At 32.6% G+C, this 71,670-nt stretch overlaps 6 protein-coding genes and 1 pseudogene across 8 annotated transcripts; 3 read left to right on the top strand and 4 right to left on the bottom strand.

Annotated features, from left to right (window-relative positions):
* Positions 1–2,005: 2,005 nt before the first annotated feature.
* On the bottom strand, positions 2,006–2,839 carry LOC149511353 (aminoaldehyde dehydrogenase 1, peroxisomal pseudogene; annotated as a pseudogene).
* A 3,347-nt stretch (positions 2,840–6,186) lies between these two features.
* Positions 6,187–6,576, bottom strand: LOC149511352 (uncharacterized protein At5g48480-like). Its single transcript, XM_089755159.1, has one exon. The coding sequence runs from the start codon at positions 6,574–6,576 to the stop codon at positions 6,187–6,189; it is 390 nt and encodes a 129-aa protein (XP_089611285.1).
* A 13,899-nt stretch (positions 6,577–20,475) lies between these two features.
* On the bottom strand, positions 20,476–22,036 carry LOC111274039 (uncharacterized). 3 transcript variants are annotated; one of them, XM_089755525.1, is made up of 2 exons: positions 21,700–22,036; positions 20,476–21,362 (listed from the first exon to the last, which is right to left on the bottom strand). In XM_089755525.1, exons 1-2 carry the CDS (start codon positions 21,784–21,786, stop codon positions 20,694–20,696), a joined length of 756 nt encoding a protein of 251 aa, XP_089611651.1. In that variant the 5' UTR covers positions 21,787–22,036; the 3' UTR covers positions 20,476–20,693. The 3 variants fall into 3 exon arrangements, with proteins under 3 accessions (XP_089611651.1, XP_089611653.1, XP_089611652.1); XM_089755527.1 differs by lacking the exon at positions 21,700–22,036 and adding an exon at positions 21,529–21,682 and having other exon boundaries at positions 20,476–21,375; XM_089755526.1 differs by lacking the exon at positions 21,700–22,036 and adding an exon at positions 21,529–21,682.
* Positions 22,037–29,385: 7,349 nt separating this feature from the next.
* On the bottom strand, positions 29,386–31,144 carry LOC111274038 (putative pentatricopeptide repeat-containing protein At1g10330). The gene has a single exon (XM_022858692.2). The coding sequence runs from the start codon at positions 31,067–31,069 to the stop codon at positions 29,672–29,674; it is 1,398 nt and encodes a 465-aa protein (XP_022714427.2). The 5' UTR covers positions 31,070–31,144; the 3' UTR covers positions 29,386–29,671.
* A 4,601-nt stretch (positions 31,145–35,745) lies between these two features.
* On the top strand, positions 35,746–38,542 carry LOC111275236 (plastid-lipid-associated protein, chloroplastic-like). The gene is made up of 3 exons (XM_022860433.2): positions 35,746–36,328; positions 37,555–37,750; positions 38,021–38,542. Exons 1-3 carry the CDS (start codon positions 35,859–35,861, stop codon positions 38,333–38,335), a joined length of 981 nt encoding a protein of 326 aa, XP_022716168.2. The 5' UTR covers positions 35,746–35,858; the 3' UTR covers positions 38,336–38,542.
* A 144-nt stretch (positions 38,543–38,686) lies between these two features.
* Positions 38,687–42,852, top strand: LOC111275235 (uncharacterized). The gene is made up of 7 exons (XM_022860432.2): positions 38,687–39,892; positions 39,993–40,145; positions 40,633–40,755; positions 40,905–40,946; positions 41,074–41,591; positions 41,837–42,050; positions 42,152–42,852. The coding sequence occupies exons 1-7, from the start codon at positions 39,316–39,318 to the stop codon at positions 42,577–42,579; spliced, it is 2,055 nt and encodes a 684-aa protein (XP_022716167.2). The 5' UTR covers positions 38,687–39,315; the 3' UTR covers positions 42,580–42,852.
* Positions 42,853–43,796: 944 nt separating this feature from the next.
* LOC111274281 (uncharacterized) lies at positions 43,797–47,125 on the top strand. The gene is made up of 7 exons (XM_022858878.2): positions 43,797–44,681; positions 44,772–44,921; positions 45,052–45,168; positions 45,497–45,538; positions 45,698–46,233; positions 46,345–46,558; positions 46,667–47,125. Exons 1-7 carry the CDS (start codon positions 44,099–44,101, stop codon positions 47,104–47,106), a joined length of 2,082 nt encoding a protein of 693 aa, XP_022714613.2. The 5' UTR covers positions 43,797–44,098; the 3' UTR covers positions 47,107–47,125.
* The last annotated feature ends 24,545 nt before the right edge of the window (positions 47,126–71,670 follow it).

Raw genomic sequence — 71,670 nt, 5'->3', positions numbered from 1 at the left:
TCATAGTGCCATGTATGTCCAAACAAAGTTTAATTCATCGAATTATGTACATGTATTATTCAAGCAATGATGCCACCATGATGCATGTAATGCAGACATCTATGTCACAAAATTCTAAAAATTATGTTATTATGGCTCTCAAAACTCCACCATTTCGTATGTCTTTCTTGTTCAGTTTTTCAATACTTTGGAATAAGTTTCATCAATCCATCATCACTTGACCACCATTCATGGATTTTTCAGCACCAGTTTCATCTATTGCCCCATATCATTTTCATCACTTAATCATAACTCATAGGTTATATCAACCAATACATCCCCGTATTCATCACTTGATTATACCACTTTTCAAGATTTGCCTTATCTTCATTTTATTGTCCAATCCATCATTATATTCTCTATTTCGTCACATCATATGTCCTTTCAAATCATCTTTTTAGGGTTCTACCATTTCTTCAATTTTGTTACCACCATCATCTTAGATTTCTCTTTAAATGAATGCAAGACCCTTTTTTCTACATATTGTCATTCATTCATCATTATTTCAATTCTTGATAAATATAATGCACTCATACATTTTCTTGATTTATTCGAGGGATGTAACAATAAGAGAACACAAGGTGAATTATGGTAAAGATAATCAATGAAGATCTATTTTGGTACAAAATAAATGGAAAAGAAAATAAATTGGATACATGTCATTGGGATGAATGGTATGTCCAAACGATGAATATTTAGACAATTCACAACATTAATCTAGGATTCTTTTCAAAAACTCATTTTATTTACTATTGAAGTCATTTTGAGCTTTACGAATTTTGCTCTAGTCTTTGAGGGATCTTCAGATGTCTTTGATCTTTCATCCATCTGAACCGTTTGACCTAGGTCTTTTTCCACCCAAATCACCTTTTCAGGTTTTCAAATTGAATCTTTTTTTTATTTTCTCATTTTTTTTCTTTTTTTATTTTTTTTATCATCTTTTTTTCTTTTTTTTTTTTTTTTTTTTTCTCATTTTTCATCCATTGTTGATATCTTTCCACACATCAAACTTTAAAGCAATGTAGCATGATTTCATTGTTTCATCATGAGCATGCCTTCGCCCAACATATGATCATTCAAGTTGAACATTCACACTTGATCCAAATGGACTTTTTAAGGTTATAATGTAGGCTAAGGTGAAGGGTCATGAAAGAAATGGATATAATAGGCTCAAAACATGTATTAAAAAGGTTCAAGATCAAAGGATCATTTGATGCAACTTGGCATTTTTCCCTCACATCATTTCACTACTTTTTCTTGCCTCACACAAAGGATTCTCATTACTTTATCCCAAATCATGTGTGACATTTATTTTTTCTTTTACTTTTCTTTTTTTTCCATCTTTGAGACCTTTTGTGATATATTTTTCAAAAATTACCCCCCAGTGTAGAGGGTGATCATTAGTTAGGGTTCTTTAGAAAAAGAAATCATAATAGGCTCAAAGGGGTAGCAATAAATGATTTTTCGAATGGTAAAAGAAAAATGACCATTTTTCATCTCAATTGTGAATACTTTTCTTGAACATCATCTATTGAACAAAGCTTATGAACCTGTATAAAAGATTACATATCTTCAAGACATATCTATTTCACCTCTGGTAACAGCTTACTTTTTTACTCAAATGATCTCTTCATATTAATGTGGATGAGTTCTCAAAATTAAATCCCAGAATTATTGTTATAATTGTCTAAATATTCATCATCAAAAATTTGAGAATGGGAATGTAAAGTTATGAAAGGTAACAGGGCATGGAATAATGGTCGAGTGAAAGAGAAAATGTAATGAAATGCATTAACTTGCCTTTATTAAGATGATAACAAGTGAAATCATATTTCAAAAAAGAAATTTTAACATTACTTTAAAAGAACTCTTAGAATGACAAGTAGAATTCAACCAGTTTTAACATCCTCTTTAAAATCATGCTCCTGTGCAATCAGGTGAAGGATTTTTATCTCACCCCACGGATTCATTGCGACTCTTCATATTCTTGATCCTTAAACAAAATGATTGGGCTTTTCCTACCGTGTTCTAAAGATACAGGCTTGACCATTTGAGCGACTGCTTCTATTATCATGCTTCCTGTTATAGTGCTTCTGGTAAAGGTAATTTTATCAATATTGGGATGAGATGCCAAAAGAATTGTAACTTCCGGGCCTGATCCAGTCAGAATGTTCAAAACACCTAGAGGAAAACCAAACTTCCTACACACGTCAGCCAGCTCCAAACAGGTGATAGATACCAACTCGAAAGGTTTTAGTATTGTAGCATAATCTGCAGCCAAAGCAAGAGTTACTTTTCAAGCAGTCATCAACAATAGATAATTTCATAGAGTAATCAATCCAACGACCCCAAGTGGTTCCTTAAGCATATAACTTTTAAATGTCTCAATAGAAAGAGAGATAACAACCTCTTGCTTCACATCTAAACCTTCGGCAAGGTACGTATAGTACCCAAAACATCCAACAACATCATCAATGTCCCAAGTTGCTTCATCAAGTGGTTTTTCGTAATCAATTGCTCAAGCTTTGCTAATTCATATTTTCTTTCTGTTAATTTAGAAACGATGGCCCGTAAATACTTGGCACGAACAGTGCCAAAAGCTGAAGCCCAATCTTTGTCTTTGTTTCTAAAAGAGCTCTCTGAGCAACAGCCACCTCAAGCTTCACATCTTTAGCTGTAGCTACTGAAATATAATTAATGTTTTGTCAATTATAGGATAGATGATTGAAATTCACTTCTTGAGAATAGGCTCTCTCCGTTCACTATCGATGAGTAACATTCAACTTGAAATTTAGACCATTATATTAAATCAGTTTGCCTTTTTTTTTTGGTTTCACTCTCATCCTCAAACCAGTGTCTAAAAAGCTTTTTTTTTTCTATAATCTTTCCCTAATCTCTGTACTCGTGTTTCCCTGTTGCTCTTTCTTGATCAAAACTTACCATTCCATTATTGATTAACTATTGCACCTCATGCTTTAGAGTAGTGTAATTTTTAATGCAATGGCCAATAATTCTATAGCGATAGTCACAGTGAATTGTAGGATCATACCACTTAAGATAAGGTGGTTTGAGCGCGTCCACACGACTTGGGGGCAATCAGGTGGCTATAGAGCTCTCGGTATAACTTTGTATAAGTCATAAGGATTGGATCAAATACAAGTTTTTCTTGAATAGTCCATTGCTCTCGTGAACCACTTTCCAGGCTAATAAGATGAATTTAGGGTCTTGCAAGAGTTTGACTGTTAAAGCTATATATGAAAGCTTAGGGGATAAAAATGGGCTGGTATATAGATGAATTAGGTGGTTGTGAGGCTAGTTGGTATGGATAAGATGAAGCATTGTTCACAGCAAGATAGCATGGATAGTATCCTAAGAGTGGATAGGGTTTATATCCCCTGAACTATTTGTTAAAGCCTAGAACTTGAGCTTTAGTCTCTTTCTTCTCGGGTACCTTCTTAGTTTCTCCTCCTTTCAACTTGCTATTTTTAATGGCATTCTCAATGATTTCACTTGAGATCACCATGTCAGTGAAGTTCTTTGTGGCATTCCCTATCATCTCTTCATAATAGGAGGATTTCAAAATACTGACAAACAATACGGTGGTCTCTTTTTCAGTCAAAAAAGGTTGCACTTGAGAAGCAATATCTCTCCACTATTGGGCATATTCTTTGAATGATTCAGTTACTTTTTTTTTCATATTTTATAAAGAAAGATGATCAAGGATCAAGTCTATTATATGCTGGTATTGACTAATGAAAGTATGAGCCATATCACTCCAAGAATGAATACGATTCTTGTCTAATTGGACATACCACCTAGCAGCAGAACTAGTGAGACTGTCTTGGAATACATGCATCAAGAGCTTTTCATTATTGGCATGGGCAGTCATTTTTTGACAGTACATAGTCATGTGAATTTTTGGACACTTTGTACCATCATATTTCTCGAACTTCAGCACCTTGAATTTTGGAAGAATAACCATATCGAAAACTAAACAGGGCCCAACAGCATCAACTTAGCTATAAAAATTAACTCTCTCCACTGCTCGCAGCCTTTTCTCTAACATGTTTATCTTCTATTCAACTTTTGAGGCTTCTAAAGTCCCTTTTTCCTTAGGCCTCAACTTTTCTTTTTCTTCTAGATCATCTAAATTAGGGATTGATATTGGTTCTACTGCATTTTCAGTAAAGATAAGATTTATATAACTTTCTTATAGTTCTTGATTTGAAGTTGATGGCATTCTGAGATATGTGTACCTTACAGGATAGGTGAACCGTTATGGTGGCAGACTTTGTACAGATTGGACTTGATGTGGCTCGAAACCAAGAGGGTACAATGAGTCATCCTTCTCTTGTTGGCTAGCATTCTCTTCTATTGCCTTTCCCTTGTTCAATTTGTTCAAAGCCTCTAAAATCTTATTCAACTCTCCTTCTAACTTCTCTTAAGCTTTCTCTATTCTCTCGAGATGATTGAAATTTTCTTGTTTCATTAGTTTGACTTGAGCTCTTGTATTGTATTGGTGAGTGGGGTTGTTTGGTGGAGCTATCCTTGAACCTCTAGCACCATAATTATGATTAGAAATGCTATGCTATGCTTTATGTATGATTCGTTGATGCACGAATGAAATGTACATTTTTATGGATGAAATCTATATGAAATGGATGCAAATGATTATGTTAAAACATGACCATAAAAATAATACAGATGCATAAAATCAAACAAACAACATAGTTAGTTTCATAGATGAAATGAAAGTGATGCTGATGCATAATGTTACATATGATAATGAAAATGATGCACAAAGTCAGACAATCAAATAATTAGATAAACACCTTTTTTGTGTCCTAGTTTCAGGGTATATCTATCTTTGGGTAAAAATGGCTCTATCTTAGGTTTAGGCATTTCTAAGGTTCACTATATGTGGTTCAAGGTTAAAGTCTAAAGGTTTCCAAATTGCTCTTTACATCATTGTCCATCACAGACTAGTAAGGCACCATAATCCTCACCCATTACAGGCTACAAGCGAAAAAGGTTCAATTTGAGTGAGAGTATTTCGTTAGCCACTACAGAGGCATTAAACCTCACGAAATCAAAGGGTACTTTACTCTATCCTAGAGGGACGAAGCTCGGGTATAGAGCTCATGTTATGCATATGCATATGAATGACATAATTAATAAAGTAAATAAACATGAATGAATGAAAAATCTATACAAAAAGGTTCAATTTTATTAGATTTTTGAATAACATAAATTTATTTGCTGGCTTAACTCTCAGAGCTCCCCAATTGAGTCTCTAAGCTATCATAACATCTAGATCCGAGGATCTATCGCTAGATATTGACTTGAAGGAGTCGCCACCAATCTTTTTTATCTAGGTGCAATTGGCCACCTAAGGAATCATCCTTTTAGGGAACACCTAAGTTTAAAGGTCTCTAAAAGAATAGGTTCGGGTCTACTAACCAGAATATGGTTCGAGAGTTTAGTTATGTGTGAGAAAGGTTATAGCACCCTCATAACACCCATCAAAAGATGGTACCAGCTTAATTTTATGTTATTTAATAAGCCTTAAAAATTTACCAAGTAATTAATTATTAAAAATTATTCTCAATTGACTATAATACTTTTAGCAGAAAATTGAAAAAATTTTCTCATCTCAAGAGTATGCAAGAAAACTACTGTTTCACTTGTAGAGGCTCCATCGTCGGATTATTTAACATTAAAAAATAAAAAAGAAGAAAAAATGATTGTTTTTGGGTAGGAAAAATTGATACTTTCAACTTTTCCTCAAAAATATTTTTTGAAAACTTTAATTTCGAGAAAAATTGATACTTTCAACTTTTCCTCAAAAAAAATTTTTTTGAAAATTTATTTTTAAGGAAAATTGATACTTTCAACTTTTTCTCAAAAATATTTTTTGGAAACTTTAATTTCGAGAAAAATTGATACTTTCAACTTTTCCTCAAAAATATTGTTTTTGAAAATCTTATTTTCAAGAAAAATTGATACTTTCAACTTTTCCTCAAAAATATTGTTTTTGAAAACCTTATTTTCAAGAAAAATTGATACAGATCCCAACAATGTAGGACCTCAGCAACATTCTTGGCAAGAGAGCAAATGAGCCAACTATATACATATGGATCCTTGTCCTTACCTACGTGTATATACATATGGATCCTTGTCCTTACCTACGTGTCCACCACAGCACGCATCACCGTCCTTTGCAATGGCTCCAGCGCTCATGATTTTGGCTATAACAGCTTCCACGTCTTCAGTCTTGATGCAAAGCACACATCCAGTTTCTTCACTTTTCACAAGAGCAAAGTTACCAGTGAAGTCAGATACAAGAACGATAAAACCAGCGAGCTCAAACTGAACCGAGAAGATATGAAGAAGCTCCTGCTCAGCCTTGCACTTTTGGTAAAGAGTACAGCTATTATCGATAATGTCAAACACGATCTTATAGAATTGCAATGCATTAACTACCTTTGGTGCTTCCACCATCAGCTGCGGTTGTATCATCGTGAACTCCACTGCCATTACTTTTTAGGCTCCTCCGTTCTGGCCTCTTGTAACTGAAGGAGTGGATGAGGGAAAAGAAAACAACATCGTAAATAAGCTCCAAATATGGGTTGACCGTAGTTGGGGCTTCCAATTTCTCAGATGTAAAAGTGAAATCAGATTCATCACACCAATCTTTCTCATCAATTTTTGACTCATCTATCCAATCCTTGACTCACCGGTTTCTGAACTATTAGGATTATAATCATTATCGTCAGAATCATCTGAAGGTAGTCCAAAGTTAGGATCTTGACTTTGTCCACCTACAGCTACTGATACCTCAGGAAAAACCTTTTCCCAACTGTCAGTGAAAAAAAAACTTGTTCCTTGAGATTCATTAACCAATTCAAATCAATCAACTATGTAATCACATCTGGGGCATAACCAACCTTCATCATCTGGAGGAATGTCTTCTTTTAACAAAGACGGCTACAAGCAATATTGATGGAATCCACAGTCACAAGCACCATCACGTAGAATGATATCATTGTCGAAAGATAGGTCTTTGGACCCACATTTTGCACAATATATATCTTTACTATCAATTTATCCCTCAGAATCAAATAAAGATTCTGGGAGCCTTCCTTCAACACATAGTGAATCAATACGTTGAAATAGATCTCTAATTTTCAATTTGAGTCAAAAAATTTCAGATGTCGCACATCGAAGTTCCTTCTCTGGCTTTAACTTTTCTAGGCGTAGACCCTTCCAGCTTTCGACAGAATACACCATCTTTGTAGTCCAACCTTTCGATGCTTCACTTTTTGAAAACAGCAGCACCATTTCTTTTCACTGCCATTACTACTTTCTCGGCTTCGCTGCCTACCAGTCGTCATGTTGCTATTTTCTGTTGGTTGGTTTCACTTTTTCTATTTCAAAACTTTGATGATTCTGTGAATAATATATTCTTCCAAAAAAATAAATGAATACTTACAGGTTGTATAGGTGATATTCCACTTCCTCTTTCGAAGTAAAGCCTTCCTTCATAGACTGTCGTCGTGGCTCCTAAGTCTGAGACTGAGACTGAGATAGTTGTGATTGGGCCTCAGCTTACGCCTGTGCCAGCTTTTACTGCTCAACTAACCTGCTCATGCACTCAAGCAATTGAGCAGCCTTCCGCTTGCCCCTGTCTGTACCATTTTGTGCCAAGTCCATCAAAAGACCCGTCGCTCCTAGTTCCTGGGCCTCTGCTAAATGTCATTGGTCTCCGGCACAAGGGCGAACCAAAACTGTAGCTGTATTCTCTCAGTTCCTACTGCTCACTCTTTTTTTTAATTTTTTTTCTTTTTTTTTTATGCCAGCAGTCTCACGTTCCCTTGCCTGTTATCAAATTTTTTTCCCTTTGATTCCTCTCTGTACATGGCTACAACTCATAATGAAAGAAAATGACACCAAAAGGAATAAAGAAGCGCAGAGAAAAAGGAAAAGAGAAGTGCAGTAGCACCAATGCCAGATGTGGTCGCTAGGTAAAAGGAGAAGCGGTTGTCGACGCCTTGGAAAAAATCAAAAATATTAGGCAGACCCAAAGTCTCTATTATTTCTGAGATGACGTACCTGAACTTGGTGCCAAGGCTGGCCCTGGCATCCCTCTCAACGTGCCACCCCATAATATATTGATAATCACATTCAATATCATTAAAAAAAAAATTGCTCACTGACATTGACAGGCGATCCAGCCTTGCTGTATATATAGTTTCTCGTACTTTCTTACGGTGAAGCATATATACTTTGTCCAAAGGGATGTTGCTAAGCATCTTGAGTACATGTACCTTTTCTAACATTCTGCACTCAGGACCATAGGGGTTCCAAACTATGTCACATTTGTCGTTTGCTCAGAGGGCAGTCACAGGCACGTCACGATTGGCAAATGCAATATCTTGGTCTCTAAGCACTTCTCGGGTCATAGATGGAGAGGTCACCCACTAAAGAGAGGCCTTGGGGGCCTAGTGGCGATGAGGCTTTTCCCTTTTATTTTTTGTTTCCTTCCTTTTCAGGTTGTGAAGCACAATGATTTATAAAATTATACTGATAAAATTTTAGTTCAATTTTAATTAGTCATCTAATGTTAAAGATTAGCATCTAATTATGCTTTCTGATCATTATCAAGCCTAATATCAATCTTTTTTTTTTTTTTAAATAATCAGATAATGAAGATAGAAAAAGAAAATAAACTATAAGTAGACTATAAGATAAAAATAAAAAAATAATAAATATGAAATAAAAATCTATAATAAAAATGAATAAAAATTTTTACAATCGAGCTTGGACTGGTTTTAATTGATAAAAGACCCTGGACAAAATGGAGTGTCTACACCATTTGGAAAAAAAATCCTCACATTTTTCATTTTTGATAGGGATCGCCAAATTTTAAAAAAAAAAAAAAAAAAAAAAACTTTAAACCCAGTTTATCTGGCCATCAATGAAGCTTTAAGCCCAATTTATTTGGCCTCAAATGAAGATTTAAGCCCAGTTTATCTGACCATCAATGAAGCTTTAAGCTCAGTTTATTTGGCCTTAAATAAAATTTAAGCCCAGTTTATCTGACCATCAATGAAGCTTCAAGCTCAGTTTATTTGACCTCAAATGAAGTTTTAAGCTCAGTTTATCTGGCCATTAATGAAGCTTTAGGCCTAGTTTATCTGGCTTCAAATGAAGATTTAAGCTCAGTTTATCTTACCATCAATGAAACTTTTAGCCCAGTTTATCTGGTCATCAATGACATTTAAGCACAGTTTATCCGACCATCAATGAAGCTTTAAGCCCAGTTTATTTGGCCTCAAATGAAGATTTAAGCTCAGTTTATGTGGCCATCAATGAAACTTTAAGCCCAGTTTATCTGGTCATCAATGACATTTAAGCCCAGCTTATCTGGCCATCAATGAAGTTTTAAACCCAGTTTATCTGACCTCAAATGAGGTTTTAAGCCCAGTTTAACTGGCCTTCAATAAAATTTAAGCCCAGTTTATTTTACCCCAAAATAAGTTTTAAAGTTTCAAGGTTCTATCTAGAAAAAAAAATTTTTTCTCAATGCAAAACGTTTTGAAAGATCTTGCATTTGCATTACTTGTATCATGAGAAAGACATTTAACCTACAAAAAAAAAAGATATTCAAATTTACATCGCTCATCTGTGCAACATGAAAGGGATATTTGCATTTGCATCACTTACATCTATACCACAAGAAAAACATTCGTATTTGCATCACTTGCATTTACACTTACACAAGATATTTGCATTCGCACCATAAGAAAATTCATATTTGCACCATGGCATCCACATCCTAAGAAAAAGTATTTGTAGGAGCATTTACATGAAAAGAATATTGTCATTGTCAAATATAGTTACATCAAGCATTTGTATTCTTGCATTTGCATTGAGATTTGTATTTTTATCAACATTTCCATTAGCATCATTTGATCAAGATGGACATTTGTATCATTGATTGCATTCATTAATTCTGATTGGGGAAAAGCCATTTAAAAAAAAAATTAAAATTTTTAAAGTTTCATTGCCTCTGATTATAATGAGCATTTAAAGATTTTGAGATTTGTAAGACCTTCGGGAATAATCTCTAAAAGTCTCTGCGCACGACTTCAAGATTAGAAGATTTTCAAATTTTTAAAATTTCATTGCCTCTGATTATGATGAGCATTCAAAGATTTTGAGATTTGTAAGACCTTCGGGCATAATCTCTAAAAACCTCTGCACACGACTTTCAAGATTAAAATATTTTCAAATTTTAAAGTTTTATTGCCTCTGATTATGAGGAGCATTCAAAGATTTTAAGATTTGTAAGACCTCTAAACATAATCTATAAGACCTCCGAGCATAACTTTCAAGACCTCCGAGCATAATTTCGATTTACGGTGTTATCCCTATTGATTCTTTATTTTTTAACTTGTTGTGTTATCCCAGTCAATTCTGTAAGATCTTCGAGCATTATTCTAAGACCTCCGCGCATAATTTCGATTCGCGGTATTGTCCTGATCGATTTTTTATTTTTGACTTGCGGTGTTATCTCGATCAATTCTATAAGACCTCCAGGCATTATTTCTAAGACCTCCGAGAATAAATTTGATTCGTGGTGTTATCTCGATCAATTTTTATTTCTGATTACGGTGTTATTTCGATCAATTCTGTAAGACCTTCGGGCATAAATTCGATTCACGGTGTTATCCCGATCGATTTCTTATTTTTTAACTTACGGTATTATTCCAGTCGATTCTGTAAGACCTCCGGGCATGATTTGTAAGACTTTCAAGTATAAATTCGATTCACGATGTTATCTCGATCGATTCATTATTTTTTGACTTGCGGTGTCATCCCAATCGTTTTGTGTTTTAAAAAAAAATCACGATTTACTTTCGGACAAAATCGTTGTCTTTGTCTTGCCCTATTCCTGATTCTCAGTAATGTGTAAAAATGGGCAGTTGTAGACACCGATTTTATCCGGCTCTACTATTTTCATTTCAATATAATATTAATAATTTTAATAATAATAATAATAATAATAATAATAATAATAATTTTAAAAAATAATTATTAACTATTACAAAAAAATAAAAAATAAAAAAACGAGAAAAATTGAAAGTAGGGTGGCTGATGCTACTGTCGCCCCCGACCAACCACCCTACAGCCCTCTGACCAACCCCCTGTGTACCTACACTCACCAGCCTACAGCCACCTACAGCCACCCTACAGCCATCCAAATCCCCTTTTGAACCTATTTAAAAACTTTCAACTTCTTCTCTTTCAGGTTCTCTTTCGGACCCCCTTTCAAGTTCTCTCGGACTCCCATTTTTTAAAGCTCTTTAGGACACACGAAGAGCGGACCCTTTATCACTGCCCAGTCCCCCTTTCAACAAGCTTTTGAATACCCAAAGTCCTAGCCTCCTACACTAAGAAAAACCCAAGCCTCTCACGAAACTTCTTACCCATCAGAAAACCTAACAAATACCCAAACCAAAGAAAATAGACACAAAAAAACAAACACAGTCCTTGCTAGGCGAGGAACCCAGCGCCAAGCTACCTACAAAAAATAAAAAAAAAATCATCATCGGCTTCAGTTTAAAAAAAAAAAGAACAGAAAACTTTGGACCCCAATCTACGTAAATCGGGGTCATTTTCGATAAAAAAGAGATCGAATTCGGAAAGATTGCATCGAAGAGAACTTTCAGAAGAATTTTGACATTTTTCGGTGATCGAAAACCACTGGTAGCGACTGTCGATGGTAACTCAAACCGCAACCTGCACAGTGGTCCAGTGCCGGATTCTAGCCGAAGCCAGAGAGCTCTCCAGAGCTCTGGACCCTTTTTTTTTTTCTGAGAAAGGTTTGAAATGAGCTAAAAAAAATTATTTGATTTTATATAGGAAGCAACAAGCCAAAACGACATCATTTTAGGCTAGGGAGATTCGCGCGTGGACTCGGATCTGACCTAGGATCCGCGTAACCCGACTTGTGGACCTGTTCTTCAACAGCTGCTGACCGGTCTAATTGAACCGGTTTGAATCGGACTGAACCGCTCCTCAGTCGGTTTGACTGAACCGTAAGTCAAGCCAACCCATTTTTAGTCCAGTCGAACAGGTCATTGGTCGAACCGTTTTTCGGTTCGGTTTAGGTAAAAAAAAAATTTTTTTAATTTTCTAATTTTTTTTATATTATTATTTTTGTTATTTTAATTTTTTTTTATTAATGCATGATAAATTCTTAAATTTGGTGGAATAAATGTTCAATTGTTTAAATAATAATAAAATTGAAAACAAATAATAATTAAAAATATATTAAAATGCTCAAAAAAATAATTTTTATTATTTTCCCTACCTAGATGTTGAAGGGATTAAAAATGTTTTTCTAAAAATAATTTGGCCTAAATGTTGGGGAATTACTGTTAATAAATTTTTATAAAAAATAAATATATGAGAAATTATTGATTAATTTTCAAAAATCATTAAAATCGAACTTGCTTCGAAAATCTGCCTAGATGTTGGAGATTTTTAGAGATGTTCGTATTTTCTTAAAAACGAAACCTTAAACATTAATTCTTAATTTTCAAAATCTTAGGTTTCTAAAATCTTCTAAAATCCAAAATCTCCTAAAATCCAAAATCCCTTAAATCCAAACCCTCTAAAATTCGAAACCTCTAAAATCTAAAAGCCCTCAAAATCCGAAATTGCAAACCTTTAAACTCTTAAATCCAAGCCCCAAAATCCAAAATCCCTAAAATCTAAACCCTTAAATCAAAACCCCAAACCTCAAAACTCAAACCCTAAAATCTCCAAACTCTAAAATCAAAACCCTAAACCTTCAATATCCTAAAATTCAAGCTTTAAAACCCTCTAAACCTTAAAACCAACTTTCAAAACCTCTACTCAAGCCCTTACTCAAAACCTCCTAAAAATCCTAATGACACGTGTGAAAATTCTATTTGAAGCAATTTGTTCCTGAATGCCGCCTAAATGATAGGGTATTTAGGAAATTTTACTTCGTTAAGTCTTTTCACACGATTTCTTAATTTGCATTAATAATAAGATTAATAAATAAAAAGTATAACAGTAAATTGAGATCTTAAATATAAATAGTCGCACCTAAGCTCTGCCTAGATGTTGGAGAGTCAGGGTGGTCTCATTATACTTAAGAATTCAAATTTCAAATTGTATTTCATTTTACATGACATTCATTAGCATTCATACGTTATTGTATTATTATCAATAATTGTCTGCATTATTCTCTTTTTAATTACTACTTGGTGATAAAATATTTTATAATAAAAAAAGAATAATACTTTTTAAAAAAATTATGAATAACAAAATAAAATAAAAATAACATTCCGAAAGAAATAATTCTTGGTATTCTACCTAGATATTATAGAGTCACCAATAATTTTCTATAAAGAGTGTTATTTCATTTTAAGGATTATTGTGTTAAATCTTAAGCGAAAAGAGCTATTCTAAATTCTGCCTAGATGTTGGAGAATTTTAAGATAATTATTTAACTTAAAGATTTTCTCAATATTTCTAAATAAAAAATTTTTAGCAAAATTTTATTTTTCCAAATGAAGGGAATTAGTTTTAAATTTCAAATTAAAACCATTTTTATCCAACATAAAAAATAGTGCGTAATTAAATGGTACCAATTTATGGGCGTTGTGGGGGTGCTAATCATTCCCCACACGTAACCGACTCTCAAGCCCAACCTGATTTTTTGTAGATCAAAATTTATCTTTTTGATAAATATTAAATCCGTTTTTATAAGTTTTATTAAAAGAATAAACTTTTTGGTAGCCAATCATACCCTAACAAAGATTAGTAGCGACTCCCTTTTACTTTTCTCGATTTTAAAACTTCTTTTACATCTGACGATCCAAAATTGTTACAATAGATATCAATAGTAATCTCCATTATCCTGAGATTGCCTATTAATGCCAAAGAGGAAAAGATTGTAAAACGTGTAAACTCATTTTACATTGCTGGTTTAACTTTTTTTATTATTATTGTAGATATTTTATTTTATTCAAAAATTTTTAAGATTGAAAATGGTTTTCGATTGTGAACGAAGTTCAATTGAGAAATTTTGAGCTTAATAAGAAAAGTTTTAATTTTAATTTGATTTAATTTTACTTATATGAAAAAAAAAAGTTAAAAAAAAAAAGAAAAAAAAATGGTTGAAGATTTTACGGGTGAATGATTCATGCAATTACGTTACTGAAATTGATTCATAATAAAAAGTGATTGAATCTTATAAAAACAGCACCGAATCCACCATTACGAGGGGGCATAAAAAAATAAAAAACCTAAAATTTCCCACACAGGGACCCATTACCAGCTTTAATCTCCGAGACCATTCCCCAATACCACCATCACTCGCGTCCTTTTTTTTTTGTATTTCTTCCTCCAGGGTGGCTCACCAGACATGGTTTTCGATTGAGGAAATGTTGAAGCTTAAACAGAAGCTGGTTTCCCTGATTCTGGAAATTGGGATCATTTTCCATTTGGTGATAATGGGGTGGAAAACTCTTATGGTGACAGCCAAGAAATGCTGTCTCGTTCTCTAGGAGGTGGTATGGCAATGGGATCTTTAACAGTGTTTCTCTTGTTTTATTTGGTTCTCCCATTCCTTGCTACTCTCACCCTTGCAGCCGATCCATACTTTTCAGGATCGTTTTATAAGCGCAGCGGGTAACTATACAGCAAACAGCACTTACCAGGCCAACCTCAACAACATTTGCTCTCAACATACGTCTCTGACAGAATTCAACTGTGGGTTCTATAATCTTATGAGCTCCTTGACCAGTTTTGATCTGCAAGACAAGGGCTTGCCTGGAAGTTGTACTCGGCTAAGGTGTAGCGGAACGCGTCCCCACCAGTATCCCACGGTTTGCAATTGGATTCTTGAGCAGAAGGTGTTTTCAGAGGTGTGCGCGCATGCGGGCATTTCCAAGGTTGCGAAGGATTCTTTCTTCGATTTGATACGATCAGATGCAGCTAGGCTGTTAAGGCTGAGGCATCCAGGAGTGATCCACGTGGTCTAAGCTTTGGATGAAAATAAGAACGCGATGGCGATGGTTACTGAGCCATTATTTACGTCGGTGGCTAATACGCTTGGGAATGATGAGAATGTGGCCCTGGTTCGTAAAGATCTTGTAGAGATGGAAATGAATTTGAAGCATGGGTTGTTTCAGATTACAGAATCCTTGGATTTTCTTCATAACAATGCACGTCTTATTCATCTGACTATATCACTTGAGAATGTCCTGATTACATCAAGTGAAGCTTGGAAGCTTGGTAAGTTTGGTTTTGCTATTTCGACAGATCAGGTCTCTAGTAATCTGGTTAATGTGCAGGCCTTCCATTATTCTGAATATGATATTGAAGATTCTGTCATACCTTTTCAACCATCCCCTCCAGGTCATTTCCACGAAGGTTATTTTTCTAATTTTGATTTCTTCTTTCTGCCTGTTTTTTGTAAAGATCTTGAAGCCTACGAGTATTAGGTGCCATTTGTTTCTAATAAAAAAATAATATATATATAAAAAAAATTTTCAAATAAAAAAATAAAAATAAAATTATGACAAAATAAATTCATAGAATTCTATTAAAGAATTTTTATGGATTCATTTTTTTTAAAATGAGATCTAACAAATTATTAAAAAATTTCATAAATAAATTTTCAAAAATAATAACAATAAAAAAATAATTTCAATAAAAATAAAAAAAATAGTTTCAAATAATAATAATTTTTATTCTCTCCAAAGATTGCTTTGAAATGAATCCTACCAAACTATTAGGAGGTTTCATTAATTTTTTTAGGATAAAATAAATTAATAAATTCGACGATGAAATCTCTTCAGAGTGAGACATTAGTTTTCATGAATATTTTTTAGGTGAGAAAATTATCTTAAATTGCTATTAAATTATTAGGACAATTTTATGATTAATTTTCAATACTAAAGTATTTGGTAAAATTATAAAATGATCAAAGCTTGGATAATTCGAAATCAAATTAGTACCATCCTTTGGATGGGTGCTGTGGAGATGTTACAATCTTTCTCAGGTGTAATCGACTCTCGAACCTAATATTTGTCTTGTAAATCAGATTCAATCAGGTAATCAATCACACCTAATCAAAAAAAAATTGATGGCGACTTCTCTAATTCATATCTAGCGGTAAATCCACGAATTTATACGTTATGATAATTATTATTTTGAGTACATATAAAAACAATATACCAAATTCAATGTCTATTAGTTAGGTATATTTACTACTATTTAAATTACTATTCCATGTTTCATTAAAAAAAATTAATATTCCATGAAAATAGTTGAATTAGTTTTTACCATAGTGAATAACTCAACAATTATATACTAGAATATGTAAAGAATTCCATTGGAAGTCTTGCAATAAATCATGCGCTACTGCCACTCCAATTAAGTCCGGCCAAAATAGCTACAATCATTTCAAAACATCATGCATCCATGTAGAATTCCATTAATTTTCTATAGAATTCAACGGTTAGGCACACATAATAATTATGTTTAAAAAAAGTTAAAAGTCCGAGTCCATAAATGTGTAATTGTGCATAATTTCAGTTGTGTTTATACATACTCATAATTTTCATCATTAACTCTGTTATAATAATCAGTTAACTAACCACATTAGCGAGGCTCATTAATTTAATTAATTACCGCACGTATTTTTTCGTGGCTCATCATTCCAACATGCATTCTTTTTGATAACCATCATAAATGGTTTCTTCATGGTTAATATGCATATATATATGTAATCCAGAAGTTTACGGAAAAAAGAACCAAAGTTGACAAATCTTGATATAAAAAACATAGCACATGCCAGATACTGGAGCTGATGATCAATACATATTATGTGTGTCATTATGTTGGTCTTTGGATCAAATTCCATATTCCATGAACTTCGTCTTTATTGCCAGTCTTGGCACTTAGTACTTTTTCTCTCAGTTATCCAGTCTTCATGATAATATCCTTGTTTGGTAACAGATATTGCAAATAAATTTTCTCATCACTATATATTTTCGTTCATTCTTTATCTTCATTATGTCCAGAGCTCAAATGAGGTTGTATTCTCTCTACTTGGAAGGATCTTCAATCCACAAATTTATCAGCATTTCCAATTGTTTCCCCGTAAATGTGCTAGATTTTCAGTGCATGAACGGTTGCAATTTGCTAAGAGAGACCCAAATTTCTGAGACATTCCTTTAGGAAGGTACTTGGTGCATATGCCATGTTTTCTAATGGACGTGGATCCAATTGGATTCCCTTTGGCCTTTTTCTGTATTCTTTTCCCAACAAATTAATTATATACTACTATTACAACATAAAAATATCAGCTATCTGCCGCGAGTTAGTGCCAAAAGGTATGGGTTTGCCTGAAACAGTTTTTAACTTTTACATTTACGAAAGAACCATAACAGTTTTTAACCATACACCCACATTTTTTTCATAGAGGTTTAAAAATTAGGTTACACAATAGAGAAAATTACCTGGTAGTATTTTTTATTAGTGATATCGAAGAAATCCCTTTCCTATAAGCCCAAACTTTTGAATAAATCTGAAATTTATTTGATTCGTTCACCAATTACCAACAAAAAATTTCGGATAGAGCTTTTTTTCTTTAAAAATTTTTTGAATCCTGATGAATTGGATGCCCTTAAAGGAAGTATTGAAGTTGAAATTACCCCCTTATACGATCAAGTTCCTTTGGCATTTTTGGACCTTTGATCGCTTCTTCCAAAATTTTTTTCCCGTGTGGACCCACAATCGAAATGGTTTCAACGACAAAGAGACTCATTATTTCCCTTTTTGGAAAGAAGACAAGTAGTCATCTGTAAATTGCAATACTTTTGGAGCAACTTTTAATTCTAGTAGACTATAGTTGGACCACTACATCGAACTACATTTGACCTTGTCTTTGATTGAGATTAATATAGTCTTTTATTAACTTCAATGTCCTTATTATAACACTTTTTTATCTATTGCTAATCGCGCCCTTGTCAAATAATTCAAACATGCTACTTGAACTACCCATAGGTTTAATCATTTAGTGAACGTCATATCCATTATCCTCCCCCCAAAGAGCCCCCAAAAAAAAAAAAAAAAATCAGTGTCATACCCTTGAGAGAGGTTCTTAAAATGACCTAGTTTGTAGTTTTTAACATGTTGAATAACTAAATCGTCCATAAAAAAAAAATGAACAATCTGAATTAGGTGAAGGAAAAACAAAAATCGTATCAGGTCAGTTAACAGGACTTGTATTAATATTTAATACAGGATCATTTCAAACCACGCATAAAAAATGCAGTCAATGTATGCAGGGAAAAAGAGTTTGGTTTTGATTCCTCGCTGCATTTTGTTTCAAGAGGTGATAGCTAAAGAGCAAACCAAATACAACATGTCTAACTGGTAGGATTTTGAAAAAAAAAATCTCTCGAGCTATCTAGAATTCGAAAGAAAGACCTTCTAACAAGCAATATCTCCGAATAATGCCTTAAACTGCAATCAATATCATAAAAATAGTAGGATTTGCTTTCAAAGTGAACACAAACATTAAGTACCATCGGTCTAATGGACTAGAAAATTTGACCAAATAAGGCATCTCCTTTTGCAGATCGATAATGATGATAATGATATTCGCGTAAAAGACGAAAGAGACTTCCCGATGCTACAATAATACTTGCACTTACTCAGACCACATGATGTTTACTGCAGGAAGCAAAAAAGAGGCTTTTCTGAAAAAGTTGTGTTTGATGCAAATCCAACGAACCCCACTGAGTCCAAATAAAAGAGGCCTGTATTTTTTTCCCTGTTCAAATTAGTACTCAGCATGTTACAACAAAACATCCATTTCAAAACTAACTGATTATGATCGGTCAGAATCATATGCTTTGCTCCTTTATATTTATCCCACAATGTTGTTGTTCATAATGTTTCCGATTAAGCTGGTGTTTATCCATGGTGGATGCCTAGTTGCTGACTTTCCCTTGCTGGTATGGGCCCTGCTCATTCCACGTTTGTGGCATGCAATTAGTTTACGTTATCAGAATTTAATGTTCACCCCTGAGACTATGACTCTGATTATTCCCAGGTCTTTGTTTCTTTCTCTTTTTTGTTCTCTTTATTCCTCTTCGGACGCAAATCAAAGCTTGAACGCACTAAACTAGAGGACGTTGATTGATGTTAATTTTAACTCCTGCTCATTAGGAAGAAGAAGCAGCCCTGTTGCTTTTTATGACCTTGGCAATCTCGGCAAAGAAGGATCTCAGGTTGTTTACCTCAGCTGAAATAGGTTGAGCGTCTGATCTGCCCATTGAAAATGCATGCATTGCTTGAAGAGTTCGCTAAAACCAAAGGGCCTGATGCCCTTCTAACCATATGCAATATCTCAACCAGTCATCAATAATCAGGAGCCAGGATCGTGGATTCCATTATAAAGACATAAATAGACGGTCCAAATTGATCAGAAAAGACCAGAAAGAGAAATGAAAGGATAAAGGTTTTTGCTAGGGTTTCCAATTACTGGTGGAGCCACGTTTGGACTAGGCTCTAGCCTGGCCCAAGGGCTAAAAGTACGTAGTTTTGACTTTCAGTTGACTCTGGAAATCTGGACCTTTACATTGGCAAATTGGCCATGAATGGACCAAGCCTAGCTCAATATTTTTTAGCATTGATTAAGCCCATTGAAGCAAGTGCAGACTTCAGCCTGCTTGAAGGACTTGCTGGATTCAAAGGTCCAAATCTGTGCATCCATACAGACAGTATGATTGGTTCCACAGTTTCGGACAGGGCGGGTTCTCTCTCAAGGCTATGTTATAAACCTCAAAATCAAAGGTGTTGTAGCATATTGTTTTTGGTTGAAATATTTTGCTCACAACCTAAATATGAAAGAGGGATCAGCTTTCAAAAGAAACATGTTTTAGAGTAAGGTGTACTCTATAAGCGATAGTCAAAACTTAATCAAAAAACCGGTAAGGGAGCTAATATATCAGCCTTTTTAATTTTAGTGTGGCTTGTGAGAGATATATCATATACGTTATATGATATACGCACGTTGAAATGTTATTCCATAAGTATCCATGTATGTATCTTCCTCAACTCTTAATTAGATGGACACATTCACACACCATTAATTATTATTCACCGTTCTACCTTCCTCTCCGCTAATACAAGAACTAATATATGCTTAAGGAGGAAATAGGGAAATAACTTCTATTCTATACTCTTCAAAATTTTAATAATATTTTTTATTAAAAATGTATAAATTTTATATATTATTAATAAATAAAATAATATCAACTTATTAATAAAATATAAAATTAAACAATAATTATTATAAATTTGAAAATAACATGCTAGAAAAAGAATATTTCAATTAAAGTAAGTCTTTCAACTTTCAAGGTAACAAAATTAATTCCCTTATCAGTTATCAGCCTCATCCTCCAATCTCTCACGATCTCCATCGAGGCACCGTTACCATAGTTATAATGATCGGTATTGATCAGCCATTCTCATCAGCATCATCGTAATAATCATCGGGGATGGAAGAGGGCAGAGGAAAGAGTGAATCACGCTTAGAAAATGTCAAGAATCTCGAGGATTGAACGGTTGCAGAGGGGACAACACCCTCGATTCAACCACAGTTCCCTCGAACACACCCTACAAAAAGTGTGTCCACATGGGATAAACGCCGCACCTTTCTTCCTCCCCACGCACACGCAGCACATCGAATCACTTACTATTTCCACGCCACTTTTCTCTTTTTCCTCCTCCCCACCACCGCCTTCCGCCTCCTCCAACAGCTTCACCAACGACACCCTAACTGGTGTCCCGGGCGATCGAATCCCCACATTACCCGTCCTAGTACTCGTCGGCGACCGCACGTTACCTCTCTCCGGTTCTTGCGCTGCCCGAAAATGTCGCTCGGCTGCCAAAGCCGAGGCCAGATTCATCCCTGACGAAACCGGAACCGGGTTAATGCAACCTGGGTTCGGATTATGACCAGAAGTCGTTGTTTCTACTTGTTCTTGCTGTTGCTCTTGTTCTTCAACCTCAACTTCATCGTCGTCTCTAACGCTCATGGTCGTTGACCCGAAACCCCAGGTGGTCCCACAACAGCCCATAACTTTAAATCCCAGCCGTTCTTTGAAACTCCTCCTTCTCCTTTCCCTGTCTACACCGTCCATTTGTTCTCTAAGAAATCTCAGGATCGTTCTTGCTTCCTTGTCTCCCTGCAATGACTCCTGCAATATCACACTGAGTTGACTCATTTTTCTGTAACACGAGTATTGAAAATACAAAGAAAAGAAAACCCAGAAAACAACCAACTAGCTAGGACGAATGTAAGAACGTATTTAAGCAAAAGGAAAAGAGTGTGAAGATGGTTAAGAAGGAGGCAAGCAATCATACAGCAGGCCATGGAAGTCCCGTGAATTTATTACTTGAAACAAAGCAATTAAGAGAATCCCACCACTGGCTTTGATTCACACTAGTGAAAATGACAGAAAAAAAGTAAATGGCTTCTAAAAAAATCTGTTTTTGCAAAGTTTAGAGCGTAATAAATAGTAGCAATAGTAGTACCCCATAGCCCGCTCCACCGTCGTTGAGAAAGGTTTTCCTTTTCAAGTGTAGTAACGGACAAGGACAAAATAGAATTAGAGCAAACATAAAAATAAATAAAAAATAAAGAGAGAGAGAGAGAGAGAGAGAAGCTGGGTGATCCTTGCGGATGGCTTTTCTTAGAATTAGAGCAAAGGGTAGAACTTTGGGGGTATTTTAATTTTGGATTTGATTATCTTTAATTGGTGGGGGCTGCTTTTAATTATTGAGATTAATCAGCAGTATTGCTATACTAATTTTGATGAATGAATTAGTTAAAAGGGTAGTTTTTGTTGTGTTGTAATTAGGACACGGTGTTCGACGGCCAAAAAACCAAGTCAAAACAAAAGGTCGCTGAAGCCGCCGCCGCAACCGAGGTCTCCCGTTTCCAAAGCCAAAGTGTTTCATTTTGCATGTAATTACCTTTTTCTTTCGTTTTCCTTTTGTTATTTTTTATTTAAATAAATACCTTTCTTGTTCTAAATATTTAATGAAAATTCTTAAATTACTATATAACTGTTTATCTTAATAATCTTAGTAAAAATCAAACTCATTTATAAAAACTTTAATTAAACAAATCGATTAATATTTCATGTAAAAGTTGTTTTTTTGGTACGCAAAAATTCTATACATATAAATGACATCATCTAATTTAAATAAAATTAATAATAATTTGAATTATGTTGTTTGTGAATAAAAATCATTTATTTTTTTGGTTCGATAGTTTTAGTTTCAAGATAACATTTTCTTTCCCTATTTATAGCCATTTGCTGTATTTTCATGGAAACTGCATTTTATGCATGGCAGGCAAAATCAAAATTATGAAATCCAATTTTTTCCTAACCTAAGAATATAAAGACTACATATGGTTTTTTATAGGTTTATTTATAATTTAGATATAGTGGCTTTAAGTTGAATACTAAGCCATGCTTCTATAGATTAGCATGACGATGCATGCCTGCCTAATTGGTTTAATTGTGTAATTAAAGCTAAAGACTTAAAAGGCTCCAACTTAACTTGCGTGAGTTGTGCAAAAAGTTGCGATAGGGATGCAAGTCATCCTCCTTCCACTCTTTGAATTCTTTTTATTTTAAAAGTCGGTCCAAACTCCATATATCAGTTTCTTGAGGTCAAGCTCATATGAGCTGTCAGCGGTGCTGATCCTCTTGTCCGGTGAGATTCATACTTTACACTATTAAGCCCGCATTAATTATATATGTATATATATATATATGGTCATCATTAACCAAACATTGATAAGAAAATTTGTTAATAAAATTCAGATTCTTGCCCCTTAAAAGTCTAATCTCTACAGGCAACTCAGCTGTTTTATTCCATTTTAAGTCAAATTGAAACAATGATTGATATATCAATTTTTTTTTAATCTGGAAAGCATGCATTTCATAAATGATTGATATATCAATTTCAAATCAACAATTTGCCCTCCATATGGACGCCACCATCAGAGGCATCTTGTCTCCCTTTCCTCAACAAATCTCCTACCTCATATTTGACCCACAATCAAAGTATAATGCAATTTTGAATACCCTCATGGTGCACACGATCAGTGTCACAGATTAAGATTTCTCTCAACAAGTAATAAATCGTGCGACACTTGAATGGATGTTCCCATCCAAGTCAACCCTCAATAGTTCGATATCTGAACAAATAACCATAAGTCAGTTAGTCCCAAGCATACGTAATAAGACACATTCATATCGATATCAATCTCAAGCACACACAAGAAGTCACATTCACATCGACAAAAAGAAAAACACATCAAGGCAACATTCGGAACATTCGAATCGGAGGTGAATTTTATTATAATCGAAGATAGTACATCGAAACTTCCCACCATCGTCAGGGCCAAGGGGCAACCCTTAGCGGATGGCCTAGGCTCGTATCGCGATTGGTGAGACAGCCCAACAGTACGCTGCCCACTCACTCCCCTAAAGAGCCTTAGAGATTTTAGAGCTATGCTACCACTAACCATTACAATATTTGAAATGGGGACACTTTTCCTAGTACAAGAGATCTACCCGGTCATGGCCCTATACATGGGTGGCTCATGACAACCTAAGCCCCAATTATGGCCCTATACAAGGTTGGCTCTTGACATCCTCTCCCACCTATTCTATTGACGTTCTCGTCGACTTGCTAGCTTGAAATTCTTCAATCTTCCTCTTGAATCTCTGGAAGTCGTGTTCCCTTTCCTAGCTGATTTCTTCTAGTCTCAATCCCTCCCACTTCACTAAGTATTCACGAACTAGTCTTCGAGATACCTTAGTTTCCCTGTCGGCTAAGATCTCTTCGACTCGATGCTCTGAAGGTGGCTTCATGGTGATGACGATTTTAGTTGGCTGCCTTCGGCTAGCATCTATAGGATCTGCATGAAAAGATTTCAGGTTGCTCACATGAAATACTGGGTGCACCTTCATCCATTTTAGTGGGTCGATTTTGTAAGAAGTATTCCCCACCTTGGAAAGGATCTTCATTGGATCTTCATATTTGCGCACTAATCTACAATCTCTCTTTTTCAAGAACCTGGTTTGTTCAGGGACTAGTCGAACAAGAACCAAATCACCAACTTGGAATTGTTGCACCCTACGACCTTTGTTCGCTCATTTTTTCATTCGTTTCGATGCTTTCTCTAAGTAAGCTTGTGCAATCTTAGTGTTTTATTTTCACTCCTTACCGAGGTTGAAGGCTTTCAGATTCTTCCCTCCATATTACTCCAAGGAAATATGAGGTAGCCTTGATAATTATCCGATGACCACCTCAAACGGGCTTTTGTTAGTGGAAGTGTTTTTGTTGAAATTAAAGCAAAGCTGAGCAACGTCTAATAATGAAGGCCAGTTCTTTTGATTGGCTTGAACAAAATACCTTAAGTATTCTTCTAGTAATCCATTGAATCGTTCTGTTTGACCGTCGATTTAAGGGTGATAGCTTGAGGAGATGTTAAGTTGAGACCCCAATATCTTAAAAAGTTCTCTCTAGAAAGACGTCATGAATCTCGAATTTTTATCACTTACAATGTTTTAAGGGAGGTACCAGTATTTAACCACATGTTTAAACAGTAGTCGAGCTGTGTCTTTCGCAGTACAATACTTGTGAGTGGGAATTAATGTGGCATTTTTAGAGAAACGGTCAATCACCACCCAAATAGCTCCAAGATCACCAACCTTGGGTAGGCTTGAAATGAAATCGAGAGCAATGCTTTCTCATGATTTAACGGGCACTGGTAGTGGTTCAAGCATGCCTGTAGGTTTCCTCTTTTTAACTTTATCTTGTTGGCAAATGAGACAAGTCTTTGTATAGTCTATCACGTTTTGTTACATGTGAGGCCAATAGTATCCCTGTTTCAATAAAGCCAAAGTGCGTGGCTAGCCCAGATGTTTAGCCCATGGTGTGTCATGACATTCCCTCATCAGCATCTGTCTCAGACCTTTTGCTCTTGGCACAAACAATTAGGGCCCCTTGGTCCATAAGACCCCATTTTCTTGTCAGAAGTACTTGTACTTTCCTTCTTCAACAAGCTTCAAGATGGTACTAGCCTGCGGGTCCTTCCCTAAATGATCTTCAATTAACTTACGAATGTCTATCGTGACTTTGCTAGTCGCCATTGGGGTAATTCTTCTAAGGGCTGTTAACTTTGCTCATTTACTCAATGCATCGACAACTTGATTGGTCTTTCCAGCGATGTACTCAAAATAAAAGTCGAATTCCGCTAAAAATTCTTATCATCTAACTTGTTTCACTATAAGCCTTGGTTGGGTGAGAAAATGGCTAACGATCGTATTGTCTGTCTTCACGACAAACTGTAAACCCAACAAATAATGTCACCAAGCCTTCAGGCAATGAACTACTACCAAAAGCTCTTTTTCTTGTGCCGTATATTTCCTCTCAGCTTCACTTAGCTTCTTACTTTCAAATGCTATTAGGTGATGTTGTTGTAAAAGCACTCCCCCAATAGTGAAATCAGATGCATCCGTCTGAACTTCGAAAGGCTTTTCAATATCAGGGAAAGCTAAGATAGGATTTTTCATAATAGCATCTTTCAATCCTTCAAAGGCCTCTTGACTCTCATTTGTCCAACACCATTTATGCTTCTTTTTCAATAGCTCCATGAAGGTCGTGGTCTTGTAAGAGTACTCTTCTACAAATCTTCTATAATAGTTGGTTAGTCCCAAAAATAAGCGAAGTTCACTAACATTCTTCAGTGTTGTCCACTCTTTAATGAACCTAACCTTTTTCATGTCCATTCAAATGTGGCTACATTCGACAATGTGATCGAGAAAGTGGATTTGGGTCTGAGCAAATGCACATTTCTCCCTTTTCACATATAACTGGTGGTCTTGTAATCTTCAAAGCACCTGGCGTAAGTGTTCTTGATGTTCTTCCAGAGTAGAGCTATATACCACTATGTCGTTCAAAAAGATGACTACAAATTTATCTAGATAGTCATGAAATACCTAATTCATCAATGTACAAAATATGGCAGAAGCATTGATCAGTCCAAAGGGCATAATAAGAAATTTAAATACGTCATATCGTGTTACACAAGTGATCTTTGACTTATCTCCCTCTGTGATTCTGACCTGATGGTAGTTAGATCTTAAGTTCAATTTGAAAAAGTACTTAGTCCGGCTTAATTGATCAAACAAATCTGCTATAAGAGGGATGAGATATTTATTTCTCACAGTGACTTTGTTCAGGGCCCTGTAGTCAACACATAATTGTAAACTTTCATCATGTTTATTCTGAAATAACACTGGTGCTTCGAAAAGAGCCTTTGATGGTCTAATGAACCTGACCTGTAGAAGTTCATCTAACTATTTCCTTAGTTCAACCAACTCTGGCGGGGCCATGCGATAAGGGGCTCTAGCAAGGGGTTTAACTCCTAAAAAGAGCTTAATTTCATGGTCCATAACTCTTCGAGGAGGTAGAATCTTAGGCAACATCCCTGGCAACACCTCTTTGAATTCTTCCAACATTTTTTCCACGTCATCGGGTATCAGTTCCACTCCCAACCCTTCTTTGTAAATCGGTATGGCCATAAAAGAAGGTTCTCCTCTCTTTACCCCTTTCTTGAACTATAAAGCTGAGATTATTTTCTTCCCATTCTTTGGTAAGATAGTGGTCGACACCATACATGGATGTTCCCCTAAGAACAACAGGCAACTAGCAACGGGGATAGGAATCACCTGAGCCAACATCATAAAGTCCAATCCAAGGACGAGATCAAAGTCATCCATGTGAAGAAATTGTAAAGTCTACCTTCCCTTCCCATGGCTCAAATTTGGTCGTCACACTCTTTGAGCTTCTACTGATCACAAAGGCTGGTAAATTGACTGCCTTCATTGCCCACAGTCCTTATTAACTTGGAGACCACACCTTTTTGCTTTTTCTGGTATAATAAAGGTATCGATTGCACTCGTGTCTACCATGATCTTGATGGACTTCTCATTGATCATTAAGTTCACATACATCAGACCTCTACCTTACTTTTTCTTTATTGTGTTCAGTTAGGTGTGGAGGGCATTGAAGAACCTTATTGAACCCATCTTGGCTGGTTCATCTTCAACTTCTTCAACGATCTCTGATGCTTTTGAGGACTCTTGAGACGAGGTTCTTAAAGCATTAAAGGCTCTTCTGTGTGGGCATTCGATCACCCGATGCTGCCCCTTGCACAAGAAGCAAGCTAGTGGTTGCCTAAGCCTGAAAATCACTACGTTGTTTATCTTGGATTATGTGCTATCTTGATCAAAAGACCTCATGTCTGTTCCTCCACTAAAGGGCCGGTCCAACCTAGTCATCTTGTTCCTACTCTCAAAGTTAAAGTTACTGCCAACTGATGGAGGATTTTTCCATTTTGAGGAGCCATCATTATAATCATGAAGACGTTCAGCTGCAGCCATGGTCGTGGTCATGTCTTGCACTTTTTATCTTTGTAGTTCTGTCCTGGCCAAAGGCTTGAGGCCTTCAAGGAAATAAGACATCTTGTCCTTTTCAGATGTCTCGAATATCTAATATCATGGTAGAAAAACTCCTCACAAACTCTCGCACTGTTCCTATTTGCACCAATTCTCGAAGTTTCCTTCGGGTCATATACTCCACATTTTCAGGGAAGAATTAGTTTTTTAGTTCTTGTTTCAGATCCGTCCAAGTCTTAATCGGACACTCATTATTGACAAACTTGGAGCGCCACCATAGCTTGGCATCCCCTGTGAGGTACATCGACACCATTGCTACCTTGTCTTCCTCTGAATCCGTGTGTACAGCTCAAAAGTATTATTCCATGTCAAACAGGAAGTTTTCAAGCTCCTTGACATATCTGGCCCCCTCATAGCATCGAGGCTTCAGCATTTTGGCCTTTTTTTCCCTTTCTGTTGAGCTCAAACTCGATCTAGCCACAGCCATTTGTATGATGCTCACTTGTGCTCTGAGCTCTTCAAACTCCTTTTGGAGAACATTCAAGGCATCTCTAACCTCCTCGCTCCAGTATCGGATAACTCCCGTTGGGTTATCTCGATTTCTCTCAATCGATCTTTAGTCACCATGTGAGTTTTCACTGCGGCCACCGCGGCTTCAAGTTCTTCAAGTCTCTATTGATAATTAGGTCCACCACTTGTGGCCATCTCATCCATTTTCTAGTACTTTTCAACTTGGCTTTGATATCACGTGTCACGGATTAGGCTTTCTCTCAACAAGTAATAGATCGTGCGACACTTGAATGGACACTCCCACCCAAGTCAGCCATTAATAGTTCGATATCTGAACAAATAACCATAAGTCACAGTTAGTCCCAAGCATACACAATAAAACATATTCATATCGAGATCAATCTCAAGCACACACAAGAAGGCACATTCACATCGACAAAAAGAAAAACACATCAAGACAACATTCAGGACATTCGAATTGGAGGTGAATTTTATTATAATCGATGATAGTACATCGAGACTTCACACCATCGCCATGGCTAGGGGACAGCCCTTGGTGGATGGCATAGACCCGTATCGCGACCGGTGAGACAGCTCAATAGTATGCTGCCCGCTCACCTTCCTAAAGAGCCTTAGAGATTTTATAGCTATGCTACCACTAACCATTACAATGTTTGAAATGGAGACACTTTTTCTAGCACAAGAGATCTACCCGGTCATGACCTTATACATGGATAGCTCATGACAACTTATACCCCGATCATGGCCCTATACAAGATTAGCTCATGACAATCAGTCTACGCCAGAATGCCACCAAGGAAAAGGTAGCTTTCAATCCCAATGTCGTTCTTCCATTCACGTAACAAATCTATGTCAGCAAACAAAATTTTAATAAACTTCTCAATCTAGGCAGGCCAATGAGACAAGTCAAGCATGCATGAGTTTCATTTCTCTTTCAACATTTATAATTAATTTGTTTCATCTGATTAGTATTAAGAACTTGATATATATTTCATGTGTGTAAATCTTATATCGATTGTTTGCATCTTCATTTACACGAGGGGGAATGCATATTCTTACCATTGAATAAAATGTTTAAATTTATCATGTAAGATATATTTGACTGTTCAATCTAAGGTTAAAATGTAAGAGTGTACTTTGGACTAGTAATTGTACTTGAGAGGGGTAATTAATTAGCTAATTATCAAGTACTAATCAGGAAAAAGGAAAAACCAAAAAGCAGTAAAATTTACTCTCGAATTTCATATTTAATCAAGTGTGTTTCGCATGGGATTCCACTGGCATAATGAGCAGAACTCTCGAGGTTTTTCAAATTAGAAAATTAGAATATTGAATTTACTGTCAACCCGACAAAACTATGCCTTCAGTCTAACAATCAGAAAGTTGTCCTTTTTGTTACCTAATCTTTCAATATTTACCATTAGCATATCGCTACTTCAGAATCCATGTGATTAGTTTAGACACATCTTCTGCTTTGACAGGACTGATCTTTAAATGGAATCAATCAAGCTATAAGCTGGAACTTTCCTGATTCCCGCTTCTACCATTGCTTTCCTCAAGTCAGCTGCACGATCCCATCTCTCCTTATCAGCATTTATGTTAGACAACGCTACATACAGCCCACAACGTCGTGGCTGCAACTCAAGCAACCTTCTACCCACTTCATTTCCAAGTTCAATGGCCCCATGAATCTTAAAAGCGCCTAAAAGAGCCCCCGAAACAGAAGCATCAGGTTGAAATGGCATAGTCCTCACAAACTCAGTTGCTTCAGTCAAAAGGCCCGCTCTGCCCAAAAGATCAACCATACACCCATAGTGCTCCATTATTGGCACAATGCCATATTGACACGACATTGATTGAAAGAATTCTGAACCCAACTCCACTTTCTTGGTGCGAGCACAAGCCGTAAGAACAGCTACAAATGTAATCTCATTCGGACACACTCCCTCTACCTTCATCTTCTCGAACAAATCCAAAGCTTCCTTTTCTCTGCCATTACATGCAAGCGAAGAGATCATTGCATTCCAAGTACAAACCTCTCTATTCAACATTTGATTAAAAATTCTGATGGCAATCTCTAAACAACCTTTCTTTCCATAAAGATCAATCAATGCTGTTCCCATAAAAACAGTCATAACAACCTCGTTTCTAAAAATATATCCATGTATCTGCCTCCCATGGTAAAAACCACCTCGGCCTTCTAAATTAGCACAACAAAAGAGAAGGTTAACATAAGTAGCCTCATTCGGTTTCACCAAAAAATCTATCATCTTCTTAAAAACCTGAATTGCCTTTGTAAACTGTTTGCTCCTTGCAAAACCATTAATAGCACTTGTCCAAGACACCACATCCTTCTCAATCATCCTTTCAAAGAGGAAGAGCGCAGAACCCATATCACCATTTCTCCCAAAAGCATCAAGCATTGCATTACACGAGACAATGCAAGGGTTAAAAATTTCTTCAAACACTTTACGTGCATTACATAGGCTACCGAGTTTAGCATAGAGCCAGAGCATTGATGTTTGCACAAATGGGTCAGTCAATACGCCACGTTTTAGTGCTTGTGCATGGAGGGGTGAGCAAATGAGGGAAGCTAAGGAGAGAGATGTGGAAGCAGCTTTGAAAAGGTGAGTGAAAGTATGGCCATTGGGGGGTGTTTGATGACCAAGCATGCGGGTGAAAAGTATAAGTGAACGATGAAATGGCTTTATGTTGAGATAGGCTCTTATTAAGGTGTTGTAAATGAGGGTGGTTTTCCATTTTGAACTTGTGTTTTGGGGAATTTTGAGGAGGAGACCATTGGTGATGAGGAGCGAATGGATTTGGTTGATTTGGTTTGGGCGTTTGATGAAACGCTGAAGCTGTTGTAGTAGAAACTCAGAGCTCATGCGCTTTTTTGGGTTTAAAAGATGACGCTTCCAGTTTATATAATTGGGAATGGGGGTTTTGAAGAACTAAAGCCCCAATAAACCAAGTTAATATATAGCATGGGCCTCCTGGCCCTTTTCCCTATGTGCTAGAGAGTTGAGAGGCCCAGAGCAGATTTTTAATGATAAAGGCAGAAGAACCGTCAATCCATCATAAGGTCAAGGACTCACGGCCTCACGGGGACTAAATAGTGAAATTCCTTGTAAGCTATTTAGTACTAATCCGGTTAATATTTCAGTTTGACTTGATTATCGAGTCGAGTTAATCGAGTACGAATTAAATTAAATTAAAATATTTTAATATTTAATTAAAGAAGCTTACAAGTTTAATTAAATATTTATATTTTTATATATTTAAGATGTATTTATTATACAAAATTATTATAGGATAGAATAAAATTATATTATAAATAAAATAAAATAAAATAAAATAATTTTATATTATATTTGATATATGTAATAATTAAGATAAAATAATTTATTTATTAGTCAAAATTATTTTTTTTAAAAATTTTTATAATTTAAATTATTGATATAATTTTTAAAGATTTTATAAGACATATAAGTTCAATATTATGAATTTAAAATATATTTTTTTTATTTTGAAATGTTTGAATCATTTTATACCAAAAGAATATTAATTATCTTTATAATCTTATTTATTTTTTTAGATTAAACCAAATATAATACATGATAATTATCATAGTATATACTAAATATGACTTTAATATTTTATATACATATATTTTTAGTTCTTATGTTTTAAATTTATGTCATGTAAATATTATTATATAAAATCATTCATTTATCATGTATGATCATTGATTTATTATGTAAGTATCATTTATTTTTCATGTCAGTTTTATTTATTTATTTATTTTACATATAAAAGCCTTTTAATTTCTTACATTTAATTTTCAATATTTTTAGAACTAACCCTTTCTCATTTCTCACAGGATTAAACGCCCCCCATTTGTTAAACCCCAAAAAAATGTTTCATAATTTTTTCTTCCGCCTTATTCATGGTTGTAGTGACATCTATAGTTATTACAGCAAGATTGATCATTTAATTGGTGTCAAAAACATTCAGAATTTCATATATGATGACACCTGAATTAGGGTTTTTATTAGGAATAGTAGTCGGGATAATGATAGTAGCAGGGTATCAAATTGAATATTCGGATTTCTCTCCTCTTATTATTTTTCATTTGTTCAAACATTTTTTATTCTTTTTTCCTCCCTGAAGAGACAATAGAGAATTTAATGAATTTGGACAACTTGAGATAAGCAAAAACCGATTAATTTTATTATGTATGAGATTCATTGGATCCCGTTTTCATTATTAACTGTTAATTAGTTGTAATTTTCAATTTCTTAAAAAAAACCTTTTCATTTTCTGTTTCAATTATGATTATCAATCAATTTTTTTGTTATTGAATTCCTTTTTGAAAAATTATTAAGTTTGATCTAATGGATTTTAAGCTTTTTTGACATTTTGGATTTTTTAAAAGGTTTTGTTGAACTTTCTTTTGTTTAGTAGATTAACCATAGGTGAAAAATAATGCATCACAGGTATATTGGTTTTAACTGAGGGCTTTAATTTTTGTCTCCTATTTCTTAATGAAAGACAAACCAAAACATGGTTTCCAAAAGAAAAGTTACCTAAACATTCAATGTTTCTTAAACAAATTTATGTTCTGAATGCAAAATTTTTTGATAACTCAAAACTTAAATATTTCAATTATAAGATCTCTCGATTTCTAATTACTTCTGTTTGTTTCAAAGAATATTAAGACAGACGCCTTAAATTCGAGGTGCATATCCGACTTTACAGCAACTTTTGCAAGTTTTAAGTCATGTGTGCTATTGAATAATTGAAGTTAGGTGTGTAAGACTTATTTCTATCTTTTGCAAGCAGCTATGATAACAGCGGAAACATGTTGAGGGAGTACTTCAAATTCCCAACACTTTCACAGTAAGACATTCGAGCTTTATCTCTATTTCTTTCCTATGATTGAAGTATTTATTGATGGTGCTAAAATGATGCTATGATTGAAAACGCACATTGCTTCTTCCTCAATGATGATTGTGTAAGATTTCAGAAGAGGAAATGTAATTCTTTCAGTACCTAAATTCTCCAAAAATTTTTTACATCTAATTAATTTGTGGCTACGTTTGCATCTTATCTTGATTGGAATCATAATCCTCATTTGTATTTTCTTTTCCAACTATTATTTTATGTCTCAGTGTCTACTAAGAGTTATACACTAGGCTTTCATGAGGTGAGGTAGTTAAGAAGCAGAACAGGTATCAGCTCAGCATTCAGATGTAACTTCAGTTCTAAGTAGACTGATTAATCACCACGTTCAATATCTTATGATGTTGTTAACTACAAAGTTAGATTCGTGAAGATACTTTTTTTAAATATAATTCTGGGTTAAACTTTTTTAAAAAAATATAATTCCGGGATGCTTTTAAAGCTCAAGTGTAAAACATATTACGAAGGTTTCGAGTAAAACTTGGATGCTGGGTAATTCAGGAACTGGTGAAGTTCAGAGAATGGTGATCCATTACTTATTTATAAGCAGGGGCCAAGTCAGGTTTTTTTCTTTGTAGGGAGTAAGGTAAATTGATAAAATAAAAAAATAATGTAAAATGAATTAATGTTAAATAAAATAATAATGTAATTAAATAAAAAAATATAAATTTCTTTTTATGATTAAATGAAATTTCTTGGATATTTAAGAACAATTAAAATCTAATAATTTTTTGAAAAAATAAAGAATAAAGGCAATACACTAAAAGGTTGAGTTTACAAATGAAAAGTTTGGTAAAAATTAAAAAAAAAAAAACACTTATAATGTACAATTAATTTTGTAATTTTATGTGTACAATATATAAATAGCTAAATTTTAAAAAATAAAATTTCGTTTTAAGGAATTAAAAATTTTAGATAATAGTGATTACATTAAAAAATTAAACTTTTTATTGAAAAGGAAAAAAACCAAATTATTTATTGTATCTATAAATAAAATTTATTATATCATTATAATTGTTCCTAAAGAAAAACCAAATTATTAATTTTTTGAGAAGCAAAATATAATTTTACTTTTTTGTTGGATGAAAATATACTTAATTAATTTTAAAAAACCAAGAGGAGGCCAGGCCCTGCCGGCCCCCTTCTAGAATCGCCTATGTTTAGGGGTGCACTTGACTTCTAAATATCTATCGTTTAGAGCCCATCTATTGCAACAACGAATCGCCGACTTCTTCAAACCAGGAAGTGCATCAATTTCTACCGTCTGTTTAGGGGAATTTTGCTGGAATGACGCCTCGTTCGAGTGAACATTACGACTTCTTTGAACTTTGATAGTTATGTATTTGTTTATTGAAAACAAAAAGTCCCTTGTTTCCGATTAGTTCAAGCTGTACTTTCTTTATATTTACTAACGAACCACCGGGATGATTTACACAAGTTTGATGGAGATTTTTACGTTCCTTGAATTATTGAAAATTTTCAGGCTTTTTTTAATGAAATTGACTTCAAATATAAACCAGGATTAGTAAGTTTCTTGAATCATTGCCAGGATGGATTTTGAAGGTTAGTCCGAGAGACGACTGGTTGCAAGAGGGTCCATTTGAGGTAAAATTACTGCATTTTAGAAATTTGAAATCTCTCTCTTTTTTTCACAAAAAAAAAAAAAAAAATTCTGTCTGATTAATTTCAATTGAACATTCATTATATATCTAAACAAATGGTTGATATGATCTAGACGTGTTTTACATGAGTTTGATGGATGATTTATCATATCCTCTACTATCGTTTGATTATCACAAGATTCCAACTCATTTTAATGTAATAGTTTGCAAATATAAACCCGATTATTCAGCCATTCATTATATGCCTTTGACAAAATTGTACGAAAATGATAATTATGAGAAGAAAAGAAACTGAAAGTCACAGCAATCCACGTGATATTATCTAATGTATATATAAATAAAAAATAAAAAATATAATTTTCAGTCTTTATATTTGTAATTACATGAATCTAATAAAACTGAACTCAAATAACGTTAAAAGAATTATAAATCAAGTTTATATAAAAAATAAAATTCAACCAAATTTAAATTAAATTTTGAATCTCAAAATTTTAGTCAAACTGAGATAAAAAATATATCGACTATGCCAGCAAGGTAATCTCGCCTTAGGCCTATGAGTATGGCCGCGTTTTTCTCCATTGTTGTTAGAATTTTATATGCTTCAGTCATACAAACAAAAAATCTGTGCCCTGAATTGTGAACTGTTGATCGGTTATGAAAAAACCACATCCTTGTATTTTATTTCATACATACAAAATTGCAAACAAAAAATGGATGATTCATTTCTGCTTCCTCTTGCGTGTAGTTTCCAACAAAACCAATTTCAATATAGTGGAAGTAGGCTTGGGAGATATTTTAGGATTAGAAGCTTCCAGAGTTCGTTTACACGCCAACAACGTGCCCACGGCCCATGCAATCTGCCTCGACACAGTTACTAAATTCGATTAAAATACCATATGCTTCAAAATTGAGGATAAAATGGTCATTTAGCTTTGTTCAGACAACTATTTAGGAATTACATCTCCGGTTTCTTGTTTAGGTCGTTGTCTAAGTTGTATAGTGATAGATATTCATCCCCCTCGGTTTTCGTTCTGTGCTCATAGATCCCCAGTTTTCTCTGTAAATTTCACAACGTCAAAACCCAAAAACCATGGCTACAGTTTCTCAATTGAATAACTTTCCGTGCAAGATCGTCTTAACAACTCCACAACTCCATAAAGTCAACTCAAAAACTTCAATTCTGCCTGTGAACTCTATCAATCGAACTCCGAATTCGATCAAGAAATCTCAAATTTTTTCCAAAAATTCAATGCGGGCAAGACCATTGTTCCAGGTCCGTGCTGTGGATGATGATGAATGGGGCCCAGACAAGGAGGAGGAGCCAGTAACAGAGAGTACTGGAGTGGCGGTGGCAGAGGAAGAGAAGCCTAAGGAAGTGGTGGAAATCGAGAGCTTGAAGAAAGCTTTGGTGGATTCTTTTTATGGGACTGATCGTGGCTTGAAAGCTACTAGTGAGACCAGAGCTGAGATTTTTGAGCTTATAACCCAGCTCGAGGCCAAGAATCCAACTCCTGCACCTACTGAGGCGTTGCCTCTGCTCAATGGCAAGTGGATTCTCGCGTAAGTTCTCTGTCTTGTTGCTAACAAAACGTTGGTAAAAAAGAGAATTATGTGCTATATTACCTATGGCTGATTGGGTGGTTAATAGAATTACATGTAGCCTATACTGCCTAGTTAAGCTATTGTTAGAAATACTATATATATCATCTAGGAGGTATGAAATTAAAAAGTTTCTGGGTAGGTTTGGTTAATCATTTCTTTGTTGTTAAAGGCAAAGTATTTACTGCAAATTGGTTGTTTTGTTGATATTATGAACTCAATAAATCACATAGCATCATGATCTGACCTCATAGGCCTTTTTCAATAACTGAAAATGGGCTATGGTAAGTGTTAACTTCATGGTCTAGTACTTTGTTTAGGTTAGGTTTCTTTTTAACATCCAATAAATTGGACATCCTATTAATATGAGGTCTTCAAGCAGCCTAATCCTTCTGCATCTTAACCTTTTAGCAGTGGACGTTGCTTTACAAGCATTTCTTCTAATTCTAGTTGATAGACCATTTGGGTAAACGGATTTCCTGAGTTGTGTGATTTATGTGGGACTAGATAGGTTCATAAAACAGCTAAAGGAAAATATATAATGATCTGGTTTGTAAAATCATTAGTTCCCTTGGAATTTGCAAATTGTTTCTGGCATATGAAAGAGGCTAAAGCAAACTATGAAAATATAAAAAAGGATAAGTGGTAAAAGAAACTCTGATTGCGTAGGGCAATCTAATGCTACGTAATTTGTTCTGGAACTACTCTTCACCGTGTTTTATGCATCCAAAAAGAAGTTGCTGAAAGATGTTTTCAGGAAAAACATTATTTTTGGTGAAAATAAATAAAGGGAAGCTTGGGGGTGTATCTGTCGCTTCGTAAATGAACTGATGGGGAAAAAAAAAAAAACACGTATGATTGAAGTTCATGATGCTACTGGATAGGAATTGTTTTCATGTTTTTATCTAAGTTTCTTAGCTTTTTCTCCTTTATCAGTGGCATTCCTTAGGGTGCTGCTTGGAGTTAATCATAAAGTACAATGTCAATATTGATTCTTTTTATAGATGATTAATATGTCATGCAGCTATTACTTACTGATCTTGCCATATGATTATTTAACAAAGTGGTTTAGTAGGTTTTGGAATGGAAAAGAGAATAAAACCCCGGCAATATCACTAAGTAGCTTGTTAATTCTTTCATGAGGAATTAGTGCAGATTGATATTTGATATATTGTATTGTGGTGCAGGTACACATCTTTCCCAGGTCTGTTTCCATTGTTGTCAAGGGGTCAATTGCCATTAGTCAAGGTGGAGGAAATATCACAGACCATTGATGCTGAAAGTTTCACTGTGCAGAACTGTGTTCAGTTCTCTGGGCCATTGGCCTCAAGTTCTATTAGCACAAATGCTAAATTCGAGGTCCGAAGCCCCAAGCGTGTGCAGGTATGTTGTTTAAGGCTATACTTTTCTTCCGTTAAACTAATTTTAAAGTTGTTCTGTCTCTCACAGTCAGCATTTTGAATGTAACTGAACCTATCTGTGTATCCAAATGTCATACTAAATAATTATTCATTATGGTTTTTCCTTTTTGAATGTCCCCAAACAGTTTTAATGGGCAACTAAAACCTGTTTAATCATGACTATGTCATTAGAGGAACCTGCTACGCTTGCTAATGGACAAAAGAATTTAATGTTTATTTATGTTCTATGTAGATCAAGTTTCAAGAAGGCATAATTGGAACTCCCCAGCTGACAGACTCCATAGTCTTACCAGAAAATGTGGAATTTCTGGGACAAAAAATTGATCTCACTCCTATTAAAGGCTTGCTCACCTCTGTGCAAGACACAGCTTCCTCTGTTGCAAAGACGATTTCCAGCCGACCACCATTGAAGTTCTCGTTATCAAACAGCAATGCAGAATCATGGTTACTTACAACATACCTGGATGAAGAACTGCGGATTTCAAGGGGAGATGCTGGGAGCGTTTTTGTGCTCATCAAGGACGGCAGTGCTCTCCTGACACCATGAACTAAAGTCTAGATTCCTTTTCTTCTTCGTCCTCAGCCTTTCATCAGTGTATCTGTTCTCCTGGTTTCTGTTAGATTGATGTGAGATATAAATAGGTAATATATGGGCATGATTCTATTTATTATAAGACTTGATTTTAACTTGCTGTTCCCGGGTAGGCAAGAGTTGATATAATATTTGAAATAGATATATTTATCTTGCACTGAATGTTTTAATCTTTTATTCTATTAGAGCACGAAGGCAAACCTACAAAATTTGTGTCTACATTGTCTCGTTCAAATTCTACTTTAATTACAGTTGATTAATTATGTAAACAGTGCGCTATTAGTTTTTGGATTATTTACCTTATATATTGAAAATTGTAATTTATGTATTATGACAAAAGTCGACATGTTTTTTAGAAATAATGATAAAATTCAATATTAAAGACAAATTTTATTTTAATCCCATCTTCTTTCAATTAGTGAATTGTTATAGGTGCAAATATAAGTATGACTTCAAATGCTTGAGATTTTAATGTACTTTTGCTCTCAACTCAAACTTGAATAACGAATGGTATAAAAAAGTAACATTCTTCACCATTGCTGCCAACTATATGTTAATGCTAAAGCAAAACAAAGCATAAATCTCCTTTGTAATGTGGTGTGAATCACGATGTGCATAAGCAAAACATAAACAAAGAAACACAGAATATTTTCCCCGAGAAGATTGACTTGCGCTCTGGCATTAGCAAGCTCCTAATCTGCATCTGTTAACTTTATAATTTGCTCACGAATTCTTCTACTTTTCTTTTCTCGTTTTAGCTTTATCAAGTAGTTAAGCAAAGTAGAGATGCCCTGTATATTTCAGCTGCTGTTTCCAAGCAATATCAATCTATAAAAACCCCCCAGGGCATTGCATCATTAAAATTTTCAATTCAGGCAGCCTAATTATATATCTAGAGTGACACAGAAATTAACGAGCGAGAGAGAAAGACATCGATGGCGAAAGAAATAATTATCTCGAAATCTGAGATCAATAAGTTTGATGAAATGAGAGAGGCTTATGCAAAAGTTTTGTCAAATGATGCTCATGGCTTGAAGGGAATTTACCAGAAAAATCCTGAAGCCTTGTTCAATCAAATCACGGCTTGTAGGGATACTATATTTCACATCGCAGCATACAAAGAAAGTGAAGAAGTGCTTCAAGCTCTGGTTAAAATGGTGCCACAGTCTAAGAAGCGTGAGCTGCTGAAGATGAAGAACCTTTACGGGAACACAATTCTCCACGAGGTGGCCACCACTAACAAAATAAAAGCAGCAGATTTATTAATTAGAGAGTTGTTGTTCTCTCATGGTCCTTTGAATCGTGAAAATGATATCCGCGAACGGGAAGAGATACTGGCAGATCGAAACAAATTAGGCGAAACCCCACTATTCAGGGCTGCAGAATATGGCAAGAAAATGATGGTGATGTATTTGGCAAAAGAAATTGAACAAGTCGGGAATCTTCAGAATCACTACAAAAGAGATGATGGAGTCTCCATTCTTCATATTGCTGTGATCGGCCAACACTTTGGTATCTGATCTCTCTGTCAGTCTGTCTTTACCATTCTATTTGTTGTTTTGTTTAAATTGTTAGACTAACTCAACATTCTATATTTTGTATTTCAATTCAGAGACGGCTATTTGGTTTCTGAAAAAGGATGCCCAGCTTGCAACTTACAAAGACAAGAATGGGAAGACAAGTCTTCATCTCCTGGCAAGCATGGCAACTGCTTTTAAGAGTAGTTCCCCCACCTCCGGAATGTTCAAGGAGTTGATCTATTATTGTATGTCTTCTAATTACCAGCTAGTGCATATCATATATAATTGTATATTATTACCACCCTGGAAGTGTTGTTGGGTCGGGTCAATTTTCAAACTTTATCAGAAGGTCTAACCCGTTTGTGGAGACTCAAATAGATCCAATCACAATTAAAAATATTAAAACAACTAAAAATTATTATTATATTAATATCTTTAGTATTTTTAAATATATTTTAAAATTAAATTTAAATAAAAGTTTTATTAATAAAAAAAATATAAATCGGGCTAGGACTGGGCTTTAAAATTTCCTGTTTAGAGTGTAACGTGTTCATGATCGACCCATGAACTTGATGAACAATGCGATCCATAGATTCGTTTATTTCTCCTGCCCATTAAAAGAAAAGAAAACCTATATCATAAAGAACTATAATAGTAATTGTGGCTCTATTTCTTTGATCAAAAGCACCCTTAATTACTCAGTTTAACCGTTAAAACGTTGTTTGTTTGAAGGCCTTCCGAGCGATTCATGTAATGATCAGGATGAGATCGATCAGCTTCCGTTAAATCTTCAGAGCAAAGATTTGGAACAGGGTGAGTCAAGTAAAGGTCTCCATCAATCAGAGCGCTCCAAAGGTAATTTTTGGCAATGGGAATTAGAACTTGGAAGATTCATGAATTGTAGTCTTTTCGATTAATTTATTTTGATTTTTTTTATTGCAAACATTTATAGCTTAGAATGAATTTCTAACAAAGCGATGTCAAAACCATCTCTTGTATTACAGGTATCAAGTTGTATTGCGCTATTTTGCGGCGCCTCGCCGGAGGTTAGAACTAATTGATTCTCTTACTGCGAATTTAGTTAAGCATTTGTTTGAATCCCCCTTTCGCTAAATAAAAAAAAATATATTCTATGATACGATGATTATATGTATGTCATATGTGGGTACACAGGATGGAAAATGCTTGATCGGATATGGAGCCGAAAGATAATGTATGCATCAGCTGTAAAACTGGCGAAGATGCTAGTGCAAACGGATGCTTCGTGGTTTGAGCCTCATGAAGCAGAGGAGGACGACATAATTTGCTTGGACAGAAAGGAAGATGAAGAAGAAAGGGTGAAGAAGAGTGCATCCAACGGAAAGGAGTACTCACGTGAACCTGATACGCCGTTGTTTATTGCAGCCAGCACGGGCATCGTTGAGATTGTGAATGAGATACTCAACGTGTACCCTCAAGCAGTTGAGCACATTAGTAAAACAGGACAGAACATACTTCATGTCGCTACTTTGCATCGTAAATACCGTGTGTTTAATATTGTGAAGAATAAGGATGAGGCAAAGAGGTTGGCTAGGGGGATTGATAGTCATGGCTGCACCATATTGCACCATGCTGCTGACACCAAATATTATCAAGGAGGAACCAAACCTACTCCTGCTCTCAAACTGCAACAGGAGTTGACGTGGTTTGAGGTAATTTGTCCTTTTTAATAATATTATGGGTGCATTTAAGATTTTATTTTCGAAATATTTCATAAAAATCTGATTGACAAAGAAAGGGTTTACTTTTATCTGAAATCCACCAAGTCAAAATTTTTTTAAAAAAATTCATAGTACTTAATCCTCTTTAGTTCAAGTTGAATTAGAATCGCATACTACTTTAAATTCACTACTAATTTAGGAATATTAATGACTGTATTGTTCTTGCCTTGATGCAGAACGTGAAAAATCAAATACCCTCTCATTTCACCATGCACCGCAACAAAGAAAATATGACAGCAGATCAGTTGTTCAAGAATATGCACCTAGAGCAACTTAAAACCGCACAAGACTGGGTGAAGAACACCTCTCAGTCTTGCTCAACCGTCGCTGTTCTCGTTGCTACTGTTGTCTTTACAGCTGCCTACACCGCACCGGGAGGTTTCCTGCAGAGTAAGTGCTTAAAGTCTAGTTACTGCTCAATTTAGTAGTACAACTATTTTAATTGGTAAAGGAAAAAAAAAAGAGTTTTTGATCTTGTATCATGGCTGCAGATGGTCGTCCCATTCTTCTGGAAAAACCTCTCTACTCGTTTTTCACTGTCATGGACATTGCAGGCCTGGCAAGCTCCTTGACCTCGGTGGTGATCTTCCTCTCTATCCTCACTTCTTCACTTGAATTTGAAGATTTTCTTCAAACGCTCCCTCGGAACCTCTCACTTGGCTTCACCTTTCTCTTCTTCTCTGTCACCTCGACCATGCTCACTTTCACAGCCACGATTCTACTTCTCGTTCATTTGGAGAAAAAGTGGACTGCAACTCTAACATATGCCGCTGCATTCCTTCCTATCTGCGTATTTGCTTTGTTTCAATTCCCTCTATACTACCAGTACTTCGTTGCTGCTGTCAAGAGCATTTTCGATTTTCTTAGGAGGAATTTACCTGGTAACTGGGAGTTTCTTCAGATTAAAGATGATTATTGATTAAGAGCCACAAAGACTTTATTCATGGAATTTTGGGAAGTCTAGATATTGTTTGCTTAAACCCCTTTATTCATGGATTGATTATTGGTGTATTTTTTTAATTTTATTTTATCATGTCTATTAAGCCTTGCTGGGCTTCAATAATAACAAGCGTTGTTCAAGTAAAATTTTATTTTTCATTAATTCCAAATTTTCCTTTGATTTCCTTATTAAATTGGTAAGATTAGAGGTAATCTGAAGTTGTCCGCCTCGAGAATGACTACTGAAGCTTGTCTAAGATTGACTGAAGTGTCCCATTGGCTAAAATTACACCTTCATTGCCCAAATTCTATTGCCTCTTCGTTCATATCCTCACTGTGGGTTGATGATTTAAAAGTGATTTAAAAAATAAAATGTTTCATGAGCTCAAGTAGCTTCCCTGTTCCATTGGTTAAATATAAATCTCTCCACTTTTCTTGTTGCAAAAGAAATTGCCGTGATTTTTAAAACCATAAAATGTACCCAAAAAGGGAGAAAATACTGTAAATATCTGTTTGTTGTAGAGTAAAATTTATAAACTTGTTTTCTTGCTCAGCCAAATCAACCAAATGAGCGGAGCCGCGGAGTTCAACCACTGTGAAACAGAACACAATACCAGGCCAGGATACAAAAATCTCAAACCTCAAACAACTCGAACCAAAAAAAAAAAAAAAACAGCAGAGGCACCTTAAAACTGGGAACAAAAGCAGAAACACCCAAAATGACCTCAACCTGGAATAATACAGATCAAGGAACCAAGAAATGGAAATATTAAATCATTACTACCAGGCCAAACTGTACTACTGTTTTATCTGGCTTGATTATCTAATCAGTTTTTACATCCTACTAGCATCAATGGTTCAAAACCTTAACATTTATAAAATTAGGCAGTTGATTGTTATTATTTGAAATGTTAGAGAGTAATTCGTCCACTGTAAATAGAAACGTAGTGAAATTTCTAACACGCCCAAAACGTTTTCTAAAATAATATCCATACTTTCTCCCTCTTGAATTCTTCTTTGTGTTATAGTTCTTGGGTTTTAAAAAACTTTGTTATCAACGAGAACAATGAAAAGCGAATTCCTTTAAGACTGCTATGCCAGCTATGTAAAGAAGTGAACATCAAACAAAGCATAATCAACTTTGCAAAGTGGAGTGAATCACATTATGGCCAAGTTTTTCTTTTTTTGAGACAAAGAAAAAATGGAAATTCCTTGCTATTATAAAAATTAATTTGTTCTCGAGCACATTGGCTTGGTTCTGGCATATAGTCTTTACTCTTTTAGTGCATTTCTGAACTTTATTATGTTCTTATGAATGTTTCAACTTTCTTTTCTTGGTTTAGCTTTATCAACTAATCAAGCAAAGTAAACGATACATTTCCTTGCTGTTTCAAGTAAATATGAGTCTATAAAAACAAGGCATCGGGGCTGCATTTTGGCTATGAGACTGCATAAATCCATACAGTTCATCAAGATTGACAAAGCAAGGAGAGAGAGATATGGAGAAAGAAATAGCCATTGAGAGAGAGATGGATAAAGTTGAAGACATAAGACAAACTTATGGTAAAATCCTGAAAGGTGACGCTCATGGCCTGAAGAGATTCTACCAAAACAAGCCTGCTGATGCCTTGTTCGATCAAATCACGGCTTGTAAAGATACTGTATTTCACATTGCAGCTCAGAAAGGAAGCAAAGAAGTAATTGTAGCTCTGCTTAAGATGGTGCCAACGCCAAGGAGACTTGAGCTCTTGAATATGAAGAATATTCAGGGAAACACAATTGTCCATGAGGTGGCCACCACTGAAAATGTTGAAGTGGCAGATTCTTTGCTCAGAAAGCTGTTGTCGTCAAATGGACCAACAGTTAATAATGAGCTAGATATTGGGGTGATAAGAAAACAGACTTTGGGGGATCGAAATAATTTAGGAGAAACACCACTGTTTAGGGCTGCAGAATTTGGTAAAACTGCAATGGTAAAGTTTTTGGTGCAACAAGTTGAAGAAGTTGGAAATCTACATGATCACTATAGAAGAGATGATGGTGTCACAATTCTTCATTGTGCTGTACTCGGCCAATACTTTGGTATCTCTGTCTGTTTTCACCATTTACCAATGTAATTATGTTTATTAATTGTTTTGTTTAACTCGACGTTTTTCTTGGCTTTCAATGCAGACACAGCTATTTGGTTACTGAAAAAGGATCCACTGCTTGCAACTTATAAAGACAAGAATGGCAAGACAATCCTCCACCTCCTAGCTAGGATGCCAACCGCATTTAAGAGTACTTCTGATATGAAAAAATTGGAGTTGTTCATCTACAATTGTAAGTATTCTAATTACAATTCCAGCAGGATAAAAAAATCTTTATTGGTTGTGGTCCAATTCTTTGAATTGAATCTTTTTGTTGTATTTAAGAAATTTTCACCATTTTGGTTTCTTTGTTCTATTTACAGGCTTTCCGAGCCATTCAGATGATGATAATGAAGCAGGTCAGCTTTGCTCAAGTCAAATGAATGATTTGGAGTGTGGCAAGCTGAGCAAAAGCCACCATCTGTCAAAACGCTATACCGGTAAAGGCTAAGTACCAATTTTTCAGAATCTAATTAGTCGGGTCAAGATAGATTTTTTGCTTCCAATCAAGTCAAATATAAACTTATTACTTTATATATAAATGTCCAAAGAGAACAAATTGGATATGTATTCGGTCATGTTTAAGCAATTAATTTTATGGAAATTGGAAAGTTATAAATTCTTTTTTGCAAAAGTTGGATAACTTGTACATGTGGTTAGGATTGTGATTTTTCATAGACTTTTATTTCCATCATTTTAATCTTCTAAGCCTTTTTATCATCTAAATATAGATTATTAATCACACTCCATTCTACTTTTTGTTTCCAGATTCTAAGATGAATCGCACTATTTGCAAGTGGCTTGCTAACAGTAAGATTTAATTGTCTTAATTTGACTACGTTAAATACCTTCCCGTTTTGTCTTATTGTCGGTTTTCGCCACTTTCAGATTACTTTAATTATTAGAAGTTAGTCCAATTATTCGTCATCTTTAAAATGGTAATTCTTTTGCATGTTTACATGTGGTTAGGATGGGAAACACTTGGCGGAATCTGGAAAAGGAAAATAACGCATACTCTAGCTGTCAAACTGGTGGAGATGCTGGTGAGGAGGGATACGACATGGTTCGTGGCCCATGCACAAGAACAGGACACAATCTGCTTAGAAAGAAGGCAAAGGGAGGAGGCAGAAATTAAAATTGAAGAAGGCATCAGTAAAATTGGATCCTCAGGAAAAAGGAGTAAATCACCTGATACACCTTTGCTAATTGCAGCTAGCACTGGAATCATGGAGATTGTGACGTTGATACTGAAGGTGTACCCTCAAGCAGTGGAGCATGTTAGTCAAAAAGGGCAGAACATATTGCATGTCTCAATTTTGCACCGTCAAGTCAAGATCTATGAACTAGTAATACATCAGAAGAAAGAGGCAGCAAAGAGGTTGGTTTTAGGGATCGACAATGATGGCAGCACCATATTGCACCATGCTGCCGATACCACACATTATAATGGAGGAATCAGGCACAATCCTGTTCTCAAACTTCAAAAGGAGTTGGAATGGTTCGAGGTTAATTAGTCTCTTTCAATCCTGATTTGGACTAACTTGCTTGTTTTAATCGTTAATTATTGTGATGTTTTCTATATCTAGGTTGTATAATTAGTACTAACCTGATTTCAGAGGAACGTGAAAAACAAAATTCCCCATCCTTATATCATGCACCGCAACAAAGACAATCATACTGCCAAAGACTTGTTCGACCAGCAACATAAGGATCAACTTACAAAAGCACAAAAATGGGTAAAGGAAACTTCCCAATCAAGTTCAACAGTTGCAGTTCTCGTTGCTACTGTTGTTTTTGCCGCTGCCTATACTGCACCAGGAGGTTTCCATGGTAAGTTCCTATATCTTTTCCTTTGTATTTTACATTGTATTCATGTACATCATTTCTTACAGTAACATATATATATATATATATTTATATACTCTTTCTCATGATCAGCACAAAGCGGTCGGCCCGTTCTCCTTACAACAGAAAAGCCTCAGTACTTGTTTTTCACAATCATGGATATCGCTGGCCTCGCAAGCTCCTTGACTTCACTGGTGGTCTTCCTCTCTGTCCTCACATCTTCCCTTGAGTTACAAGAGTTTAGTAATAGGATCCCTCGGAACATCTCAATCGGCTTCACCTCTCTCTTCTTCTCTGTGACGGCAACCATGCTCACTTTCACTGCAACAATTTTCCTTCTGGTTCGGTTGGAGAAAACGTGGACTGCAACTCTCACTTATGCTGCCGCGTTCCTTCCTATTTCCATATTTGCGCTGTTTCAATTCCCTTTATACTATGAATTCTTTGAGGCTGCTGTCAAAAGCATTTTGAACTTTATAAAGACTATGTTACCGACATGTAGGACCGGTTTTATGCCGAACAATATAAATTAGTAGCTCCCATTTATGGCTAGGCTGAATATTGGTGTATTTTAAAGGAACTTAAATGTTATAATATGAAATATCTTATGTTCTCAATAAAAATAAGCTAAACATTTTAAAATTTAACTCCACAATGAACCTTTACAATAATTTTCTTTATCATATATATATATATATATATATTTTTTTTTTCAGCTAAAGAATTTGAAAAACACCTTAATTATAATTAAAAAATCATTCAAACTCTTTTTTTATTGCAACCAATTCACTCTGTTAATAGTTATTTGTATTTTATTAAATTCTTATTTAAAGGAAAAACTAAACATCGTTAATATTTTGACAACTAAAATAAAATTTCATGTCACATCAATAAAATAACAAAAATTTGTCATATAACGCAATTAATATATGTAAAAGTTAACTAAAATAAACTTTTATTCTTTTATTTTTTAATTTCCTCTTCTCGTCTTTCTCTCTAAAATTCTTTAACGGTTCAATTGATTGATTTGATTTTATAATATGACTAAATTTCATCCAATTAAATGTTCAAATAAATCAAAATAAAAGATTAAGAATTTGATTGATCATAATAAAATAATAGAAACTTAGATAATTATTAAGTTTTATTTGAAGGCTTTTTTATTCTTTTGCTTTTTTTTTTAGATTGTTTATTAGAGATAGCAAGTTATATAATTATTTTAATTTTTAATAAAGAATTGAGAAAAATAATAAAAAAATCATTTCCCAAGTTTTATCCAACTTTTTCAAGAAATTTACATTATTTTGACCTCAATTTTTTAAAATTAGATTATTTTTGTCCTCCCTCCTAAACATAGATTGGTGTTGAATTTTTTTCTAATTAATACTAATGTATAATAGTTATCCCTAACCCATTCTTATTAGATCGATGCATCAATACCTATGCCAAGTAATATAATGCATAAAAAAATAATTTGGGGGTTAATTGATGGTATGAATCTTGCAGGTTTATTTTGTCATTTAACATGTAATTTTTAGGGTTAATTGAGATTGAGTTGTTTTAAACTGTTTTAGGCTTTCAACTACTGATTTTAGGGTTAATTATGTCTTTTAACATCTCTCCTCCTTTTTGCTTTTTATTTTTTAAAAAAGATTAATTATCTATTTAATATCCGAACCATAACTAAATTTTTTATTGGATATTTAAATTTTAAAAATTCATAATTAAATATTTGAATTTGATTTTTTTCCACCAATTTACACTTAAAACCAATATTGTTAATCAAATGAAGTAATAAAATTGTAATACATTTCATATTTTAATTGGATATTTTTAAACACCATATATTTGACTAAGTGTGATGATCTCCTGCGTAAACTAAAATTTTGATTACAATTGAAATATTAATATATAAATAAATTTTTAAAAAATTATTATCATTGTAACAATAATACCATCTAAGAACATATCACCGTATTAGGTGAATATAGTATTTGATATTTTCAAACAGGATAAGATTATTAGAGGATTCCAATTTCTTTGTTTTCATATTGTAAACATTTTATTAAAAAAGATCAATTTATTTAAACAATACTAGAAAGACTTACTAATGTAATGAGATACTATGTTCATTTTTTTTGTGTAATTAAGGTTTTTATATAATCATATAAAACATTAGTGTTTAAATTAGGAACAATATGTAGTTGGAGTTTGAAACTAATATGTTTTATTCTTCTCTTCTTTTTTTTTTTTGTGCTGAATTTTTTGGTGTTTAGTTGTTAATGTATAGGTCTTTTTGGTCTTGAATTGTTAGATGTTTTTTTGTGAATTGAGTTACTAATGGAAGCTAACACGTTACAAGTTTATTCAACTTTACACTAGTATATAACTTTCTTTTGAAATATCATAATCAGGTCGTATAGCAACTTTAATTATTTTGTGATCTAATCATGATGATAAATAAATTTTTTTCAATGAATTGATTTGAAATCTCGTCATCTTTCAATCAATTAATGTAAATATTCAAATATTTTTTATGAGAAAAAATTTAAATACTTTTAATAGTATAAATCCATTTTTTTTCATTATTCATTGTTTAAACTAATATATAATTTTATTATACACCCGCAACGAAGTGTGGGCTTCTATCTAGTATTTGAATGAAAGTTGCCCTCTGAATTAATTTTGTGGCAAGTTTAAAACCCTTAGTTTAGAAATTAAAATGAGCTATGATATAGTTGAAGACTTGAAGTCACCTAACATGTCATGTACCATTTATATAGCAATAATATTGCTAACTTTGACTTAAGTGATCCATATAATGGATTTTTTTCATGTCCATTTTTTTTATTTTGGATTTTTAGTATTTTTATCTTTTTTTGGGTTAGAATATTTGGTTAAATTAATTTTATACATGAAAAATAATTAAGGTGATTCTAATAATTAAGACAATACGAATTTAATTTTTAATTTATGTCGCTTCAATAAATGCAAATTTTATTCGATATCTTGTCAATTTTTTTATTTAAAAATCGAGTCGACTTACAACTTGATTATGATGTTTCATCGTGTATATATATATATATATATTAAAAATATATATTTTAGTCTTTTATTCGGTACATATTTATATGTATCTATAATATTAATCAAACTATTATTGAATGTTATAATTTAACCAAATATTGCATATCTATAGTTGATTAACATGTTATCCATACAATAAAAATTGTAAAGATTGGAGCAAAGTTAGCATGTCTATGTGTCACACCGTTTCTTTTTTCTTCACTTTTTTTTTTTCTGAATATTTTAGTTTTTGAATTTTTTTATTAGATAAATCATAAAATAAGATTTTTAGAGGTTTTAGTATAGGAAGGTATGCACGTGGCACCTCTTTCTTTTTTTGTTTCATTTTGTTTCAATTTTTTAAAGTTTTTTATTTGTATAATCCATATATTTGACTTTATTTTTTTAAGTAGATAAATTTTGTAAAAAAAAAAAAAAATCAATGAAACTAGGAATTATTAAACTGATAGATTTCAATTCATTCCAATTTGAGATTAGATCAAGATATTTTCTTTTATTGAAAATTAAGATTAAATTAAAAGCAAGTTTAGGATGTTCCATCCTATTATAGGTGCATATAAAATATATATATTATTTATACATACATTAAATGTTTTAAAACTTTTGGGTTCAATGAAATGTCCACATTACACCACCTTGTTTTTTTTTTTTTTAATTTCTTTTCAACTCTTTGTCTATTTTTTATTTTTATTTAATGAAATGATAGAGGTGGGTGAATAAGTGAGTTGGGTGATTCCGGACACCTTCCCTTTTTTATTATTTTTTATATTTTATTTTATATTTCTTTTCTTTCATTTTTTTCTTTCATATCTATCTATCTATCTTCTATATTATAAATGTTACAAATTTTTAAGGAAGTTGGGGATGTCCACATAGCATCCTTTCCTTTTTTTAATTTTGTTCTTTAATTTTTTTTTTTAATTTGGTTCTTCCTTTTTTATGTTTTTTTTGGATTTTTACTTTAATTTTCTAATTAATTATATTTTGTCAAAAAAAATTAATAAATATAGAGATGACAAAATAATCCATATCTAATCAATTTTTATTCGTCCCAATCTAATAAATGCATTTTTAAAGTTTGAGATTGGAACGAAGTTTTTTTTTTTTAAATCGAGATTCGGTTGAAGCCGGGATTACCTTGATATTTTTCTTTTTATTTTTTCCTAATATTTTTATTTGCATCTATTTATGACATAATTAACTTTTTTTCTTTGTGATTTCGTTAAGTAACCCAAAATATATGATCCAACAGCAAGTGATTGTTATAAAAATAAGTATTCTTTCCTTTATTCTTGAATAAGATTTAATTGTATTGCAACGATTCATTCTTTGTTCATTTTAAGTTCAGGGGTTATTTAAGATTAAAAACTAGATTGCAGCGTAAAACAAAATTAAGAATGTAACACGGATCAATGTAAATGTTTTTTTTTTTTTCTAGTTAAGCATTTCAAATGAGCATATCCAAAAGCAATCATTAACTTTTGACCATCATGTATGACAACCAATATGAAGTTTATGTACTCCGTTTACTTCTTGTTTTACACACATACGTGATGATTGGTTCTTTATAAATTAAATTGAAAACATATTTCTCACTTTTATGAACTTGAAAACTTAAAAAATTTATTATTTGCTTTCTGTGAATCTTTTCACATAAACTTCCATATTGGTATATATTGGTGGTGAATGTCATAATGATTAACCAAGTATGACCTTGATTGAACTACTTTCTGCAATGAAGTACTATATTTTAATGAAGAAGATAGATGTATACCTGCCATTAAGTTAATGTTACCGATGTTTATATGAGGAATTGTTGTACATCATTTTGGTCTTCTTCATGTTATCAATGAATTAGTGGAGCTTCTTTTCCAAAAGGGCCTTATAAAGGTGGTTTTTGCCACAAATTGTAAGATCATCACAAGGCACCCAACCGTCTTTCATGATGTGTGCTCTATGTCATTGGTCATTATGTTTATACCTTATATGTTAATGTTGAATATCTTTATTAATGATGAATTTTGTTTATTACAATTTGCAATGGGTTAAAATATGCTTGCAAAGACTGTTGTATTCACTTCTGGTAAGAAACGGGATGATGACAGCATCGTTACATTGGATTTGGTGAGTATATCAAAGTGAGTCAATATTTTGTGACCTTTACTTTTAACTAATTGAGACCATTTGTAATATGTTGATGGTCATTTACTATGTTCTAAACCCTATAGATGAGTTTTTTCCCACCCTTATTATGCTGCTTAGAAGCTAACAATGTAGTCACTTGGTTAGGACTGCTGCTTGAGTCATATCTTAAGTTTTGTATTAAATCATTACTATTAGAGGTTTGATTACTGTTTCTAGAATAATGGGTAACTATTATTTTATCTTAATGCAAATTTGAACACCAGGCAACTAAAGAGGAAAGGAAAAAGAAAACTTGATAGCTAACCTAATAAAGAGGGAGTCAAGGAACTTTTAGGCCTCCTATGTCACTCCTATTGCTATAGGGAAAGGTTAAGCTTTAAAAAAAGTTGTTTCCATGAATTTGTCAATATACTTGCATTTGTTGTTTCATTTAGTTGGTTTCTCATTTTTTTTACGGAATTGGTTGACTTTTCTTTTTATAAGGCTTGAAGTATATTTGATTTTTTTTTCTCAATTGAGAATATAATGATTGACTAGATCACGGTATTTGCTAATAGGTATGAATGAGGGGAAATAAGAGGCTGATGATTTGTCTTGTAGGCACTAATTTAAACTGGTTGGTATTACGATTGTGTCAAATGTCATTGCTTTCGGGTTTTCTAAAAAACAAAAGAAAAAATGTTTAAACTATCATTATTGCACATTGAAATGAGGATTGTGCCAAAGCTATTATTTTATACATCTATAACAGGGCGTTAAACCATGTCTTTGTAAATTCGTTTGGCAACACTCTACATAACTTACTGATTTTATCTTATCGCTTTCGTCAGTAGTCTTACTGCTTTTTATATACATCCTTTGTTATTCATTTATACTTTCCCAAACACCCTTTCCTGTAACAACCGATTCCTTCTTTTATCCCTTACATCGTATGCACTAGCAAATTGTTAAACTTAGACTTTTATTGATCCATAATGTTTATCACCCAAGAAAAAAAAAAAAATTTGTTTCTTTTATTTGAGGTATTAAATTCAAATGCAAAAAATGGCAATATTTTTTTAGCACATTTTAAACCTACTAACAAACAAGAAAAAAATTTACCTGCAATGGAGCGCAAAAGTAATTAGTCTAATAGATTAATTTTATTCATGTACAGTTTCCTAAAAAGTTACACGTGTCAGTTCAATGATTTTTTTCTTTTTCTTTTTTAAATTAGTTTTTCCCTTTTACAAGAAACCGGCACTTTCAAGTCGGTTTGCTTGTTGGTGACCAGGACATCTAACCTTTTTCTTTTTTTTTTTTTCTTCCTTTTCCATCGTTACCCGTCAAAATATTAAATATAAAAACCCATTAACCAAATAAAAATCCGAGTGTGCGTTCCCCACTACATTAGAAATTAAATATTTTTATTTTAAAATATAAATTATTTAATTTTTTATTTTAATAAAAATTATAATTATTTATCTCACTTAATTATTTAATTTTGATTATTTTTAATAAAATATCACATGTTAAATTCTAAGAAACAATGGCAAAAAGTATTTTAATAATTTAATATGCAATTAAGTTTATAATATGTTAAAATTCAATTCGTAATTTAGTAGAAGTATTATAGTAATTTTAAAATTAAATTTCACATGTCAACTTATTATGAAGCACTCATAAAAGTATTTACATAATTATAGTATAAAGGACATTATAATTGTCGTAACAGTTTTGAAATCATTAGACATAAAGAATTTTAAAATCGAAAAAAATAAAAAAAAAGTCATCACTAAGCTTTTTTATTATGTAATTGATCACCCAAAAATTTATCTTTTTAATAAAATTATAAAAGCGAATTTAAAGTTTTTCAAAAAGATAAATTTTGGTTTATAAAAACTAAGTTGGGTCCAAGAGTTGATTACGTATGGGGAATGATTAGCACTCCCACAGTGTCCATAAATTTTACCAATTAATCATGCATTCTTTTCGATGTTGGATGAAATAATTTCGATTTGAAATTTAATACTAATTTCCTTAATTAAAAAATATTTTGGATAAAATTCTTTATTTAGAAATATTGAAAAAAAATTTAAGTTAAAAAATTATCTTAAAATTCTTCAACATTTAGGCAGAATTTAAAATAACTCATTTTACTTGAAATTTAATACAATATCCCTTAAAATAAAAATAACACTCCTTGCGAAAAATGATTGTTGGTGACTCTCCAATATTTAGGCAGAGTATCGAAAATTATTTTCTTTGAAATGTTATTTTTGTTTTATTTTATGATATCAAAATTTTAAAAGTAAGTAAATTAAAAAACATTTTGTGAAAAAAAAATAATGGTATTATCAGATAGCAAGTAAAAATTAAAGACAAAGAAATGCAAATGACTGCAAACAATAACAAATAAATGTATATAAGCCAATAGGTGTTGTATATAAAGATGAAATGCAAATTTGAAATTGGATTCTTAAATAAAATGAGATTACATTGACTCTCCAACGTCTAGGCGGAGCTTAGGTATGATTATTCATATTTAAGATTTCATTTTATTATTATATCTTTTTTATTTATTGATTTTAATCCCATGGTTAAAGTAAATTAAAGACCGGCATAAAAACTTAATGAAATGAAATTTCTTAAATATCCTATCATTTAGGTGGCATTCGAGAACAAATTATTTTGAGTAAAATTTTCATATGTGTCCTTAGGATTTTAGGATGGTCTTAGTTAAAGCTTAGGTCAAGGTTTTAAAAGTTAGGGTTTCAAGATTTTAAATATTCAGATTTTAGGGTTTTGGTTTGAGTTTTAAGGGTTTTAGGGCTTGAGTTTTAGGGTTTGGAAAGTTTAGGGTTTTGATTTAGGATTGGGGATTAAATTTTGATTTTAGGGTTTAAAGGATTTAAGGTTTTAGTTGTAGGGTTTGGAGGTTTGGGGTTTAATTTTAAGATTTGGAGGTTTGGGGGTTAGGATTTTGCTTTTAGGGTTTACGGTTTTAGGATTTTGATCTTCAAAGGTTTGGGGTTTTGATTTCGATTTTAGGGTTTCCAGGGTTTGGGGCTTTGATTTTGGAGTTTTAAGGATTTTAAGGTTTGCGGTTTAAGATTTGAATTTTAGAGTTTTATAAATTTAAATTTTAAAAATAAGAACATCTTTAAAAATTTTTAATATCTAGGCAGACTTTCAGAGCAAATTTGATTTTATGATTTTTAAAAACTATTTAAAAAAAACTTTTTTATGAAAATTTATTATTAATAATATTATTAATTTATTATTATTATTATTAATTAATTAATTTTTTTATAATTTCGCAACATGTAAGCGAAATTATATTTTAGGGTTTGAGGCTTTTATTTGCTCTAACATCTAGGCAGAAAAAATAAAAAAAAATTATTTTATTCTTATTATCATTTTTTAGATTACTATTGTTATTCTTTTAGCATTTTTTTGTTATTATTTTCTTTTATTTATTTATTATTTTTATTATTATTAATTATTAATATAAAACAACAAATATTTATTCTAATAAATTTGAACATTTAAACATGCATAAATATTAATAATAAAATTTAAAATAACAAAAATAATATAAAAAATAAAAATACCTGAACCAGACTGGTTAACAGTCTGGTCAACGGGTTGATCTGGTTGAACGATTTGAGGAAGAAGCGGTTCAGATCGGTTCAGTTGGATCGATCAAGGCTAAGGGCTGAAAAAGGTCGAGTCATCAGGTCGGCTTGCACAGATCTCGAGTCAAATTCGGATTAACACGTAGATCCTCTCCTTGAGCAAAACGAAGTCGTTTTGCTACTTTGGTTCTATAAGAAAGTCAATTTTTTTTGTTTCATTTCATCCTTTCTTTCAAAAAAAAAAGTTTCAGCCTCCAAAAATTCTCTCTAACTTAGCCAAAGTCCAATGTCGGACCACCACGCCGGTCGTAGCCTGAGTCACCTCCGACGGTCGTTGTCGGTGGTCACCAATGGTCGAAAAATGTCAAAACGCACCAAAAAACTCTCCTCGATACATTCTTTCTAGATCCAATCTTTTTTTTTTATCAAAAATAGCCCTGATCGATGTAGATCGAGGCATAAAGTTTCTATCTTCCTTTTTTTTTTTAACAATGAAACTGACGATAATGTTTTGTTTTTGTAGGTAGCTTGGCACTAAGTTCCTCCCTACAGGGAGGACTGTGTTTGATTTTTTTTGTGTATTTTTTTTCTATGTGGATTTTTTATTTTTTGGTTTTCTGATGGGTATTGTAGGGAACTAATAGTTAGCAGGCTTGTTAGGTGAAGGTGGTTGTGTGAGAGTTAAGTGTCAAGAACCCGGCGCATGGCGACTGGGGATCGGGGTAAAGTTGAGCTAGGGTTTTTGGCTGTGAGTGTTTAGATTTTTCTGGTTGTGAAAGCTTAAGGATTTTTGGGCATGGACGAGCTAGGGTTTTGGGGTGTTTAAAGATGTGTTCGAGAGAGCTAAAAGGGGAGAAAGCTAGGGCTTTAAAGATATGAATATCTAAGTTTGTGTTGATTGTAGGGTGACTGCAAGTATGGCTAGAGGCTACTATAGGGTGGCTGGTGAGGGGACTAGATAGGCTATAAGGTGGTTGGTGAGGAGACTGGATAGGTTGTAGAGGGTGGCTAGCTTGGTGGTTGCAGGGTGACTCATGCTAGGCATTAGCCCCATGCTTGCTTTCTATTTATTTTTTTTTATTTTTTAAATGTTTAATTAATAAATGATATTTGATAAATAGTAACAAAAATGAAACAACAGTGGGCTTAAGCTCGAAGAAAAAATTGGGCCTTAGCCCATAAGTTCGATAAAGCTCGAACATTTAAATCAAGGCTTGGACAAAATTAGTGTCTACAGCTGTCCATCTTTGCACATTGCTTAGAATCAAGAATAAGACATATACAAAGACAATAATTTTATCCGAAAGAAAATCAAAGATTTTTTTTTCAAAAGTTTTTTTTCTTTTTTTTGTTTTTTTTTTTATTGGACCTTAAGCCAAGTGATAAAGACAACAACCGGGACGATATCGTAAGTCAAAATTATGCCCAAAGGTCTTAAAGATTATGCATAGAGGTTTTAGAGAATTATGCTCAAAGATCTTAAAGAATCAATTGGGACAACACCACAAGTCAAAAAATAAGAAAATGACTGGGAAATATTACGAGTCGAAAAGTAAAAAAAAAAATGATCAAGACAACATTGCGAGTCGAAAAGTAAAAAATTGATCGGGACAACACTGCGAGTCGAAATTATGCCCAAAGGTCTTATAAATTACGGTCGAAGGTCTTAAAGATTATGCTTGGAGGTCTTAAAGAATCGATTGAGACAACACCGTAAGTCAAAAAATAAAAAAACGATCGGGACAAAACCGCAAGTCAAAAAGTAAACAATCGACCAGGACAATCCTGCGAATCGAAAAGTAAGAAAATGACTGGGACAACACCATGAGTCGAGAAGTAAGAAATCGACTGAGACAACAATACGAGTTGAAAAGTAAGAAAATGATCGAGACAACACTGCAAGTCTAATAATAAAGAAAATGATTGGGACAACACCGCAAGTCAAATAAAGAATCAACCAGGATAACACCACAAGCTGAATAAAAAATCAACCGGGATAACACTGTAAGTCAAAATTAAGTGATAACTAATCTAGGTTTTTGTGTCAACTAAACTGGCTTAAAAAATTATTACAGGCCAAATGAACTGGGCTTAAACCTTTTTTTGAGGGCCAACTACGTTAGGCTTAAACTTTCTTTTGGGGCTAGATAAATTGGGCTTAAATTTCATTAAAAGCTAGCTAAATTAAACTTAAAACCTTATTTAGGGCCAGATAAACTGGGCTTAAATTTCATTAAAAGGTCAACTAAACTAAGCTTAAAATTTCTTTGGAGGCAAGATAAACTGGGTTTAAGATTGGAGGCCAGATAAGCTGGATTTAAGATTAGAGGCTAGATAACTGGGCTTAAGATTTCTTTAAGAGCCAACTAAACTGAGCTTAAAACTTTATTGATGGCCAAATAAACTGAGCTTAAATTTCATTGAGGGTCAGCTAAATTGGACTTAAATCTTATATAGATTTGAATTTTTTTAAAAAACTGATAATTTTTATTAGAAATGAAAAAAATGAAAAATATCTCTCAATAGATTGGTTAATTTAGCACCCAAAGATTCTTTCTAATTTAAAAAATTCCAACACTTAAAAGTAATAAAAGGGATATATACTTTTTTAGCTAATCCAGGCTTATATGACACTTTTGGCTTCTTATATCCATTAACAAAAATATTATTTCAAAGGTTTAATACCAACAATGCTTATGCTACTGTTCTTACTAAATGAATACACAATTCGTAATTTGCATGCGACATGTTTATGAATGCTTGAATATGATAATGATACAAAAAATATATACAAAAAATAAAATAACCCAAAAATATACAAACTAACTTAATGATAAATGGAACGACTAAATTCCAAAAAGAAAACAAACTTCTTACGTATCCTAAATCTTTTTTTTTCTTTTTTTTTTATCCTAACTTTTTCTTCTTTTTTCTTATCCTAATTTTATTTACACTATTATTACCCTTAAACACAAACTGTATCTAAGTACCCTACATATCCTAATTTGGGTAATTTTTATGAAAGAAAAAAAAATGGCATAGCTTTGAACTTCTAAATGAATTTTTACAAAAGTCAATACCATTACTGGCTCCATGAGAACCTTTTTTTTTCTTTTTTTCAATGACTGACCTAAAATAAATACCACATCTTAAAATATAATGCACACAATAAAAGAATATATAAAAAAAATAAAATGACTCAAGAATTCAAAACAAACAAGTAAGAGAAATAATATAACAACCATACAACAAAATAATATAATGTATATAATGTCTTAACTTTTGGTAATTTTCTAAAAAGGTGGCATGGCTCTGTCCTAGGCAGGCTTGCTATGGCTCTCAATATGCTGGGGTGAGATTTATTTATCTAAAATTCCCAAACTATTCCTTACATCATCATCTATTATAGACTAGCAAGGCTTTCCAATCCTCACCCATTGTAGGCTACTAACAGAAAGAGTTCAATCTGAGTGAAAGTGTTTCGCTAGCAAATGCAGAGGTTATCACCTCACAAGAGCATAGCTACTTCACTTCCTCCTAAAAGGACGAAGCTCGGGTCTAAAGCTCATGTATGTAAGTACATATGCAAAAGTGTGTAAACTGACATATTAATTAAAATATCATAAATAAATCATAAGCATAAAATTAAAACAAAATAATAACTAGCATATAATTTATTTTATTTATTAAGTTGTATATATATTTTTTGTAAAATTAAAATAAATATAATTAAATTAAATATCAAATAAAACCAATTAAATCCAACAACTATTAATAGCACATAATTAAAATTTTGACTTGACTCTCAAAAATCCCCAGTGGAATCGCCAAGCTGTCATAACGATTTTGGGATAGCTAGATGTAAAGAATTCTAAAATTGAAAAAATAAAAAGGGTAGTCACCAATCTTTTTTAAGGTGTGATTTACCACCCAAAAGTTTATCTTTTTAATAAAACTATAAAAGCGGATTTAAAGTTTATTAAAAAAATAAATTTTGATCTACGAAAACTAGCTTGGGTCCGGGAGTCAGTTAATGTAGGGAAGGATTAACACCCCCATAGTGCCCATAAATTGGTACCAATTAATCATGCGCTATTTTTTGTGTTGGATGAAATGATTTCAATTTGAAATTTAATACTAATTCCCTTCATTTAAAAAATATTTTGGCTAAAATTCTTTATTTAGAATATAGAGAAAATCTTTAAATTAAAGAATTATCTTAAAATTCTCCAACATCTAGGCAAAATTTAAAATAACTCTTTTTACTTGAGATTTAATACTATATCCCTTAAAATGAAAATAACACTCATTGCAAAAAATGATTGTTAATGACTCTCTAACATCTAGGCAGAGTACCGAAAATTATTTCCTTTGGAATATTATTTTTGTTTTATTTTGTAATATCATAATTTAAAAATAAGTAAATTAAAAAACATTTTGTGTGAAAAAAATAAATAACGGTATTATTGGATAGCAAGTAAAAATTAAAGACAAAGAAATGCAAATGAGTGCAAACAATAACAAATAAATGTATGTAAGCCAATAAGTGCTGTGTATAAAGATGAAATGCAAATTTGAAATTGAATTTTTAAATATAATTAGACCACATTGACTCCCTAACGTTTAGGCGGAGCTTAGGTACAACTATTCATATTTAAGATTTCATTTTATAGTTGTACCTTTTTTATTTAATGATTTTAATCTCATGGTTAAAACAAATTAAGGATTGGCATGAAAACTTAATAAAATAAAGTTTCTTAAATACCCCATTATCTAGGCGATATTCGAGAACAAATTATTTTGAGTGAAATTTTCATATGTGTCCTTAGGATTTTATGATAGTCTTGCTTAGAGCTTAGGTTGAGGTTTTAAAGGTTAGGGTTTCAAGATTTTGAAGATTTAAATTTTAGGGTTTTGGTTTGAGTTTTAAGGGTTTTAGGGCTTGGAAAGTTTAGGGTTTTGATTTAAGATTGGGGATTAGGTTTTTTATTTTAGGGTTTAAAGGGTTTAAGGTTTTAGTTTTAGGGTTTGAAGGTTTGGGGTTTTGATTTTGATTTTAGGGTTTCTAAGGTTTGGGGCTTTGATTTTGGAGTTTTAAGGATTTTAAGATTTACAGTTTAGGATTTGGATTTTAGAGTTTTATAAATTTAAATTTTAAAAACACAAATATCTCTAAAAATCTCCAACATCTAAGTGGACTGTCAAAGGAAGTTCGATTTTATGATTTTCAAAAACTATTTTAAAAAAAGCTTTTTTTATGAAAATTTATTATTAATAATATTATTAATTTATATTAGTATTAATTAATTTTTTTATAATTCCCCAATATCTAAATGGAATTATATTTTAAGGTTTGAGGTTTTTATTTCCTCCAACATCTAGGCAGGAAAAATAAAAAATATTATTTTATTCTTATTATCATTTTTTAGATTATTATTTTTTTAGCATTTTTTGTTATTATTTTTTTTTATTTATTTATTATTCTTCTTATTATTATTAATTATTAATATAAAACAACAAATATTTATTCTAATAAATTTGAACATTTTAACATGTATAAATATTAATAATAAAATTTAAAATAACAAAAATAATATAAACAAATTTTAAAAAAATAAAAACGGTTTGGTCAACAGGCTAGTCTAGTCAAGCGATTTAGGAAAGAAGTGGTTCAGATCGGTTCAGTTGGATCGATCAAGGCCAAAGGCTGAAGGGCATCGGGTCATTGGGTTAGTTTGTGCGGATCTCAAGTCGGATCTTGGTTTCTACGCGAATCCTCTCCTTAAGCAAAATAACGTCATTTTGCTACTTTGGCTTCTATATAAAAGTTAATTTTTTTTTTGTTTCATTTCATCCTTTCTTTTAGAAAAAAAAGTTTCAGCCTCCAAAAATTCTCTCTGGCTTAACTAGAGTCCGGTGTTGGATTGTTGCACCGACCGTCACCTGGGCCGCTGTCAATGGTCGTTGGTGGTTGAAAAATGCCAAAATGTACCAAAAAACTCTCCTTGATGCATTCTTTCCGGATCTGATGTTCTTTTTACTGAAAACAGTCCAATCAGCATAGATCGAAGCTCAAAGTTTCTTTTTTCCTTCTTTTTTTTTGTAACAATGAAACTGATGATAATTTTTTATTTTTACAGGTAGCACGGTGCTAAGTTCCTCCCTACGGGGAGGATTGTGTTTGATTTTTTTATGTATTTTTTTATGTGGATTTTTTGTTTTTTGGCTTTTTAATGGGTATTGTGGGGAACTAATAGTCGGCGGGCTCATTGGGTGAAGGTGGTTGTGTAAGGGTTGGGTGTCAAAAACCCAGCGTGTGGCGGTTGGGGATCGGGGTAAGGTCGAGCTGGGATTTCTAGATGTGGGTGCTTAGGTTTTTCTAATTATGGAAGCTTAAAGATTTTTGGGCATGAACGAGCTGGGGTTTCAGACTATTTGAATATGTGTTCGAAAGAGCTAAAAAGAAAGGAAATTGGGGATTTAAAGAGATGGGTGTCTAAATATATGGTGATTATAGGGTGGCTACAGGTATGGCTAGGGGCTGTTATATGGTGGATGGTGAGGGGAATGGATAGGTTGTATGGTGGCTGGTGAAGGGACTGGATAGGCTATAGGGGGTGGCTAGCCTAGTGGTTGCAAGGGTGGCTCTTGCTATGCATCAGCCCTCTTGCTTGCTTTTCTATTTTTTGTTTGTATTTTTTAAATGTTTAATTAATAAATGATATTTGATAAACAATAGTAAAAATGAAGCAACAACAATGGGCTCGAGACCGAAGAAAAAATCAGGCCATAACCTATTAGTTTGATAAAGCTCAAACATTTAAACCGAGGCTGGAAAAAAATTGGTGTCTACAATAGTAATTTTGATCAATTATGATAGGAGTGACATTTTCGTAAGTATGATATGGAGGATATTATAATAATTTTGACAAATATGATAGGAAAGGTATTTTTGTAACTATTGTGAAATGGCTTTAAGTAATTTTAATCTATTATAGTCAGAGGGTATTTCTATAATTATGATATGAGGACATTGTAATAATTTTGGTTAATTATTAGAAAAGGGGTATTTCCATAACTATGGTAGAAAGGCATTATAGTAAATTAAGATACGTGTCAAAATCATATTAAATAAACAAAGGGATGTTATAGTAATTTTAATGGGAATTGTTTTAATAGATGTTATTTAACATTGAATAAGTAATTTAATAGGAGTATTATAGTAAATTTCAAATAAAATTTCACATGTCAAATTTTTATGAAGTAATGGCAATGATATTTTAGTAATTTAATATGTAATTAATTTTATATTATGTTAAAATTTCATATGTAATTTAATAGGGGTATTATAATAATTTTTAAATAAAATGTCATATGTTAAATTTTTATGAAGCAATTGTAATGATATTTTTAATAATTTAATATGTAGTCAATTTTATATTATGTTAAATTTAATATATAATTTAGTAGAGGTATGATAATAATTTTGAAACAAAATGCCACATGTCAACTTCTTATGAAGTATTCATAAAAGCATTTCTATAATTATAATATGAGAGGTATTATAGTAATTATTGGCTAATTGTAATAGTGGTATTTTCGTAATTTTGGTAAGAAGGGAATTATAGTAGTAATTTTAATCAATTATATTATAGGGTATTTCTATATTTATTGTAATAGGATAGTATAGTAGTTTTAACTAAGAGTAAAAAGCACATATGGTCCCTAAACTTTGGGCCAAATTTTATATTGGTCTCTAAACTTTAAAAATATTTTAATTGAGTCCTTAGTTGCCCAAACGTGTATCAATGTAGTCCTTCCGTTTACTGAACTGTCTAAATTTACGAAAAATCTAGCATGGCATGACACATACTCTTAGAAAATTGTATTATGTGTAAGGTTAATATTCTATCTTTAATTTTAAACAAAAGAATAATCGACCAAAAGAGGAATCAAACAATTGGAAAGACAAACAGCAAGCAATAAAAAACAAAAGTAATCAAACACACATTAAGCAACACACAAGGGAAGTAATTCGATAACAGACATTCAAGCAATTCAGCAGCAAATTCAATTAGCCTCTAAACATAAAATCCATAAAACCCATACCTAGAATCCCACCAGAAATCACCAATCAAAAAATCACCTCCCAATCAATCACAATCTCTAGTTTAGCAGAAACCCACAACACCAACAAGCAAACCCAAAATCATCCATATTCACAACCCAAAAGTTAGGGGTGAGAAAAAAAATCAAGAAATTCGAAAAGAAATTTGAAACCATAGTGTTTGGATCGAATCGAATTTTTTTATTCGATTCAGATCAAGTTACGATATTAAATGAAAATGTGTATATTAGGTTTGGATCAGGAGGTGAAAAACAAAAAAAAAAAATTAAACCGAATTATATATTTTTATTTGTTTTTATATATATTTTAAATTTTTACAAAATAAAAATAATAATTTTATATCAAAATCTACTTAAATGTATTAAAATTTTATATTGAAATAATATATAAAAATTAAAAATTAAAAACTAATAAATCAAACCGAATCGATAAAATTAAGTTTGGTTTGGTTCGGATCGAATAAAGGTTCAATTCAGATTTTAAATTTTCATAATATTATGCAATATCCAAAAAATCAAATCAAACAATTATCACCCTTACCAAAAATAACTAAACCTAATACTTAACCATCAATTAAACCAGTTTGTAAAAAATCAAGAGCTTCAACCTAGAAAATAGAACTCATTAAGATTTGTAGACACTTAATTTTGTCTTGAATATTTTATTTTTTTAATTCAGGTTTATTTTTGTAATTGAGCCTTGATCATCAATTTTTCATATCTATTAACAATCTATTTTTAAATACTCAACGATTAGGTCCAATGTAGATCTCATAGTGAGATTCATTGCATTGATTTGAATAATACCCAAAATTGCATAATAAAAAGCTCGATAAAAAGATTCCTTTTTAGAGCTTATTAATGGCTTATTGTTGGTCATAAAAAATAAAATTATTAAAATAATAATAAATATATATAAATTAATTACTTTAAAAATGGGTTTGACCCAAAATGAAATTGTGAGCCCCAATTGAAGTTAAAATAAAACAAAAAATTTTTTGAAAGTCCGTAATCAAGATAAAGCCCAAAAAAAAAAAATAATGAAACAATAAACAAAAGCCCAAAGGTCGAAAAGGACTAAGGCCCGTTTGGCTTTGTTAATTTTTGCATGGCAATGAGCTAGCATGTGAAAAGGGCAAAGAACATACATGTCGTGCATGAAGCAAGGAAAAACTGTTAAATAAAAGACAACATGAAGTGGCTTGAGACGTGGAGCATTTCGTGGAAGGAACCTGCATGAAGCAGTAGCAAAAAAAAAAGAGGCTTTTGGGTGAACTAGACCAACGAAAAAACAACAACAAAAATTTGGAAAACAGCAAGCAGAAAAAGCGAACAAAATTGAAGAGAAAATGTGGTTCAGGTTTTGGTGAAAAGAATAGGAAAAAAAAAAAAGAAAAAGGATGAGAAACAAAAGTGAAACAATGAAGCAGTAGTAGGAAAAAAGATAGAGCAAAGAGGCATTCAGGCGAGCAAAAAAATAGAAGAGGAACCTGAGTGCAGATAGCAACGAAAAATAGAATGTGAAGAAAAAAATTGGCAAAGAAAATAGAAGAATACCAGAAGAATGCAAAAGAGGAAAACAACTGAAAGCACCAAAAAAATCAACAGTAGCAGACGTGAACTAGAAAAAAAAAAGCATAAAAAGAAAAAGGCAGCAAAATAACCTATAGCAGAAAAAGATTGTGAAACGGGGAGGAAACCAAAAAAAAAAAAAGTAGGAAACAAGAAACAGGCAGAAAAGAAGAAAAGATAAAGTTTGAAAGAAAGTTAATATTTTGAAACTGTTTCTTTTTTCATGAAAGTTTGAAATTTACTTCCTTCTACTCCATTGTTTTTCTTGTGCATGGTTTTCTTTTTTCTTTTTCTTTTCTTTTCCGATAGTTGAAGTGGTGAACCTATTGCCAAGGGTTTGAAACTTCTTTTTATTTCTTTTTTTTTTAAGTGATTGCTTGTTTATGCATACCTAGAGTTGTTGCTTGTTCACAATTATTTGAAAGTTGGTCTTAACGTATTGGCTCTCTTGGTTTTTTTTTTCTTTTCTCTTTTCTTCTTCCTTCGGCTATTCATGAGTTTAAAAGTTCTCTTTTCACAAGGTTTTTTTAAAATTTTGCCAGTATAATGTTTAAAAAAATGGCATACTTTTCTTTAAAAATTTGAAGGTTTTTTTAATGCAAAAATAAGGAAGGAAATAGCTTATGGAAGAGAGGAATAGTTTCCCATATAGGGATTTTATCTTCCTTGTTTTTCGTCCATCGCATGGCAGACCAGTTTGAAGGTTTTAAACTTAGTTTTTTTTTTTTTTTTTTGGCCTTTCCTATAGCCATATGTCTTTGTAGTTCTGCCAACTTAATAACATTGCCAATCTGCGTTCCTTTTATTGGCAAATATAAAATTTTGCTTTTGCTTGCTAGGATTTATTTTGGTTCACAATGTATAATACTCATATTCTTTACATTTCCATATCATTTACATTACTTGTAATTCTCGGTTGTTAATAATTTACTTTTATTTGTTCATGTTCATGCAATTTTAAGTTACTTTTCTTTATTTACATGCATTTTAATTGTGTAGATGATGATGATGATGATGATGATGATATTGATAATGATAATAATAATAATAATAATAATAATAATAATAATAATAATTCAAAAAAAAAGAGATTTTGGAATCCATGTCTAGATGTTGGAGGGAATTAAAAATAGTGTATTAAAAATAATAATAATTCTGCCTGAATATTAAGAAATTATTAAATAATAATAATAATAAAAATAAGAAAAGGTGAATTAATAATAATAACAATAACAATTTTAATGAAAATATATAAAAATATAAAGATGTTGGAGAATTATTAAATAATAAAAATAATAATAATAAAGAGGCATTTGGTTCGCAGAATCATTAGTTCGCAGAATCATAGATTCGGAGAAAAAATGTGATCTCCAAAAAAGTACAATACATGGGGTTTTCTTTCATTTTCAAGGCATTCCATACTCAGATTCACTCGTTTGGTTAAAAGAAATCCACATATATTAAATCCTGAATAATTACTTTAATCTCTTTGATATATATGATGACTGTTAACCATTTAAAAATATAAAAGGATTATTTAAGGTTTTTTTGTCTAAAAACACCTTAAATAATATCCTTCAATTTTGAATGGGCTTATTTTAGGTATTTTTGAACAAAAACACCTTAAATAATCCCTTTTAAAATGTATCAATATATTTTTTTAAGGTGTTTTTAGACAAAAAAAAACATCTCAAATAATTTCCTTCAAAATACCCTTCAAAAAATTGAAGGGAATATTTGAGGCGTTTTTCGTTAATTAAGGCATTTTTGGTCCAAAATCGCCTTAAATAATAACCTTCAATTGTGAAAGGGCTTATAATGCCTTAAATAATCTCTTTCATTACTTATAAATTTTAAGAGATAAAATATAAAAAAATTGAAGTAGCTTAGTCGATTAGAGCATATGGTTGTTAACCATAAGGTCATAGGTTTGATTCATTTTTCTAGCATTTTGAAGGTTTTTCAAATGATTATTCAAGGCATTTTTGAACAAAAAAATGTCTTAAATAATTTTAAGGCTTTTAAACAAAAAATGTCTTGAATAATCCCTTGAAAAACCCTATGACTATTAATCATAAGCTCATAGATTCGATCCCTCCCTCTAGTATTTTGAGAGTTTTTCAATGGATAATTTAAGGTATTTTTTATCCAAAAATGCCTTATTACGGACCTTAACCATAAGGCCCTATGTTCAATTTCTCCCTCTAGCATTTTGAAGGTTTTTCAATAGATTATTTAAGATATTTTTTGACCAAAAAATATCTTAAATAATCCCTTGGAAAACCTTATTACTATTAACTATAAGATTCTAGGTTTTGATGCCTTAAATAATCCGTTGGAAAACCCTCAAAACACTAGAGGGAGAGATCAAACCCATAACTTTTCTATTAATAGTTGTATGCTCTAATCGACTAAGCTACTCTAATGTTTTTATAATTTATCTCTTAAATCTTATAAGTAATGAAAGGAATTATTTAAGGCTTTTTTTATCCAAAAACACCTTAAAAAATCTATTAATGTATTTTAAAGGAGATTATTTAAGGTGTTTTTATCCAAAAAGTCCTTAAATAAGCCCTTTCAAAATTGAAGGTATTGTTTAAGGCATTTTTTGTCCAAAAAATACCTTAAATAAGGGATTAAATAATCTCTTTCAAAAAATCAAAAGGTATTATTTAAGGTATTTTTTGTTTAAAAACGTCTTAAATAAGGGATTATTTAAGGCATTTTTTGTATTATTTTTTGGTCCAAAAATGCCTTAAATAAATGATTATTTAAGATATTTTTGGTCATTTATTTAAGATGTTTTTATCCAAAAATACCTTAAATAAAGGATTATTTAAAGCATTTTTTGTCCCTTATTTAAGATATTTTTGGACCAAAAATGTATTAAATAATCCCTTCAAAAAAATCAAAGGTATTTTTTAAGGTGTTTTTGGACAAAAACACCTTAAATAAAATTTAAGGCTTTTTTAGACAAAAATGCCTTAATTAATCCTCTTTAAAAAATTAAAAGGGTAACAGTTATTTCATAATTTTTTATTCAGGTTAAATTTGAAAATAGCGCTACTTACCCCCATTGGAATCCTAGAATACATAGGGAAAGGTGAGTTTTTTATTTCAATACTTTGGACACTGTTAGGAATCTATCCATTTTTTTCTGAAATCAGATTATCCTGAACTAAACGTTAGAATCAAATACCCAATAATAAGATTTTGAGAAAAAATATGTGGATTCTCCCGAACCAAATGCCCCTCTAAAAGGTAAATTAATAATAATAATAATAATAATTTTAATGAAAATATATAAAAACATAAAATTTCATTTTTATTAAAGAAAATATGAAATACGAAGAAAGAAAGATGACTAAAGAAAGAAGTTAGAAAAATTTTTCAAATAAGTAGGGGTCATAAAAGGTATTTATCCAAAAAAAAAAGAAGAATAAGAGAAAGAAACAAAATGAGAATATATTAAAGGCAACCTCTAGAGTTTGAAAGAGTTGAACAAATCTTGAACATTGAGTTAATATGATTAATAAATGCATACTATAAATCATTGATTATGTTTTTACTATTTAAATTCATTATAGTAGTCATATGTATTACATACATTTTTTTGATAAATTATGTTAAAGCTCTTTCATGAGAAGATATAAAATGGAATCAAAATGTTTTTCAAAACAAAGTTTCATTAGCTTTGGAAAGAAAATTTATCCTTAGTTACTTTTATTTCCTAACTTGCAATTCAATCCTGGTCGTTCATTATTTCCTAACTTGTAACTTAATTCCAATCATTTTCATTTTTTAACTTACGATTCCTTCCCAATCATCATTGTTTCTCAACTTACGGTTCAATCCTAGTTGCTTTTACTTCTTAACTTATGGCTCAATCTTAGTCATTTTTTACTCATAAACTTGTGGCTTAGTCCCAGTCATTCTTTTTTTATAACTTACGATTTCATCCTATCATCCTTATTTCCTAATTTGTGGCTCAGTCTCGATTATTTTTATTTCTTAACTTATAATTTTATCCTGATCATGTTGCTTCTTGACTTGCGGTTCAGTCCCAATTGCTTTTGTTTCTTGATTTACAACTCAGTCCGAGTCGTTCTTTACTCTTAGCTAGCTACTCAATCTTAGTCAGTCTTTTTTTCTTAACTTGCAGTTGCATCTCAGTCATCCCTTTTTCCTAACTTACAGCTCAATCCTGGTCATTTTTGTTTCTTGATTTACGGTTCAGTCCCGATCATCATTGTTTCTTGACTTACAGTTTAGTCTTGATCACCTTTATTTCCTAGATTTGTGACTCAATCCTAATCGTTCATTTTTTTTAACTTTGGTTTCATTCCAATCATCCCGATTTCCTTACTTGTGACTCAGTCCTAATCATTTTTGTTTCTTAACTTGTCAATCATCATTGTTTCTCAACTCACGGCTCAATCCCAATCATTCTTGTTTTCTAACTTCTATACCAATCCTAATCATTTTTCATTATTTATGGATTAGTCTATATCACTTTTAGCTTAGATAAAAAGAAAACCAAAAATAAACCAAAAAACAAAAAAATAAACACAAAACACAAAAATAAACAAATAAACATAAAAAAGAGAAAAAAAAATCTCTCTTTTGGAAGTAGCATATGGACAAACTTATTGTCTATGTTTTCGTATTATTCTTGATCCTAAAAAATATATAAAAAGGGATAGCTGTAGACCCCTAATTTTATCTAAGATATTTTATTTTTTTAATTCAGGTTTATTTTTGTAATTAGGTTTCAATTATCAATTTTTCATATCCATTAATGATTTATTTTTAAATGCTCGAAAATGAGACCCAATGTGGGCTCCATAGATAGGCCCGTTGTATTGGTCTAAATAATACCCAAAATTACCAAATAAAAGGCCTAATAAAAAAATTCTTTTTTAAAACTCATTAACGATTATTGTTGGCCATAAAAAATTATTAAAATAATAATAATAATAAATATATAAATTAATTATTTAAAATGGGTTTGGCCTAAAATGAAATTGTGATGGCCCAATTGAAGCTAAAATAAAACAAAAAATTTTTTTGAAAACTCATAATCAAGATAAAGCCCAAAAAAATAATGAAACAACAAACACAATCCTAAAGGTCGAAAATGACAAGGCCCATTTGGCTCAACTTTTACATGGTAATGAGCTAGCATGTGAAAAGGGAGAAGAAACATGCATGTCATGCTTGGAGCTAGGAAAAACTATTAAATGAAAAACAACATTAAATGGCCTGGGACGTGGAGCATTTTGTGGGAGGAAACTACATGAAGTAATAGCAAAAAAAAATAAGGCTTTCGAGTGAACTAGACAAAAAAAAAAAACCAAAAACAAATGGAAAGTAGCATGCCGAAAAAGTTTGAAAAAATTAAAAAAAAATGTGGTTCAGGTTTTGGTGAAAAGAATAGAAAACAAAACCAGAGAAAAAAAAAGAGGAAAAATAGATGTGAAACAATGAAGCAGTAACCAGAAAAAAGCTAAAGGAATGAGGCAATCAGGCAAGCAAAAAATAAAAAAGGAACCTAGGAACAGACAGCAGCGAAAAACAAAATGTGAAAAAGAAAACTGGCAAAGAAAAAAATAGAAAAGAGAAAAGGCTAAATGTTCAATTTAAGACTAAACATTTGAGATATTGTTTAATTCAAACTAAACATTTGGGATATTGTTTAATTCAAGACTAAACATACTATTTTATCCAAATCAAGATCAAACGTTATCGATTTATAACAATTTAAGACTTTTTATCGAGTGTAAAATACAAGCATAGTTGACCTTTAATAGTAACACGTGTCAAAAAAAATAAAATATGATAAATAAATCAAACAAAAATAAAAGTTAAATGAATTTTTTTCATCTCTATTTTTGTTCATCTTCTCTCTTAAACTTTTCTCTTTCTCCCCATTCTCTGAAATCTTTCAAATCTTTCTTTTGTCTAAAACTCTCTTGCATGCTTCTCTAAGAAAAAGAAAGAAGATATTTTTGCAATTAAGCATATCAAAGTGGCAATAACATAGCTCGATTTTGAGTGAAGTGAGCTTGATTTTGCTTTATTAAACTAGTAATAATGACATGGCATCCAAGTTTGGGTTGTTTATAGCATCCATGATAACGACATAAGATTAGAATCAATAATGCCATCACTGATTTGGGTTTGGGTCTTGGTGTGGAAAATGGAGAGGAGGAAATGATGGATTTGAAAGAAAATAAAGGATTTTTTTTGAAACTACTGCAACTTTGATCTTAAAAATCCAATTTCATTTTTAGTAAATAAAAAGACTACTTTTATTTTTTTATCATGAATTGAATTTTTAGATGATTTTTAAAATGGGTTTTGCTTCTTTTTTCATTTGGATTTTTTTCGATTTGTTGGCTTTTTATGGTGACTATTTGCTAGTAGGGATTATGGTAATATCTCAAAATAAAGAAGAGAAGGTTAAGTCTCCATGAAAGAGTCCAATGATTAATGGGGAAAACCAGTTGATACTTTAATACAAGCACCCAATCTTAGCTTGACCTTAGT

Source organism: Durio zibethinus, chromosome 26, assembly GCF_047325235.1.
Source record: "Durio zibethinus cultivar Kanyao isolate XHJ-2024 chromosome 26, ASM4732523v1, whole genome shotgun sequence".
Classification (NCBI taxonomy): Eukaryota; Viridiplantae; Streptophyta; class Magnoliopsida; order Malvales; family Malvaceae; genus Durio; species Durio zibethinus.
The sequence above is the reverse complement of the archived record's forward strand: the minus strand, read 5'-3'. Positions and strand labels throughout refer to the sequence as shown.

What these genes read in the sequence shown, in the direction of transcription:
- LOC149511352 (XM_089755159.1), bottom strand. Translation starts at nt 6,576, where the DNA reads ATGGCAGTGGAGTTCACGATGATACAACCGCAGCTGATGGTGGAAGCA.
- LOC111274039 (XM_089755525.1), bottom strand. Translation starts at nt 21,786, where the DNA reads ATGTTTGCTCTAATTCTATTTTGTCCTTGTCCGTTACTACACTTGAAA. An exon ending in ACGGTGGAGCGGGCTATGGG is followed by an intron (nt 21,363 to 21,699) that starts GTACTACTATTG and finishes GTGATATTGCAG; the next exon opens with GAGTCATTGCAGGGAGACAA.
- LOC111274038 (XM_022858692.2), bottom strand. Translation starts at nt 31,069, where the DNA reads ATGAGCTCTGAGTTTCTACTACAACAGCTTCAGCGTTTCATCAAACGC.
- LOC111275236 (XM_022860433.2), top strand. Translation starts at nt 35,859, where the DNA reads ATGGCTACAGTTTCTCAATTGAATAACTTTCCGTGCAAGATCGTCTTA. An exon ending in AATGGCAAGTGGATTCTCGC is followed by an intron (nt 36,329 to 37,554) that starts GTAAGTTCTCTG and finishes ATTGTGGTGCAG; the next exon opens with GTACACATCTTTCCCAGGTC. An exon ending in GAAGCCCCAAGCGTGTGCAG is followed by an intron (nt 37,751 to 38,020) that starts GTATGTTGTTTA and finishes TGTTCTATGTAG; the next exon opens with ATCAAGTTTCAAGAAGGCAT.
- LOC111275235 (XM_022860432.2), top strand. Translation starts at nt 39,316, where the DNA reads ATGGCGAAAGAAATAATTATCTCGAAATCTGAGATCAATAAGTTTGAT. An exon ending in CAAGGAGTTGATCTATTATT is followed by an intron (nt 40,146 to 40,632) that starts GTATGTCTTCTA and finishes GTTTGTTTGAAG; the next exon opens with GCCTTCCGAGCGATTCATGT. An exon ending in ACCGGGAGGTTTCCTGCAGA is followed by an intron (nt 42,051 to 42,151) that starts GTAAGTGCTTAA and finishes TCATGGCTGCAG; the next exon opens with ATGGTCGTCCCATTCTTCTG.
- LOC111274281 (XM_022858878.2), top strand. Translation starts at nt 44,099, where the DNA reads ATGGAGAAAGAAATAGCCATTGAGAGAGAGATGGATAAAGTTGAAGAC. An exon ending in TGTACTCGGCCAATACTTTG is followed by an intron (nt 44,682 to 44,771) that starts GTATCTCTGTCT and finishes CTTTCAATGCAG; the next exon opens with ACACAGCTATTTGGTTACTG. An exon ending in GGAGTTGTTCATCTACAATT is followed by an intron (nt 44,922 to 45,051) that starts GTAAGTATTCTA and finishes TTCTATTTACAG; the next exon opens with GCTTTCCGAGCCATTCAGAT.